Source organism: Anopheles cruzii, chromosome 3, assembly GCF_943734635.1.
Source record: "Anopheles cruzii chromosome 3, idAnoCruzAS_RS32_06, whole genome shotgun sequence".
Classification (NCBI taxonomy): domain Eukaryota; kingdom Metazoa; phylum Arthropoda; class Insecta; order Diptera; family Culicidae; genus Anopheles; species Anopheles cruzii.
In genome coordinates, this window is record NC_069145.1 from 43,700,937 (window position 1) to 43,771,931 (window position 70,995).

The 70,995-nt window shown below is 47.9% G+C and overlaps 5 protein-coding genes across 5 annotated transcripts; all 5 read right to left on the reverse strand.

Annotated features, from left to right (window-relative positions):
- Positions 1-2,546: 2,546 nt before the first annotated feature.
- LOC128270457 (bromodomain-containing protein DDB_G0280777-like) lies at positions 2,547-3,944 on the reverse strand. The gene has a single exon (XM_053007857.1). The coding sequence runs from the start codon at positions 3,942-3,944 to the stop codon at positions 2,547-2,549; it is 1,398 nt and encodes a 465-aa protein (XP_052863817.1).
- Positions 3,945-12,850: 8,906 nt separating this feature from the next.
- Positions 12,851-13,351, reverse strand: LOC128270458 (uncharacterized). The gene has a single exon (XM_053007858.1). The coding sequence runs from the start codon at positions 13,349-13,351 to the stop codon at positions 12,851-12,853; it is 501 nt and encodes a 166-aa protein (XP_052863818.1).
- Positions 13,352-22,477: 9,126 nt separating this feature from the next.
- LOC128270459 (uncharacterized) lies at positions 22,478-23,995 on the reverse strand. Its single transcript, XM_053007859.1, has 2 exons — positions 23,923-23,995; positions 22,478-23,079 (listed from the first exon to the last, which is right to left on the reverse strand). Exons 1-2 carry the CDS (start codon positions 23,993-23,995, stop codon positions 22,478-22,480), a joined length of 675 nt encoding a protein of 224 aa, XP_052863819.1.
- Positions 23,996-35,129: 11,134 nt separating this feature from the next.
- Positions 35,130-36,116, reverse strand: LOC128270460 (uncharacterized). The gene has a single exon (XM_053007861.1). It carries the CDS (start codon positions 36,114-36,116, stop codon positions 35,130-35,132), a length of 987 nt encoding a protein of 328 aa, XP_052863821.1.
- A 28,776-nt stretch (positions 36,117-64,892) lies between these two features.
- On the reverse strand, positions 64,893-65,714 carry LOC128270461 (uncharacterized). Its single transcript, XM_053007862.1, has one exon. The coding sequence runs from the start codon at positions 65,712-65,714 to the stop codon at positions 64,893-64,895; it is 822 nt and encodes a 273-aa protein (XP_052863822.1).
- Between the last annotated feature and the right edge of the window lie 5,281 nt (positions 65,715-70,995).

The following is a 70,995-nucleotide window of genomic DNA, read 5'->3' on the forward strand; positions in this document are numbered from 1 at the left end:
CGAGGCAGTTCTTCTTCCTACGCCGGATGGCATGTGTGAGCAATCGCTTTGCTTCCTTCATTTGCTGTCCTAGCCGTTTGCGCTCTTCTGCTGAAGCCTGGACATGCACTCGCTTCTGTGCCCACCGGCAATGCTTCTGGAGCTTTTGTTTGTTTGAATTTGTTTTTCCATGTAGATTCCTTTTAATTTGTTTGTCAGGTTTTCAACTGCGTTCGTTAGTGCCGTTACATCAGTTGTATTTTTTATGCTTTTTAATTTTGCTATAACGCTTTCTGGGCTTACTTTTTGTTCGCAGCGTTTTTTTTACATCGGTCAGCAGCTCGTCAACCGTGTTGAGCACTGTGGGCAAGCCAAGCCTTGCTTTACCCGTTAGACGTGTTCTAATAAATTGGATCAGCATCCTGTGCTGATCTTGGGGTGTTAGTTCCTCCATGAGCTTGGTAGCATCTATAAAAGCCTCCAAGCTGTCAGCGGACCCATCATAGTGGCTGATGACCGCTGTCGCTGTTTTTAAATCAAAAACAGCCTGAGTTGGGACTGCCTTTGGATCAGTTGGGGGTGCCATTTCACTAGATTCACTAATTTTTCGATTTAATATTGTTTTTATAGTTAGATGCGTTTCCGACGCATACGAGCGTTTTGCAAACAACGTGTTAATTTTGAATTTTTGATACAAAGATTTTTTCAAATTATTTTCTATGCTAATTAAATTTTCTAAATCTGAATTTATTATGCTATATACGGACATATTCTAATTTCATTTTAAACCTCTTTTTTTCCTCCTTTGCCTATTTTCTGCTATTATTATTATTAATTTTTTTTTTATGTATTTTATGTATTATTAATAATTAATGTATTATTAATTAAATTGTTGAACTTAACTTTCGTTGTTACTGTTATTTGTCGGTTACTGTCGGCTGCTATCGCTGGTTGTATGCGTGTCGACGTTACCGTTTGCCATCAGTCTCCACTTCGGGTGTGCGATCCGCCATTTTCGGTGTCGCTCATCGACCGCATGGTTTCCACGTGTTCGTCATCCTGGCCGTCTCGATCGGTGGGAACAATCAGCGTGCGGATTGTGGCACATTTGAGGTCACGGTCCTCTGGTTTGGTGGCTGGCCCCGTCTTTATATCGCTGGCACTGAATATAGTGCTTAAACTCGTTTCAGTGGCCAGATATCGCATGTAACACCAGAGTGAATAATGTCGCATTCGCAAATTCCGTGCCTAGAGCAAACGCACACGCCGCACACACCTCGAACACACACACCGCACACGCATTAACCTTCGCTGGCAAAACTGTTCTGCAATTTTTGCTACCGCACCCGATTTTGCTTCTAATAGTCGTTGTCTTTGTACTGCATTTTGCTCCGTTTGACCACCAACGGAAAAATGTTTGCTGAACCATTTTTTTTTTTTTTTTTTTCTCCACTTGACTCCACTTACTCCACTTGTCCTGTCACGGTCGCCATGTAATAAATTGACTCCTCCATTTCGTGTTTAATCAGTTCAATCTTTTATTTCGTCTTTCTGTGCCTTTTATCCAGTTACGTGGTCTCGAGCAGTTCCTGCGTTCCCTATCTCTATCAGTTACTGAGTTCCCTATGAGTTCTCTGCTGTCGAGCAGGCATGTTCATTCGTCTTGTTACACTTTCGATCTCAGGGTTCCACCAGTACACGGGTTTACCAGTCTGTTTGCCTGGTTTGCGTCGGACGCAAGGCATCACCCTGCTGCAGGCGCTGGTCAGTCTGCGTGTAATCTCGGCGACCGTAGTTGCACCGTCGAAATCAGCCGCTTCCAGCGCTCCGAGGAACGCATCCTTATTGAAATGACCCACCTTCCACCTTGGCAGTACTTCGACTCTCGGCAATGTCACCCCGCAATCGCTGTTATTCCCTCCAACCACGAAACTGATCTCGGCATGATCGGAGGAGCTGAAGCGTGATGTCACATGCCATCCACTGACATGGGTCGATGGGCTAGCGTACGTAACGTCGATCCAGGATAACGATGCAGCACCACTGCCACGATAGGTGGGCTCTCTACCATTATTCTGCAAAACCAGGCCGATGTCTTCAAGTGCCGCGGACAGCATCCGTTCTTTCAGGTTATCACGCCTGCTGCCCCATGCTGTCGACCACGCGTTGAAGTCACCCCCGACAACGACACGAGGGGCGCCTCGTAACGTGGCCGTTAGTTGGTCAAGCATTGCCTTATACTGGCTCATGCTCCACCTGGGGGGCGCGTAACAGCTGGCAAACGTGATGCCTGCCACGTCCGCGATCACTAGGCCGGGAGCCCTGCATCTGACTCGTTGGATAGGGTTGGCACCAACAGCGACCACTGCACAGATGTCATCGGTGTCTGCCTCCCACCGACCGTTGGTAAGAATTTTGTACGGCTCGGAAACTAGCAGCACCTCGACAGTAAGATTTGAGCGGGAGTAAGTCCTTGCAGCCTGGGTCAGCAGCTCCTGGGCTGTCCTGCATCCATTCCCATTCATCTGCAGCACTATGAAGAGGAGGCTGTTATACCGCTACACTCCTTAGCACCAATTCGGTGCTCGCCGTGACAGATGATGCACTTTGTTGGTGCTGTGCACATTATGCTCCGACTGGCCACAGTTGAGGCACAGTGATGCACGATCTGGTCCCTTGCAGTCCTGCATGAGGTGACCACGCTCCAGGCAACGATAGCAGCGCTTAAGGTTCAAGGGCAGCGGCCCTAGTTCCTTCACTCTACATCTTGTGTAGGAAATCCGGAGCTTGCTTTCGGTCAGCTCTGATACCCTGCGGCGCGGCACCGAGAATCGTGTCGTTTGTAGTCCATTCCTCATCCTGTTCAGGATTGGTGCGCGGATCGTCACGTGGATTCGGTCCTCCACGGCATTCGCAACATCCTCTGGTGTGGCCAGCATGTCGATGTCGCGGATGCACACCGTTGTCATCTCTGACATGACGCACGTTGCCAGTGCTGCTTCACCGACCATCTCACTAATCGCAGTCTGCACAGCCTGCGCGTCCGCCGACGGTTTGAGCTTCACCAGCGTGTGCTCTCTGGCATTCTTTGTAATGCTGTCCACGACCGCATTAACTTTTTGGTCCTTTCGGACTGCCGTGGCGACATCTTCACAAGTCTTGCCGGTGGCCGGCACTACGCGAACGACGTCGTTGCGCATTCGTCTACGCGTTGTCGTTGCCGGTTTCTGCTGTTGTTGTTGTTGTTGCTGCTTTTGCTGCTTCGTCGTCCGTGCTTGCCGCTGCTCGGCTTTTGTCGGCACACGCGTCCATTCGTAGCTGGCCGGTACATTTACATCAGCAACCATTTGCGCAAGCGTAGGCGACTGTCTTTGTTGCCGCAGGGCCGCTTGCTGTTCACCAATAATTTTGCTGGTGACCTCAGCCGTTACGCTCTTGATGAACTCTTCCATACGCATTGTTTCCAGCTGTGGCCCCTGCCATTGTGGCTTAGGCTCAGGTCGCTGCTGTACTTGCTGCTGCTGTTTTTGTACCTGCTGCACGTGTCGTCGTGGCTGAGGTTGGGGTTTCTGCTGTGCGTTCTGCTGCTGCTGCTGCTGGATACGTTGCTGCGGCTGCTGGTTTGGAGGCACAGCCATCTCCCATTGCTGCTCTTGCAGCTTCATATGGTTGTGCAGCACGGCCCACTGCGCGCGCTGCCTTTCATCCTGCTCGGTGAGCAGCTTTCGTATAACCTGGAGCTGCTCCTCCAGGTCCCTTACTTGCTTTTGCAGCATTCCATTTTGCAGCTTCAAAGCTGCGTTCTCCGCTGCCACCTCGGAGTAGGTCACAACAGGCTCAGTCTGCTCGGTTGGCCTCCGTTTGACCTCCGGCCCGTTCTCCTCGCTGCTGTCCGTATTCGGCTCCGGCAAAGCCTGGCTACGCGTGCTCATTCTGCACCGTTTGGCCGTAGCCGTATCGGCCATTGTCAGTGGCACTTCTTCTCTCTCTCTACTCGCATTAGAGCGAGTAGGGGAGCGGTGCCAGCCGGGTTTCAACCCGCAACGTGCTCGTGCAAACAACTGTGCTTATACAATACCGCACTCTAACTAGTCGCGGAGGTAAGAGTGGGACAAACAAACAAAGCTTTCGGTAGCTAGCGATCACGATCAAAATCAAAATGCGTCCGAGCGGCTTCACTGCTGATTTGCGACTCCACGTCTTTCATATCATTTCACAAACATTTCGAACCTTAATCTATCGTACCTATCCTGAAAAGTAATAAAATTACTTATTCCGTTCCTTAGATCTCTTCAAAATTGTTCGGAACAAAATTTCCGTGTCGCTTATTTGAAATGAATTATCGTACTGCCACACCCAACAGTAGAATAATTCTATGGTCTTTCTATACTTTTAAATGCTATCTTCTTTTCATTTTTTCGGTTAGCGTGGCCCGTCCATGAAAATTTTGCAAGTAATTTCCTATCGAAAAACTTGTCGACTATGTCGTAGCATACGCCTCTTCCGAGTTGGTTTCCACTTTGGCTAATCGGTTTGCATTGTCGTATTTTCTTCTCGTACAGTGCGACTACATTCTCGTTGCCGGCCTGCTTCTCAAAATCGTCGAGTTCTGCCTCCGTTGTAATTTGCTTAATAACACCTTTGTGGTGCACCATACTATGCTCCTTAGCTTCCAAGACCAGTAGACGATTGTGCGCATTATCATACTAGGTCTATACGTTGAGATGTGAACTGTTAAAAAGATGGCTGTACCTGCCGATTGGGACTTCCCAGTTTTGCTGTTCATTCATCATTACCTTGTTTTGATATCAGGTAAATGATTTCAGATCGAAACAAAAATTATTTCGGTGTGCAACCCATCAATAAAAGGGTTAAACTATGTCCACTTTTGTGCCTGAAAATGACGTTTTGCGGGGATTATTATTTTTCTGCTCCTTTTGAAGAAAACTGCTTCGAAATCGCACCAAATGCTTGTCGGGACTTGTGTCTGGAAGATCGCAGTGCTTTAAGTGGTTTAAAAATTTCAAAATGGCGATTTTGACTTAACAAAAAAAAGCGTCGAAGGACTCCAAAAAACGGACTTTCTGATGGGACAGAAAGGTGTGGTGTTTCACAAGCTCCTAAAACCTGATGGAAACGTTAATTCCGATCGCTATTGACAACAAATGATCAATTTGAACCATGCATTGATCAAAAATCGACCAAAAAGCCCATTTTTTATCACCAATGGAGGCGCCTAGTAGGCCGTGGAATCAAGCACCAGGCGCCCCAAAAAACAGAACTGATTCAGGATACTATCAACTCACTTGGATGGCAGCTGCTATTCCTCCCCGCGTTATTCACAAGACTTGGTTCTTTCCGAATATCATTCATTTTCATCGATGGGACACGTATTGGCTGAGCAGCCCTTCGTTTTTCTACGAGGAACTCGAAATGGGATGACTAATTAGTTTACTTAAAAATTCGAAGAATTCTTTCGCCTGGAAATCCACGATTTAACAGAGAGATAGGATAAATGTATAGCTAGCGATGGCACATACTTTGAATAAAATAGAAAATCGCATAAAAATTTTATAAACATTTTTTGTGTGTTAAAAACAGTTCACTTCTCAACGTATAGACCTAGTATTTCTCTTGCATCAGTGCGACCTTCAGTACGAGGTGCCCGCTACACTTGGTATGGGTGGGGGTATCGGGGGGTCTTGGGCGAACCGCGCCGACCCGATCTATAGTTTAGTGAAGTAGTATAGTGTATGATGGAGTGAATTTTTGATAAAACGGGTGTTGTCGAGTCCGCTGAATAATTAACACCGGGTTTGGATAGGTTTTGCTAGCAACTTACATTTCTATTCTCCAGAAAAGATAGCTGTGATGTCCGTAGATAGAAAGATGTCCTGATGATAAGGAACTGCCCTTAATCCACGCGAACGTGCGCGCTTCTGCTCTCGGTTGGTGCTGATTTCATCTATTTCCCCTAGATGGCGCTGGCTTGTCCTCTTGGCTGTCACCAACGGTGAAGTGCCAATGGTTATCGGCAACAACGGGTTTCTATAATGATGTGAATTTCTGATAAAGGAGGTTGTTGGTAGGATATGAATTTCTGTTGTAACCACACGGGAATAGAAGTAGTAGAAAGACTTTATTGTAAGGAAACCCGAATACGGGAGCGGAAGGAGGAGACGGGGAGGTGGAAGTCGAACAGGTGGCTTGCGGCATTGAGGGACCCGATCGCCCGCAAGAATGGGTCGGCAGCTCCGAAACGTGATCGGCGGGGGGGATGAGGAACGGGGGTCTGTCGCGGAGGCTGCGAGAGGGGGCATAGAAAGGGAGTGAGGAAAGTAGGGAGAGAGCATCGGTCTTATGGAGCAGGAGGTTGGAAATGAAGAGGGATTGGAAACACGAGTGGCGGGGATTGAGGGGAGGGCGCTATTGAGGGGAGCCCCAGCATGCGACAGCGAGTGCCGTAAGGGGGCATGGCGGGAGCAGAGGACAGTGCAAGTTTGGGACAATTTCTGATAAAGTGAGTTTGTTTGGAATACCTAGAATGCATCTATGCTACCCTGCATCATCCGCAAGAAAACTAAATATTACAGAAGTTGCAATATTCTCCTGCCACGGTGGTTGTGGTTCTGAAGTATGTAATTGCCCAATGTCTTGCACTAAGCTCTTTTTCTATTATAGATTTTTTCCTTTCGCTTTTTGTGCAGCAGCGAAGGATTGCTGCACCTTGGCTGATGTGTCCCCTCTGCCTCTCCTTGCGCTGGTCCTCTTCTAGTCTTTTCTACGGCCACTACCAGCGATGATGATAAGTCCCAACTCTTACCCCTGCATAGGTTTGAGAAGAACGGATTTATCTATAGATAATTACAAAATAACAAGAAATCAGCGAGAGGGGGCATGGGAGCAAACTCTCCAGAACCATGGCATCTAGCTTTACGCCTTTCGTACAACGGTCGCCATCCCTTAAAGTGTTAGACCATGACGTCCCCCACTCAAAAGGGAGGGTCCGCTCTCCGGAGCGCAGAAGATTTCTCTTGCTCTGTTTACAGTGCACACCTCCAGTTACCATTGGTTGATAATGTGGTGCGACTGTTAAGCATGAGCCTTATCATCTGCTTTTCGCCAATTGACACCAACGATTCTATTCGTCCAGAATGCCCACCGCTTCCTCATTTACGCGCGCGTGTCTCAAATCTATCTAGTCTCTTTCATTATAATTATTATTATTATTTTGTTTATTCATTTTCTCAATGTTTTTTAATCTTATCATCACCATAATCAAAGCGTATGATGACAAGTACAGTTTCGACAGATTGCTCCACAAGATCCAAAATTTGACATATACAACATGTAACATATAACGTAACTACTGTTTTGTTAAAGTTGAATGCAAGTTAAACGACTTCTCTTGTATATGCGGAGCACAAACGCTTGAATTTCCTCAAGTCTGCGGCTTTGGTGATGTGCTTCGGCATACTATTGTACCATTGTACACCCTTGAAAAACAAGGAATTACAGGCGTTTGCTGACAAATAGTTTGGTAGTCTCGGATCCCCTGCTGTTAGTAGCGATAATCACAACCGCGAACGTGAAGTTCTTCGTCAGTGTTTTGAAGTTCTTTATTTGTAGCAAACGAACGAAGCAACTCAAAATTAGTCCGCCGTTCGCGGCGTTTCGCTTATCACTGGTTCCTTCTCTTACTACCTTCTCTGGTTAAAGAGTGTCCCTCAATCACCGGTGATCCTACCTCTCTCACTCGTGAGTGTCCCTGGCGATCTCTCTCTCGCTCGTAAGCGGGTCTGCAGCTTGTTTGTCGCCTGGCATGCAAGTGGCGGCTAGCGGGCTCTACCGATATCAGCGGCTATCGGTAACACCTGCTCTGCGAGTACAGTAGCGGTGAACGTTTGACCCCACGACTATCCGTTCTCTCAAATACAATGGCACAATCCCTTTCACAATTTTATGTACAAAAATTGCCGTTTGGTACGCGATTCTCTGTCTAACTGACATCCACTGTAAAATATCTAACATGATAATAGAAGAAGTGTACCGACTACAACCCAAAACTAGCCTCATAATTCTGTTCTGCAGCCTCTGCAGCCTTTGAAGCTGTGTTTTGTTTCCAAGGAATAAAATGGAGGCACAAAAATCAAAGTGGGGTGACACTATTGACTTGTATAATTGAACTTTCGCAAAAAAATCAGATTGCTGTTCAACCTACATATCACTCCACACTTCTTTGGCACTTTTGAGGTAATATAATCTAAGTGTGGCCCAAACTTCATTCTATCATCCAACACTACTCCCAGATATTTCATCTCGGAAACTCTATCGATAGGTTCCTGGTTGATAACAATAGACAGCCGGATGTCAGTTGACCTCGCTGACAAGACCATGTACTTGGTTTTATTGACGTGCAAAGCTAATTTTTTGTACTTCAACCAGCCATCTAGACCCAGCAAATCGATATTAATTAGTGTCTCAGCCTGGTTTATGTCTTTTTTAGAGACAAATAATACTGTATCATCTGCGAAAAGATTGATATCACAATATTTTAAAACACTCTTCATGTCATTTATATACATGATAAATAACAGTGGCCCAAGAACACTGCCTTGCAGCACCCCAAGGGTGTTTTCAATAGAGTCCGAACAGTGGTTCCCGAAAACTGTTCTTTGTGTTCTGTTCTGTAAATAATCGGCAAACCATTTTAGCTCAGTACCCATAACACCGAACCTTTTTAACCGCTCCACGCGCTTTAACCAAACGCTCTCTTAATGTCCAAGAAGACAGCAATAGTCGGCTGTTTCTGCTCCATGAAATCGTTCCATTTGGCAAGGACCAAATTTAGTGCAGATTCACAGGAATGTCCTGCTCGATATCCCGACTGCTCCCTGACAAGCAACTTATTCTCGTCCAGATATTGTATCAACTGGTCTTTCACAACAAATTCCAAGACCTTTTCAAAAATATTGAGCATATTGATGGAACGAAACTCATCCGCATTAACAGCGTCAGTCACTTTAGGAATAGGGATCACTGTCGATTCCTTCTATGAGGCCGGGAAAATACCATTCTCTAGAGATTGGTTAATCACAGAAAGAAGCATCTACCCAACCACACAGAAACTGTCCTGCAGTACTTGAGCATTTCGTACTTTTCGTATACCAGCCTTGTTTTTTTAAATCGAAGCTAATCTTTCTGAGCTTGTCATACGAAATTCGTTCAAACTTGAACCTTTGCCTTGTAATAATGATATTACTCAGCTCCATTGGTTCAGGCACATCAGCAATACCTTTATGAATGGTTTTAACGCTTTCACCAAAGAACTTGTTAAAACCCTCTGCAATTGAACCTTCGTCGAAAACGGCTCTTCCAGCAAATTTTACCTTAACTCCAGTTTTATCCTCAGGTTTTAGCAAGGTTTTCAGGACTTTCCACAGTTCCCTGCTATTCCCTTGGTGTCTGTTGATTTCTTCGACGAAATATTTCTGCCTGGCTCTTTTTAATTCAGCAGCATACGCATTTCTAAATGAAGTAAACACATTCCAGTCCTCCAATGTGTTACTTCTCATGAAACGTTCATGCGCATGATCCCTTTTGGATTTGAGCCGGCGAAGCTCAGTGTTGTACCATTTGTTCGATGTTCGATCTACTGCTGGCCGTTGGACGATGAAACTTTCCATAGCCTTTTTCAACACATCCCACAAATGCTTAGCTTCTTCATTCAGTCCATTGCTCGACCCTAGCATATGCTGGGAAACTACATTACACAGAGATGTCTCGGAGTAGCCCTGTATGTACTCTACCCGTTTGTGCAGTGCATCATCTTGCTCCCGACTGATTTGAATCCCTATTGTTTCATGATCTGAAATTCTAAGTGCCGGCACTGTTTGCACCGTGTCTGACGCAAAATTGCAGAAAACATGATCAATCATAGTTCTGGTGACACTTGTTATTCTCGTTGGCGCCCTCACCTTCTGATGCATGTTAACTGATGGCTCTCTTCAGGCTTAAGGACTTTTGCGAGTTTAACCAATCAATATTAAAGTCTCCCATTACCACATTCTTTTTGTTTAGATGAACAAATTCCTCTTTCCATACATCTAGTATTTCCATGAAACGTGAATCACTTGAACTTGGTGAGTGGTACAGAACACCGTAGTTAGCTGGGAAACGGATATGCCAAGAAACCAATTATTTTCTTCAGTTCTATTGACTAAAACTTTGAAAACAACAGAATCCCTAACATAAATTGCAACTCCACCCGTATGGCGGGAATTAGACAGGCAGCATACGCTCCTATAATCCGTCACATGGTACTGGTCAAACGCTTCAGCCTCAGTGATATGGGTTTCCGCTATAAAAACTAGGAATGGTTTGATTTTTAAGACAGTTTCTCGTAGCATCGCATAGTTGGTGGACAGTCCTGCAATATTGAGGTATAAAATTTCATATTGCCGACGATCCACCCCCACTTGCTACCGCGATGACTTCTTCCGTTTTTCAAATTCTGCCATAAATTTGAGGCATTCGCTGCTATTGGCAGCATGCTGCACATCGACCTTCGTAAGCTTCAGTCTAGTGTCCTCAATGCAGTTTACACACTTCAAATGCTCGGATGTACAGAGCGATGTTCTGTGTGCCTCCCCGCATTTCGAACAGGCCTCTTCATTACTGCAGGTCGTCGTCTTGTGCCCAAATCTGCCACATTTAAAGCACCGCAGCACACTGACAGCTTTAATAATGTGGCAAAATCAAAACCTACCTTTACCCTATTGCGGCTTTCCAAACCATTAAATGCATCCTCATCTATATCAACAATAGCAATGAACTTTTCGTACTTCATGCTAGGGTTTACATATTTTCTTATAACCTTCACTTCAGACCACGGAATTCCTTCGTTCTGATCTTTGAGAAACTCCTCAATCTCTTTTGCGGAGTAATCGTCTGTCATTCCTATTATCTTCATTCTCACCAGGGGCATTGAAATGGAGTATCCGTGGCCAAGATCAGTCGCTAAGCTAGCTTTAATTGAATTCAGGTTCTCATTTAGTGGTACTGTCACCGAAATGCGCCCTTCACTACCATTACGGCAGTCCGACAGGTGGTGCCGCCTAGGATCTAATGTATTCCTTATGTGGGATCGGGTCACAGCACAGGTTTGATTCATTGACGGGACGATTACCACCCTACTGTGCCTTTGATCCCCACTACTACTAGCTGCTATTCTGAGACGACCTGCGTCAAATTGCTTCACCATGGTTCATCATCGGAAAAAAATATCCGATGGTTTTTAGTGCTGGCGCAGTAGAAAATAATATCCGATGGTATTTATCGGTTTACAGTATTGGTGGAGTAGGAAAAAAATATCCGAAGGTTTTTAGTGCTGGCGCAGTAGAAAAAAAATATCCGACAGTATTTATCGGTTTACAGTATTGGTGGAGTAGAACAAAAAATATCCGATGGTTTTTAGTGCTGGCGCATCGTTGAAATTAAGCACTTTCAGCTGAGGGCTGAAATGTTGTACAACGGTGTTAAAAGCTCCAAAACTATCATTCAAATGCAGCTCTTCTACACGCGGCGAGTTAATAGGCAAGTTCAATGCATTTGTGAAGAATGGCATATCAAACTCATCAGTGCATAGTTGTAGCGATTTTAAATTAGGTAGCGCTGGAAAAAAAATTGCGTCGGTGTCTCCATCCGCAAAAAAAAACGACACCTTCAATTCTTCCAGTTCCGGTACTTCTAAGAGGAATTGTGCAAGCATGCCTTTAGTGACAATACGTGCCGAAGAAATTCGCAAACTATAAAGCGAAAGCCCGAACTTTTGCAATATTTGTTTAGCAAATATTGTTGCAATGCCGTAGCGAAATTTAAAATAAATATGCCGATATTTTCGCTTAACATGTTACTATTAAGCAAAATAGAGCATTCATCAGGCTTCGGTCGTAGCAACACGCGGTTCATGCGGTGCCTCGAAAAAACTAGGTTAGACCATCCTTTACAAACGAGAGACGCTGTTTTCATGTCGGCCACATCAAGATAATCAAAAATGCTGCACAGAACCTTAAATGACATACAAACCCGCCGGCCCCCCCGCCTATTCCCCCCCGCCTATCTGGCCCCCGCCTAGGGGCCTATCTGGCATTGCAGGGGGGGCAGGAGCGCGATGTATCATCGCCCTTTATTTGGTATTTGGGCCTCAGCTGCCAGTCGCTATTCCGCTCTTGCTCTGCACAGCCGGTTAATAAGGAACAAACCGTGGTATCGGTGATGAACAGAAAGGTTAATCACAAACAGTTAACAGAGTGTTCGCCAAGTGAGTTGTGCCAACGTGGCCAATTTATCCTGTCGCAGTTGCAGCAGCAGCTGCAGCTGCAGCTTCGGCTTCAGCTTCCAGTCGTTGCTCTACGCGCCACGCCTGTTGAAGTTGCTGCGTTACGGTTCGGCAAGCACGGGCAAAGCGCTGCCAGCACTCCGGGCTCCGCAGCATCTCACTCGCCAGGTTGTCCGGCGTGAGGGGGGTGTGGCCGTCATCCGCCAGCAGCTCCGCTCTCTCCCGCTGGAACCGCGGGCAGTGGAACATAGCATGCTCCGCTGACTCCGCGGCACCAGGGCACAAGGTGCAGTCAGGGGATCGTGCGAACGTCTTTGTAGGGTAGCTTATTCACAAGACGACGCGGTTGTTTCGATGGTTGAGACTCTACTAATTTATTTCAACGATCTTCGTCGGTTAGTCGACTGGTGTGTTGGTATGGGTTATAAGGTTAGTCGGTTTTGTATTGGTGTGATGGTATGGGTTATTGAGTTGGTAGGCTTCGTGTTGGTGTGATCCGCCACACTATTCCCCCCTATATGTTTTAGTACTTTAGTACTTTAGGGGAACCTTCACTGTGCGTCCATAACGCGTTTTGTAGTGCGCGGGCTCCTCCTCTGATGGCGTACAAACTTCTTGCGCTTGGGCTGGTCGTTCCTCATTATCGATGAATGCTGCCTTCAAACGGTCGACCGAGACTGGATCGCGTCTGCCCTTAATATCGACGATAAATACCTTCCCTTTGCGGCTTAATACGCGGTAAGGTCCATCGTATGGTTGGGTAAGTGGTGGTTTAATCGCTCCTACCCTTACGAACACGTGGCTACATGTTTCTAATTGCTTTTGCACAAAGGTGCCTTGCTTCGAGTGGTTACTCGTTTGTCTTGGTCTTATTTTTGCCATGTCTGCCTTCAGGTTTGTGATGAACTCTGGTTGATGTGTGAGCTTGTTGTCTTTGGTTTCATCAAAAAACTCTCCCGGTAGCCGAAGAGAAGTGCCATAGGTGAGCTCGGCAGCCGTCGCTTCCAGATCATCTTTCCAGGATGCCCGCATTCCGAGGAGGACGATTGGTAGAACTTCCGTCCATCGTGGGTTTTGCTGGCACATGATCGCGGATTTTAATTGGCGATGTACGCGTTCGATTTGTCCGTTCGCTTGCGGATGATACGGTATTGTCCGTAAATGCGTAATGCCGAGGCGTTTGGATAAGGTGTTGAATAATTCCGATTCAAACTGCCTACCGCAATCTGTGGTGATCTTTGCCGGCACACCGAATCGAGCGACCCAACCGTTAATAAAAGCTTTCGCCACTGTTAACGCCGTCATATTTGGTATAGGAATTACTTCGGGCCATCGTGTAAATTTGTCAATGATTGTTAGGCAGTACGAGTTTCCTTCGGAGGGTGGCAGTGGCCCGATGAGGTCTATATGAAGGTGTAAAAATCTGCTATCGGGAACCAGTATCTGAGCTACTGGTGTTTTGTTGTTACGTTGCACCTTAGATTTCTGACACTGTATGCAGCACGTAACGAACTGTTTGCAATCACGGCGAAACGCTGGCCAGATAAAGCGTTCTGAGACTAATCGAGTTGTGGCTCTGATACTCGGGTGTGAGAGATTGTGTATCTTCTCTATTACACGTTGGCGAAACTCTTGTGGAACAAACGGGCGGAGTGCGTCTGTCGATGTGTCACAATACAGGCGCGCAGATGTGTTCGGCATTTTTAGTAATTTTAACTTTACCGATGTGTTCGCTGGTGGATTTTCGATGAACTTCTGCAGGTCGGAGTCCGTTTCTTGTAGTTTCGCCATGCGCTCGTAGTCAATAACGTCACCGTCAATCGCTTGGATGCGGCTGAGCATATCGGCTACATTGTTATCTTTGCCTGGCACGTGCCTAATGTCAGTTGTGTATTCACTAATGAAACATAGTCTGCGTAGTTGCGTCGGACTAGCTCTTTCTGGTCGTTGAAGGAATGCAGTCGTTAAAGGCTTGTGGTCCGTATACACAGTAAAATCTCGAGCTTCTAGTACATCTTTGAAATATCGGACTGACTCGTATATTGCATACAGCTCTCGATCGTAAGTGCTGGCTTTAATCAATTGTGGCGATAATTTTTGAGAAAAGAAGGCTAATGGCTGCGACTCATTCTTTACTATTTGGTGTAGTGCTGCACCTATTGCTGAACCTGATGCGTCCACTTCCAAGACTAACTTAGCCTCCGATGTCGGATGCGCGAGCGTAGATGCATTTGCTATGTCTTGTTTGCACTTTTCGAAAGCTTGTTCCTTACGATCGTCCCATTCCAGTGGTGTCGTATCTTTCTTTTTATTTCCTGTTATCATGCTTTGTAAAATGTGTTGTTGCTGGGCAGCATTGCGTATAAAACGGCGATAAAAGTTGACTGTTCCCAAAAAACGTTTAAGTTCGTGTGCTTCTTTTGGTCTTGGAATGTTTATAATTGCTTTGACCTTTTCTGGGTCTGTACTAATTCCTTCTGGAGTAATGACGTGTCCGAGAAACAGTACCTTCTTTTGTCCGATCTGGCATTTGCCCAAATTGATCACTAAGCCGTTTTCGCGTAACTTTTGGAACACCTGTCTTAGATGTTCGGAGTGTTCCTTTTCGTTTTCTGATGCGATGCATATATCGTCTACATAAGGAAAAACGTACGGCATATCTTTAAAGATATTGTGCAGGAAACGCTGGAGGGTTTGCGCGGCGTTTCTTAATCCAAACGTCATATATTTGAATTCGTATAAGCCGAATGGTGTTGTTATAGCTGTTTTTGCTATATCTTCCGCCGCCACTGCTATCTGGTGATATGCCCTTTGGAGATCCACACAGCTGAATATCTGCTTGCCGTGCAGTATAGTGGACATATCCTGAATATGGGGTACCGGGTAGCGGTCGGGAACGGTGATTGCATTCAGGCTACGATAGTCTCCACATGGTCGCCAACTGCCATTTGGTTTCTTTACCATGTGGAGTGGGCTTGCCCAGCAGCTTTTTGATGGCTGGCAAATGCCCAAGTCTACTAAATATCGGAACTCTTCTTTGGCCGCTTTTAGTTTTTCTATTGGCAGTCTTCTTGGTTTTGCAAAAACAGGTTGGCCTGTGGTGATTATTTGGTGTTTAACTGGTGTTTCAGTTTTTTTGTTCTTCAGTTTTTCGTTTAGTACGGTGATGTCGGTAAATTCACGAACGATCTTGGCGTACGTAGATGTGGTATCGTATGCGGATATTGTAGGTGCGACGTGAGTGGTTTGCAGTTTGCAGTTATGTGTAGCATTCGAGCTATGTGATACTTTGTTCCTCCGTACGTCAACTAGGAGGTCAAAATGTCTCAAAAAATCTGCACCAATTATTGCCGAATTTACGTCCGCTACTGTAAATGTCCATTCGAATGGCCGTTGGAGGCCTAAATCTATGGACAATTTCTTCTCACCATACGTTGCGATTTGGCTGCCATTTGCTGCATATAACGATTTGGTATGCGACATCTTGCTTCTTTCTAAGTATGTGGGTGGTAGCACTGAAATTTCGGCTCCTGTATCGATGAGGAAACGATGATCTGACTTGTTGTCATACACGTAAATTCTTTGAATTTTAATTTTTTTTAGTATTGGTGTTGGCGGTGTCGTGGCGACTGGACTTGTTGGTGTGAGTGTTGCTACTAGCGGTTTCGAGAATGTTACTCGCCGCGGGTGGCTTGGTATTGGCTTAAACGAGAATTCATTATTAGTGCCTATATTTTTGTTGTGAGCTTCTACCTGCCGTTTTTGTCCTTCTCCAGACGCTCGTCGAAAAAAATACACGGGATATCCGTATGCTCCGGCTTGTGTTGTTCGCATTTTGTAGAATTCTTTCCGAATCTGGCGTGATACCAGCAAATAAAATTGCGCGATGGTGTTCTATCGCGTCTATTTGCCCGTGAGAACCGGCCTGGCGTACTTGACCGAGCTCGCGTGTCGGTTCTCTTGTTCCCGGAGGTGAGTGCGTCCAAGCGGCATGTGAGTGCCCCTATTTGCTGTTGCAGGTCGCCGATTCTTTTCTCCAGCGTTTTATTCTCTCGATCGCTCACTTCACCAATACTTGTGGATGGCGTTTCCAAAATTTTATCAGCTATCACGTCGGGGTCACCAGTTGTAGGGAAGCTTATTCACAAGACGACGCGGTTGTTTCGATGGTTGAGACTCTACTAAGTTATTTCAACGATCTTCGTCGGTTAGTCGACTGGTGTGTTGGTATGGGTTATAAGGTTAGTCGGTTTTGTATTGGTGTGATGGTATGGGTTATTGAGTTGGTAGGTTTCGTGTTGGTGTGATCCGCCACATCTTCATGTGCAGATACTCTCGGAAGAAGCCGTGTCCCGAGAGCACCTGGGACAGATGGAAGTCCACACTTCCATGTTTCCTGCTGACCCAGCGCGTAACGTCCGGGATGACTCGGCGAGTCCAGCGCTGGTACCGGCTAGCGTCTGGTGTAAGTCCCTCGGCCGTCCACTGCTCTTGCCACTGGCTGATGGTGCGCACACGCTCTCTCTTGCGCAGGGCCGTCGCGTGCGGAGGGGGATAGGTGTCCTCCGTTGGCTGCCCAATCGCTGGCGATCGTCGCCCTATGCAGCGTTCATCCTCCTGCAGCAGCAGTACGATGGGCGTCATGCTGGCGAGGACCGTGGCCACGCTGTAGGAAACACTGCGAAACGTGCTCGCTACACCCTGCGCCAGTGTACGCTGCATCCCGTTTAGGCGCCGCTGGTTGCTCAGTACTTCGAGGCCGGAGGGTCGCTGCACCCATAGCGGTGCTCCATACCGGGCGATCGAGATCACCGCGTTCGCGATCAGTCTGCGTCGGTCGCTCGTTGCTCCACGGCGGTTGGGCATCAGGGACCGCAGTACTCGCGTTACCCGGTTGGCTCGTTCCACCACGTATTCTATGTGCGGTCGCCAACGCAGGTGGTCGTGCAGTTGAATTCCCAGATAGCGGATTGTCTGCTTCGACTGGCAGATTATTCCGTCGCCGACATTGACGCTCGTGTGCTGCCGTCCCCCTCTGTGGCTGCTGATGACGAGGACCTCCGTCTTCTCTCGGGCAAGAGACAGAGAGTTTCTCTCCAGCCAGCTCTGCACTAGCTGCACGGATTCCTCAGCGACCACTTTGGCTTTCTCCACTGTGGCGGCCCGCACGATGAGCGCCAGGTCGTCAGCGAAGCCGACACTCCGCACACCCTCTGGAAGTTCCAGCGACAAGACGCCGTCGTACATCACGTTCCAGAGGGTCGGTCCAAGGATTGAACCCTGCGGGACGCCTGCCGTGACGTTGCGTGTTTTCAGCCCGCGGTCGGTTTCGTACAGCAAGGTGCGTCCGGTGAAGTAGCTGCCCAGCACACGCAGTAGCTCCGGGTGCACCTGCATCCGACGGAGCGCAGCACCTATCGACGTCCAGTTGGCGCAGTTGAACGCGTTGCGCACGTCTAACGACACCACCATGCAGATGCGCGGCGCAGTTGAGGTCGTGTGGCCGTAGCGCATGGCGTACACCGCTGCCTGCGGAAGCCGAACTGTCTCGAAGAGAGGTGCGGTTCTGCGGTGTCGTCCTCCAGCCGGTCATTGAGCCTGGTGAGCAGAATGCGCTCATAGACCTTCCCCAGGACGTTGAGCATGCACAGCGGCCTATGCGACGACGCCAGCCCCGCTGGCTTCCCCGGCTTCGGGATCAGCACCAGTTTCTGCTGCTTCCACTCCTCTGGGAAAGAGCCTGTTTCGAGGAGCCGTCCGAATAGGCCGCAGAACACTGCAGGGTATGATCGCAGCGCAACGGTTGCGGCCGCGTTCGGGATGCCGTCGGGTCCAGGGGCCTTGCGGGGGCTGAGGCTGCTGGCAATGGCCATCAGCTCTTCCTCCGTTACCCCGCGGATCGCCCCAGTAGCAGTCTCTGGTCGCGCTGTATCGGGCCAATCCATCGGTGGCTGTTGTGGAAACAGCTCGTCCACGATGCGTCCCAGCACTTCGTGGTCGTCCTCTTGGCGCAGGCGTCCACCTGTGAGCCAGCCCACCGCTGTTCGGTAGGCGTTACCCCAAGGGTCATCCTCGACCGAATCTGCGAGTTCCCGGGCGCAACGCCACTTGCTTTCCCGGATGGCGCAGCCGAGCATGCGCTTCGTCTGCATGTACTCGACGGCTCGGTAAGCACGGTCGCTGGCGTCCCCCGGTTTTCGCAGGCGTCGTCGGGCTAGCCCACAGATGGTGCGCTTCTCCGCGATCTCCGACGTCCACCAGTAAACGGCACGCCTGTTCCGTCCCGGTCCTCGGCCACTGCGCGGCATGGTCTCATCGCAGGCTCTCTCCAGCAGCCTCGTGACGGCAGCCACCGATGGTTCGACTTCACCGAAGTTGTGTGCCCGCAGCGAGATCGCGAACACCTCCGGATCGAACAAGTGCATCCTCCACCGGCGAAGCTGGTGCCGTGGTGCCGGGCGCGGTGCGGTTTGAGGCTGAGGGTTTCCAACGGTGTAGGTGATGGGCGAGTGGTCCGACATCAGCTGGTCGTCCACTACCACCCGCCAGTCGCCCGGCCCTGCGATGGCTGGAGTGGCAAATGCCACGTCGATTACCGACGGCCTGGCCACTGCGTTGCCTCGGTAGGTTGGCACACATCCACGGTTCAGCAGGACGAGCCCTAGCAGTTCCATGATCGCGAGGAGCTCCTCTCCTCTGGCGTTGGTCCGGGGGCTGCCCCACTCGACAGCGGCAGCGTTGAAGTCCCCTCCTATGACGACGCGAGGGTGACCTTGCACTGCTGGGCCAACGCCTCCAGGTACTGCCTGAATGCCTCGATGCCCCACCGTGGGGGGGCGTAGCAGCTGGCATACACTATGCCCCTGATTTCGGTGACGACTATTCTCTCAGTGTTGCTGCAGATTGGCTGTATGGGGTACCGACCGCTGGAGAAGATAGCTACCGTCTTCTTACAATCAGTAACCCAAAAGTTGCTATCGGTGGGCAACTTATACAGCTCCGAGATGAGCACCACTTCTGTACCGCAGTGGGACCCTTTTTCGCGTGTCACCTGGGCCAGGAGTTGCTGGACCAGCTGACAGTGCCGCATGTTGAGCTGCATTATTCGAGGCATTGCATAGCATTGCCCTCGCACATTGCCCTCGCACATTGCCGCGCCCGTGTTGTGTGCGCCCGAGCACACGACACACTTCGGGGCTTCGGCCGTGCAGCTGTTCCGCCGGTGCTCCTTGCTGCCGCATCGCAGGCAGCAGTCGGAGCGGTCCGGTCCCTGGCACTTGTTGGGCTTGTGGCCTCTCCCGAGGCAGCGATAGCACCGTTTCTGGCTGGCCGGGATGGGGTCGGCCTCCCGCACTGTGTTGTGGGTCATGCCGATTTTTACTTTGTCCCTTGTCAGGGCAGCCACCACCTTGGCTGGAATCTGACGTTGGCCCTTTGCAGTCCGTCGTGCATGCGGCGGAGGTTGACGTCCGTCGCGGGTGTTGTGATACCCGCGACCTTTCCCAGCGCCTCGACCACTTCCTGCTTGTCGGAGCGCATGTCGATGTCCCTAATGCGTACCACGGCCATGGCAATGAGGACCACTGGTGTGGCCTTCTCGCCAACAATGTTGGCCACCGCGGTCCTTACGGCATCTGCGTCGGCGTCGCATTTGACCCTCAGCATCAGGTGGTCCTTGCTCGATCGCCAGGCCTTTTCGGTCACCGTTAAGATCTCCTCTTCCTCACGGACGAGCAACATAACCTCCAGGTACGACATGTCGCCCTTGGGTTCCATTCTTACAGCGTCGGGTTGGATTTTCCGTTGTTGCTGTTATTGTGACCGCTGTCGCTGTTGTTGTTGCCGCTGTTGCGGTTGCTGCTGCCTTTTTTGCGGCTGCTGCTGCTGTTGTTGCCGCATTTGCGGTTGCTGCTGCTGCTGCTGTTGTCGCTTCAGCGTCCACTGGTGCCGCGGCTGTTGCCCCGGTTGGCCGGTGGCAGGATCCTCCTGCCCGCGTGCCACTTCCAGCCGTTGCTGCGGCATCGTCGGTTTTGCGCTGTGGCGCTCCGGTTGTGCAGCAGATTCACTGTCCTCGTCAACCCTTCTATTGTACGCATTAGCGCCGCTCGTTCGGCCGCATGGCGCGCGTTCACCTCGTCGATTAGGGCCTTTACTTCGGCCTTTACCTCTGCTTTTACGTACGACAGGCATGAAATCTCCTGCGTACTTAGCGGCTCGATGATCAGCTCGTTAGTCGGCGTGGACTCTCTCCACGGCGAGTTTCTTTTTCTCGGAGGCGATCTCAGCTCCTCACTGGCCATGAGCGCCTCGTCCGCCTCCGCTTCGTCATCGTCTGCCGCTGCAGACATGCTCTTTTCTTTGATTTTTCGGGACTCTTTTTGCACTTCGTACCACGCGGTTCGGCTGTCAAATTGCAACTACTAATACATCCATTGTCCATAACGATCTGGCGCGCTATTTAGACCAAACGGTACTCGATTCCATCAGAAGCGTCCGAAAGGGGACATAAACGTTGTTAGCTCTGAGCTGTTCTTATCGAGTTCCATTTGCCAAAATCCCGATTTAAGGTCCAGCACAGTGAAAATTCTTTTTCCTGACAAATGGCTAAGCAAGTTTTGTTGCGTTGGAATCAAGAAGTGTTCTCGCTTGATGCATTTATTGAACGCATTTGGATCTAGACAAATTTTCAGACTGCCATTGTGTTTTTCCACAACCTGCATGTTACTGACCCAATTCGTCGGGTAATCAACGTATGAGATGATTTCTTGACTCTCCATTTTTGTTAGTTCCTCTTTGATTCGAGCATGTAGAGCCAGCGGAATTCTTTTTTTGTACGACAAATTAGGGATAGCATTATCTTTGAGGATGATTACACATTTTCCGGGAAACCTTCCCAAACCTTCAAACGCATCTTGATAGTGATTACACAACTCTTGTTTGGTATTTGAGATATTGTTTACAACTGTGTTCAATCTACTTATCAATCCGAATTCGATACATGTTTTTAGTCCCAGCAACGGTTCGCATTTGGACTCTACAACAATGAAACTGGCCTTTTTAGTACTTCTGTTCTCAGGGTCCACACATTCTAACATAACTGTTCCATACACCTTGACTCTATTTGCGCTATAGTCTACTACATTAAACTCCTTACTGTTGTCGTTTTTAATTGCTTGTCCAATGCTTTGAACAACATTTCTTGGAATACAGTTGACATCAGCTCCTGTGTCTAATTTGAATTCTATTTGTACAGTGCCAACGCCATAAATTTTCTTCCATGCTTTTTCTGCGCCCGTCAAATTCATTCTATACAAAGAAATGATTTTGTTATTACTTGTACTGCCAGTCTCTCTTGTTTGCTCGCGTTTACTTGCGTCACTCCAATTCATCACGCATACAGCTTTAGATGTTTTGTCAAACTTTTCGGTCTCATGCTCCTGTTTCTCTTGATTCCGCTACTTCTCCGGCTTCCGGCGACAAAGTTTCCTGAAGTGGCCTACACCACCACAAGCGTAGCACGTAGCATCGACTGCCGGGCAAGGGCGACGATGACGCTGTATGAACGGCTTTCCGCAGCTAAAACACTTCTTCCGATTCGACATGGCTGCGATATCACGGGTCCCATCCGATTGAGCTTCGATGGCTTTGATTTCGAAGGGCTGCACCTTCCTGTCCAGAAATGCCTTGTTTTCACTTGCGGCTTCAAAGACCTTGCATGTCTGTATCACCTTCACTAGTGGATCGTCCATTCCATCTAATAGCTTTAATTGGAGCTTTTTGTCACGTACGCCCACTATTATACGGTCGCGTAGCATACTGTCCATATATGGAGTGTTTGCTCGAAACATAAAGACGGATAATTTTTGGTTCTTCCTACGTTGTGTTTTCTTTTATTTGCATTCGCTTGCACGGCGGTTCCGTTACACGGTTTTCGCCAGACTCTTTTGGTCTTCTTTCTTCACGCCAGTGCTGCCTATTTTTCATACTGACCCACTTGACAGGAACAGATGCCACACATTGGCAGCACTGGTCACATTCAAAAACAGCTCGCCATTCAAACCTGAATCCACCGTTTGTTCTGCGCGAACATCCTCCCCCCTTTGACAGAATGTCAATAAACTTCTTGTCCCTGCTTCTTCCAACCTTACTCCTGCTATCCTAATTCTGTTTTTGAGTGTCAGGAAGTAGACATATTTTAGTTATAGGGCGAGTCAGATCGCCACGTGCCGTACGAATACCAACAACCCGCGGAATTCCATCCTTCCCGGGATGGACCTTTGTGATGCGCGCTAGAGGCCAGCGGGTAACAGGAAGCGTGTCATCGATCAGGATAGCCATACGTCCAGGGCGAATGCTATCGTTCCGGACGGCGCGAACCGTATCTCTCTGCAGTTCCTGCAGATACTCGTTCCTCCAGTGCTTCCAAAACTGCTGCACCATTAGCTGCATTTGCTGGAGTTCGCTCAGCGAAGAGGGCCTGGTACTCGAATAATTCAGATCCGGGAGAGCCAGCAACGACGACCCGATCAGGAAATGGGCCGGAGTTAGGGCTGCCAGGTCGTTGGGATCGCTAGACATGGGCAGCAGCGGACGGGAGTTCATGACGGCTTCAATTTGGCACAGGACTGTGCAATACCCCTCGAATGTTAGGCGTGCACTACCCAGTTGCCGGTAAAGATGCTTCTTGGCGGTTTTCACCGCCGCTTCCCAAAGACCGCCGAAATGAGGCGCCCTTGGTGGTACCAGATGCCATGTGAGGCCTTGATCAGTACATGCGGTGGAGATGATGTTCTAGTCCTTATCATTGTTGAGCATGGAGAAGAGTTCCTTTAAGGTGCTCCGGGCACCCACAAAATTAGTTTTATTATCAGAATGGAGATGGGCTGGTATACCTCGGCGAGATATAAAACGACGAAGAGCAGTTAGAAAGCCAGATGCAGTGAGATCACTTACCAATTCCAAATGTACTGCCTTCGTGGAGAAGCAAACGAAGACGCACAGATAACATTTGGCACTGGCAGCCTTCCGATGGACAGGTTTCAGGTAAAGTGCCCAGCGTAGTCAACTCCGGTAGTTGCAAATGGACGGCTGGGCGTGATGCGAGATTCAGGTAGTTGACCGATTTGTTGCTGAGCCGGAGTTGGATGCGCACGATTACATCGGAAGCAGTTCCTCACCACCTGCTTCACCAGATTTCTTCCATCTAACGGCCAATAGGTTAGGCGCAGATGAGACAACAACAGACGCCCTCCACCATGCATCAAACGACGATGCTCATGTTCTGCGATGAGACGTGCGAGGGGGTGCTGCTTTGGAAGAACGGCAGGATGCTTTGATTGGTATGGTAAGTGTGTTAGGTCTAGGCGACCACCCACACGGATTAATCCATCTTCGTCGAGGAATGGATTCAAGCGCCGCAGTGCTGAAGATTTTGGAGTCACCTGACCCCCTTTGAGCATTTTGATCTCAGTTGCGAAGGCATCCTGCTGGGCTAAACGCTCCATAACGTTTTTTGCATTGTCGAGTAGTTCTGACGTAATTTGTAGCGTGAGCACATCTTTCTTCTGGGGATGCTGCTTCTTGACAAGGGAATTGTCATTTACCTGCTGCCTTGCTTTGCGGATGAACAAGAGACAAATAGAGGTCATCCGAATTACTTTGTTGAACGTACTCCATTGCTTGAACCAGGGATTCACACTGTCTTTTGACTTTACTGTTACAGTATACGATGTAGTTTCTGCTCCCGCCTCTGCGGAGACTTGTAGCTCATACTGTGGCCAATTTTCTTCGGCCAGTGATAACCAGACTGGACCCTTAGTCCAAATGCTTGAATCCAGGAATTTTGAAACTGATGATCCCCTGGATACCAGATCAGCTGGATTGTCGACTCCTGGAACATGTCTCCAGGAACATTCACGTGTGAGGCTTTGTATTTTTGCCACTCGATTCGCCACGTACGTCTTCCAGTTGTTAGGCTGCGATCCTAACCACTGAAGAGTTACCGTCGAGTCACTCCACAATACGGATATGCTGGGAGCTAGACACATTGTCGTTTTCACTCGGTGGTATAGCTGCGCACCGAGAAGAGCCGCACAGAGCTCCAAGCGGGGCAGGCTCACTCGTTTGAGAGGGGCGACGCGGGATTTCGATGCAAGTAGCATAGTAGTGATGTTTCCTTTCGCATCCGTGCACCGTGCGTAGATGCACGCGCCATAAGCTGCCTCGGATGCATCCACGAAGACATGGTACTGCAAGGTAGAATCAGCTTTCAATGCGTAGCGGGGCACCTTATATTGGGTGAAGTAAAAAGTTTCCGCCGATTTTTAACCAAATTTCAAACACATTTTTTTTTGTTTATAAGAAACTTTATTAAAGCAAGTATGTGCCATTTTGATCGATAACCTTTTGCCATTTTTCTGGTAGCACCATAATCCCATCAGCGTAGAACTTCGCTGGTTTAGAAAGAAAAAATTGAGACACCACTTTTTCACAGTCTTCTTTTGATCCTAACGTACGGCTATTAAGATGATTTTGCAGAGATCTGAACAGATGGTAATCTGATGGTGCAAGGTCAGGGCTATATGGTGGATGCATTAAAACTTCCCAGCCAAGCGATCTCAATTGTTGCCTGGTCATCAAAGATGTGTGTGGCCTGGCATTGTCATGTTGGAACACAACGCCTTTTCTGTTGATCAATGCTGGATACTTTTTTGCAATTGCTTGGCTCAATCTCGTTAATTGTTGACAGTAGAGAGCCAAATCAATCGTCTGGCCATATTTCAGCACCTCAAAATGGACCACGCCCTCATAATTCCACCACACACACAGCATTACCTTCCTCCGCGTCAATCCAGGCTTTGCCACAGTTTGAGAGGGTTCACCCTTCTTCGACCACGATGATTTTTGCACATTATTGTCGTACGTGATCCATTTTTCATCAGCAGTAATCAGTCGTTTCTGAAATGGGTCGATTTCGTTACGTTTCAGCAGAGACTCGCAGATGGAAAATCGGTCCATTAAATTTTTCACCGTCCATTCATGTGCCACCCAAACATCGAGCTTCTTTTTGTATCTAGCCTTTTTCAAATGGTTGCAAACTGTTTTCTGGGCGATGCCTAACTCGTCAGCAATGGTATAGCTGCTAACATGCCGGTCTTGCTCAATCCTTTCCACAATTTCATCGACTTTTTCGGTATTCGGTCGACCGGAGCGAGATGCATCTTTGACATCGAAATTTCCATTACGGAAACGAGCAAACCATTCACGAGCTGATTTTTCTGAATCAGCATCCTCACCATAAACTGCACAAATTTTTTTAGTTGTTTGCGACGCATTCTTCCCTTTTTTGAAATAATATTTGTAAATATAGCGAATTTCTTCATTATTTTCATTCATTTTGTAGACGCTGTAACTTTTAAACAACGTTTTTGATAACAAAACTCTTGTTGACAAAAATGTAGCTCTGAGTGTCACCTGTCAAACGCACATAATTTTTACCTGATGCGACGAGTGGTTACCGAATTAAGTGTACGCCAACGCCATTTAGCGGAACATCGGCGGAAACTTTTTATTTGACCCAATATTTGGCAATCAGGTGCCAATCTCCCTGAAACGCCTTCCACAATTGTTCGAGTTGCTCGGGAACCGGATCATCCCAGCCAGACTGCAATAACCATAAATGTTGCATCATGATTTTGGCCTTTACGACCACCGGTGAGATCAGGCCCTGTGGGTCGAAAAGCTTGGCTATATGTGATAAGATGCCTCTTTTGGTGACGGGTGAGCCGATATCCGTTAGTGGTGACAAGAACGTCAGCATGTCCTCTATAGGGTCCCAGCATATTCCCAATGATTTTACAACGCTTCCATCGCCAAGAGGAAGCGGCGAGGGAGTCTGCTCCTCGGTTAGTCCCGAAAGTGCTTCAGTACTATTGGAGGTTCATTTGCGAAGTTCGAAGCCACCCCGCTCAAGTAGTCCGGATAATTCTTGCCGAAGCTGAAGAGCTTCTTCCTGAGCGTTGGCACCTCCGATGAAGTCGTCTACATAAAAACTTGTTAGTACTGCAGGGCATTGCCATCATTGCCTCTAAATATGGGCGCAAGCGCTTTCATATTCGAGGTTATCTTAACTTGACCATATTTCAGACTCTCTTTTTCTTCTCCAAATGTTTCCGATTGTGCTAACCGAACCAGTATCTTTGTGGCGTGCTGTAGTTCTGAGAGTGTCAGGAATCCTTTTCGTCGTTGGTCTCGGTTCGTTCTTTGACTATTGTAACGGAAACGCAGAATATACGCTACTAATCGCACTAAGGCTGGATACGATGATCAAAGCATGAACACAGGGTTTGTGCCCTTTGAGTTAACAGCAGCTACTATGACCCTTTCTTCCAATTCTTCCGCCGTGAATCTTGCATTTGGGATTGACGTACGCGATGCCCATTGAGTTTGCTCACTCAGCCATTTGGGTCCATGCCACCACATCTCGCTATTCTTGAGTTCGCTAGGTGACATACCTCTGGATATGACATCCGCCGGGTTTTCATATCCTGACACATGATGCCACGGAATCCCTGTTTGCAACGAAGGGTTTCCATTGGGAAGGATTACCAGCGATTCAGTGCAGCACAATTGTCGAATCTACTCAGAATACAGCCTTCATTTTACGGTTGATGCTTAGCTTTACCTTCGGCCCCAGATGGCATAGTAATAAGGCTCTCGAGAGCTCTAGTCTTGGTAATGTTACTCTCCTTTGTCTTTTTCCGTTTTCTATGGGTGCAACCCTTGACTTTGCACATAGTAGCTCCACTGAGACTCGTCTGTCTGCGGTAATAGTGCGTATATAATTATAAGTCCTAATTTATTTCCTAACCAACTTGTCTCTAAAGCGATCCAAATGTTAATGCCCGGCATCCGTGGCTCGTCAACCTTTCGTACACTCCTTCGGCACTCATCGGTCGATCGCCAGCACTCCATGAGCTCGTGTTACCTATTCCGCTGGCTCTCACACATGCCTGCCATAATTATATATATACAGGCACCGTATGCCTTTTCAGAAGCGTCACTAAAGCCGTGCGCTTCTACGATATCCGCTACTTCTATAAGTACTCGACGTGGTACTGCGATATCCTTTACTTCTATTACGCATTGCTTAAACTGCATCCATTTCTCTCGTAGCTTCTCCTCTAGTGGTTCATCCCAAGTGACACCCCGTTCCCAAAGAACTTGCAAGAAACATTTTACGATTATAATGATTAGACCAATCAGTAGCAACGGATCGTACACGCGAGCTGCATCTGATACCACGGTTCGTTTAGTGATTTAGTCATCGTTGTTCCAATTGGGGATACTGAATGTAAGTATGTCTTGCGCAGGCGTCCATTTCAGTCCAAGTGCTTTAATCGACTTATGGGGGATCCATCAACAGTTCGGAGCCCATTTCCCGAAGGTCGGGCGGAAGGGTATTCAGTATCTGCGCCGAATTAGAGGCCCACTTTCTTAGATTGAACCCTGCCGAATGCAGTAATCCAGATAATTCTGTGCAGATAATCGTTCCTAATCAAATCATCCATATAAAAATCTGATGACAAAATCTTAGAAGCTACCGGATGCCTGGATGGCTGGCTTTGTTGGTAAGAGCTTGAAGACATTTTGTCGCAAGGTACGGAGCAGACGCTGTTCCGTATGTCACCGTCTTAAGTTGAAATGTCTGAATTCCACTTGCTTCATCTCCCCAAAGAATGCGTTGGAGAGGGTGGTCCGCTTCTCTTATCCAAATTTGTCTGTACATTTTCTCGATATCCGCCGTCAACGCGTATCTTGGGAAGCGAAAATGCATTATGATGCTGATTAAGTCGTCTTGAATGACAGGGCCAACTAATAAAGTCTCGTTTAACGAAACTCCCGAATCTGTCGCACAAGAGGCATCAACGACAACCCTTAGCTTGGTCGTAAGGCTGTCCTGCTTAATAATGCAATGATGTGGCATATAATACGTAGGCGATTCGTGTATAGGCTCGATGCCGATTTCCTCCATATGGCCTAGCCTTAAGTATTTATCTAAAAATTCCTGATATTGCGTTTTCAAATCAGGGTTGGCTTTTTGCCGACGATTCAGCGAATGGAGTCGTCGTTTCGCTATTTCGACCGAGCCTCCTAACCTTTTTATCCCTTCCGCATCTTTTGGCAACGCTACTACAAACTTTGAACTTTGAACGTTGAACTTTGGAAAATCGATTCGCATTGAGATTCTTCGGGGGAAAATACGTTCGGGGACTGACACGCTTCAAGTTCCCAAAATTTACAAAGTTGTTGGTCTAATGACTCTGCTAGGCACGTAATACTAACCAGGCTTCCTGGTACGCAACTTCTTTCTACTAAAGCCCTTCCGGATACTACCCAACCCATTAGCGTTTGTTGTAGCATCTAGGTACTGTCTCCCGAACGAAATTTGACCAATCCGTTTAACAATATCTCGTTGAACACCTCCCTTCCGCGAAGCATATCGATTGCTCCAACGTTTCCACATGTCGGGTCGGCCAGCTCAATGTTCGGTGGTAATTTCCGGTGGTAATCGATCTTAGCGGCCAGCAGGTTCCACATTATCTCCGGCAGTATGTGCAACCTTAAAGGAAGTTGAACATTAGTGCAATGGGACTGAATCACTACATTTACCGAATGTGATGAGCTCTGGTTGGTTTTTCCGACTGCTCCGATCGAAAGGTGATCCCGTTGCCTTTGTGCTCGTAGTCCTTGCACTACTCGTTCGGTGAGATTCACTTGCGCACCACCATACGTGACGCGTGCTTGCTTTCGTATGCCGTCGCGATGGTGTGCAATTGGTCGTTCCACTCTTTTACGTACGATTCGTCCGCATCTGTGTTGGATCGAATCGCCCTGCTGAGCGAATCCAACTTACGGATTGAATGCGCTTGGAGACGATTTGCTGCCGCCTCCATTGCGATTTGTGTTGTCCTAATCGGACTCGATGCGGCTTGCATCCCAGTGAACTCGGTTGTTTCCGGGTTTGACATTTTACACTAGCTAAACTTGAAACAGGCACAACACTACCAGTAGTGCTCAAAGTATCCGGTTCAAAGGACCAATTTTTATGTAGCGAAAATAATACATTTTGAGCGTTGCGAAATGTAGTTGTTACCTGTTCGGACCTTTATTTGCGACTGACGTTTAATTTGTCTTCGTCATACGTTTCCTCCTACTCATACAGTCTTAATGCAACACGCTACCAGTCTACTAATCCTAATCCAATACTTAACAGCATCGTTCATTGCTCTCTGGATGGCATCCATCGCCGAGCGACTCCGTCGGAAACCACACTGCTGATCCGACAATAGTGGGCCGTCTGGACCTTCCTCAAGGTGCTCGTTAAGGCGATCAAGGATCACCCGCTCAAACACTTTGGCGACACCATTAAGCATGCAGAGCGGCAGGTTGGAAGAAGCCTGCTCTGGTGGCTTAACTGGTGCCGGTTTCGGGATTAGCACCAGTCTCTGCAGCTTTCATTAATCCGGGAAGGTCCTGTCATCCATGCAGGATTGCAGTAGGCGCTGGAACATCGGTCCGTATTCCAGTAGTGCGGCGCGGATTGCCACGTTTGGAATGCCATCACAGCCTGGTGCTTTCTTCGGGCTCATGCAGATAGCGATGCGCTGCAACTCGTCACGTGGATTCGGTCCTCCACGGCATTCACAACATCCTCTGGTGTGGCCAGCATGTCGATGTCGCGGATGCACACCGTTGTCATCTCTGACATGACGCACGTTGCCAGTGCTGCTTCACCGACCATCTCACTAATCGCAGTCTGCACAGCCTGCTCGTCCGCCGACGGTTTGAGTTTCACCAGCGTGTGCTTTCTGGCATTCTTTGTAATGCTTTCAACGACCGCATTAACTTTTTTGTCCTTTCAACATCGTCCTTTGTCCGTGGCAACATCTTCACAAGTCTTGCCGGTGCCCGGCACTTGCGCACTCGTCTACGCATTGTCGCTGCCGGTTTCTGCTGTTGTTGCTGCTGCTTTTGCTGCTTCTTCGTCCGTGCTTGCCGCAGCTCGGCTTTCGTCAGCACACGCGTCCATTCGTAGCTGTCCGGTACATTTATATCCGCAACCATTTGCGCAAGCGTAGGCGACTGTGTTTGTTGCCGCAGGGCCGCTTGCTGTTCACCAATAATTTTGCTGGTGACTTCAGCCGTTACGCTCTTGGTGAGCTCTTCCATGCTGATTGTTTCCAGCTGCGGCCCCTGCCGTTGTGGCTTAGGCTCAAGTCGCTGCTGTACTTGATGCTGCTGTTTTTGCACTGAGGTTGGGTCTCTGCTGTACGTTCTGCTGCTGCTGCTGCTGAATACGCTGCTGCGGCTGCTTGTTTGCAGGCACAGCCATCTCCCATTGCTGCTCTTGCAGCGTTATATGATTGTGCAGCACGGCCCACTGCGCGCGCTGCCTTTCATCCTGCTCGGTGAGCAGCTTCCGTATATCCTGGAGCTGCTCCTCCATGTCCCTCAATTGCTTTTGCAGCATTTCATTTTGCAGCTTCAACGCTGCGTTCTTCGCTGCCATCTCGGAGTAGGTCACGGCAGGCTCAGCCTGCTCGGTTGGCCTCCGTTTGACCTCCGGCCCGTCCTCCCCGCTGCTGTCCGAATTTGGCTCGGGCAAAGCCTGACTACGCGTGCTCATTCTACTCCGTTTGGCCGTAATCGTTTCGGCCATTGTCACTGGCACTTCGTCTCTCTCTCTCTCTACTCGCATCATAGCGAGTAGAGGAGCGGTGCCAGCCGGGTTTCAACTGCGCGTGTGTTCTATTCTCACTAATACTCGTGCAAACTACTGTACGCGCGAGGTCCAAGGTAGACAATACCGCACTCTACCTAGTCGCGGAGATAAGAGTGGGACAAACAAAGAAAGCATTCGGTAGCTAGCGATCACGATCAAAACGCGTCCGTTCGGCTTCGCTGCTGATTTGCGACTGATCCCCATGGAGGGACATGGTGAAATCCTGCAGATACGGTAGTAGATAGCGATCCGGTATCGTGCAGGCATTCAAGGCCAAGGCTCGGTAGTCACCACAAGGGCACTATTATCTTTTCACAATAGCCTTCCTCTGGGCATGCGGTTTTTTCCCTCATGAACATAGGTGGAGACCGAAGACCAGCTGACTTTATTAGCCGCTCCAGCCACTTTTCCATATCTGTTTGCGTTACAGCTGTTAAATCGAGTCGGTGCTCGTTCCACCGTCTACGTTATGTGGCTGAGAGTTTCTATGCTATCTCGTAAATCATTGTCCCTCCGCTTATGTACTCTTCGATGTCAAAGGCTCGTACGGTGACACAAATATTAAGCACCGCCACCCAAAAATCGACTAACGTATCATGTTACTCCGGATTGGCCACTGCTATTTTCCTGAGCTTTCCAACCATTTGCGGCCGGCGACTGATCGTTGGGAGAGCGTTCGCCTTACCGCTGGTGGGGGGACCTGAACGATTCCGTTCGGAGAAGAAATGTTAACACGAGTGTTGCGAATGCAACAGTTTATGCACGAAAACAATAAGGTAATTAAAAAACTCTGCTCAGAGAGCGAAGAGAGTGTTAGAGAATGCTTTATCGAGCCGCTGATGTTACTGTCCGCAACAACGAGGTTATTCGTTTCATCGTATCATCGTATTTCTATGGGGTGGACGAAGGCTCTCGACCGCGAGCGGTGCAAAGATTCCTTGAGGCAGGTAAAGACCGCTCGGCGGTTGTAGCCGGATTAAGTAAGTAAGTAAGTATTCGTTTCATCTCCGTCTTCAGACTACTTCATCTCTAAAGCGGGTCAAACTTTATTTATACTGATTTTAGTTGTGTTCCCGGAATCTGTTTCGTTCTTATGTTTACGTTCTTATGTTGCTTCTTATGGGTGGTCTATCTAGGTGGCCCTGCTTGCTCGGGTTACATCTTTTCACATGTTATTAGTTTCGGGTATCGTCCTCATTTAAATTTATGTGACACCGAACATCCGATCGTTCGATGCGTGGTGTTTTTTTACATATCCGATTTCTTGCTTGGGTCTTTGCTTGAGCCCTGGCTTGTTTCCTGAAACGTGGTGTTTTGTTACACGCCTGTTTTCCGGGTTTCGTGTTTTGCCTATTTCGTGATTTATGGCCGGTATTGGATTTGATTTTGCAAGAAAGCATCGTCACGTTTATTCTCTTTATTCTAACGTTTATTTTAACTATTTAACCGTCGAGGTTTCACACGTCTGTGTTCGTCAGCGAACGATGATGAAAGAGGACGATATTGGTCGTGGGGCCGATATATATACCAGATAATTGATACCCACGGAGGGCACTCGGTGCTCACCAGGGCCGTTTCTCTGACGGCTTCCGGTCGGAACGTGTTCGCAATGACGTTTTGACCGATACCACCGCAACTGACACGCGTTGTCAGTCGCGGCGGCTCACGTAGCAAATTTAGCACACGCTTGTGCTAAACCAGGATTCTTTCGCGGGACGGGAAACACAATATTAAAGACACGTCTTGTATTAACGCGTTTATTTGTGGGTTGCGTTTTATACGGTTTAATAATCGCTCGGAGTCACTAAATCGGATAAATCGGCGTTAACGGCATTCGCGGTAACTTTATTCGAAACGGTAACTTTATTTCAAACGGTTCCCCTTGAATGGTTAAAAAGTTCCGTGTCTTATCGCGAGAGCGTTCGAATCCAAAAAGGTCGCTCGCTGCTGGCACCTAGGCGTTTATACCGAGACGATTTCTCGCGCGCAGTCCGATCGGGCGAGGACATTCACCCGATCCGTCTGGATGAGAGGACACGAGCGCCGAAGCAAGATCGCTCTCTCGCGCAGGTGCACGGTTAGTGGAGCGGTTTCTGCTGGCCTGTGGCGCAATCGTCCCGACAGTTAAGCGGGCAGGTCGATATTATCGGCCGCTTAACTGACACATTCCTAACCGTCCATGTAACAATTTGTTACAGGCGCCAAGTACCATCAACTTTTTTTTACCATATGAAACGGGCTCAACCAGCTGTTGTTCAAAGGGCGACATACTCCTTGTCGCATTAAAGCCTCGAACTCGGAACGTGAGGTGGCGTATTTGTCGGGTGGTAGACGACGAGAATGGGCGGAAACGGGTTGCCCATTGGTGTTGATACGATGCTGAACTTCGGCAAGCGGAGATGCACTAACTTCGGCAAGCGGAGTTAGTTTGCTGGCCGCTGGCACCTGGGCTGGGCTGCAAGCGTGGGAACTCGTCCTCTGCTTAACCGCTGATATTTGACACTGCCCGTTGGTGTGGTTATGCTGTCGCAGCGCTGCCGGTCGGTGCCCGTGACGTTGCTAACGTGGTTCTAGCGCATAACTGCAGCTATAGCAGTTCTAGCGCATAACCAAGCGTGGGATCCATGAAACGTTGTTCAAGAACTGCTTACCACCGTAACTTCCAGCCTTCTGTTTATCTAACCTGGGTTGAGTTGACAGCGGTGGAGGGGACCCAACTGTTATACGCAACACTACCTTGCGTACTCTTCACCGCTGGCAACTCAGTTTCTGTCAACTTTCCTCGTGGTCATATCATCAATAAACCTGTTTGTTGTGTTACGATTTCCCTACTTCGCTCTTTTTTTATTTTATTTACGCGCTAATGCTTTCTGTTGCGAACTGCAACTGGGTTGAAAAAGCGAAGACAAACGGTTCTTCAAACCTTATAACTTTATTTGCGGATAATGAAATATTCACGTAGGGTTTAAAAAAACCCGTCTGGCTTCTCACGCTCTTAATTCTCGACTCATTCGGCAACGGCGTCATCTCCGGTCACGACCTCGGCCCGGTCACCAGCTGATCGGCCAGTGCGCCACACACACTATTCCCGGGCCGGGTGCCATTACGTTATCGGTGTTGCCGTCGTCCAATTCGCCGTGTCAGCCGCCCTCGTGTGCACTGGTGCTGAACACGGTGGCCATCACCGTTTCCACGGCCGTTGTTTCCAACAACCGGCTTCGGGTATTGGTTTTTAAATCGATCGGCGTTGGTGTTTTTCACATAGTGGGCAGTGCTTGGCGAGTTGAGACTGACACCATTCACCTTGGCAGCAGCGTCGAAGACTACACGTACCTTCGCCGGCTTGTTCGGGTTCACCACGGGGAAGATGGGCAGGTACCTATCGTTTGGTAAGCTCTTCGCCTGTTCCGCCGCGGTGAGCTTTCTCGTGTAGCCCTTTTTTTCGTACTCTTCCATCTTTTCTCGCATTGCCGTCGCTAGTGTAGGATCTCGCTGTAACTTCTTCTCGAGGCAGGGGTGTCGTTTCAGAGCCATGGCCCGGCTATTCGGTAGTGTGATGGTGTCGGCTTTCCACAATAGCCCTGCTTCATAGTGGCCCGCCGTTTGGTGCACTACGGTCTTCAGGATATTCAGCGCCCTTTCCTCCTCGGCTGACTTAAGCGTGGGAGTCGCACCGTATACACCCAGCGAGTCGTGCGAGAAATATTGCCTCATCGCCTCGTGTACGCTGTCGTCGCGTTCATTACATGCGCACAGGTGCAGGTTCAGCGATTCATTCGGGGACCCGTCGAGGCGCTGCAGCTTACACGGGCCGTACACTGTCCACCCAGGGCGGGTTCTCGCGGCTGCCGGCTGCTCCGCACCTCCTTCGACGGTTCTCAGGGAGTGGCTCAAGTGGCTGTTGTCCACTCCTATTATGACCCGAACTTCCGCGTTGTCATAGCGAGCGATTGGAAGTCCCTTGAGGTGCTGGTATCGCTCTGCAAACTTCTCGGGTTGCACCGACTGTGGGCGGATCTTTATTTCCTACAGCGTGTGTACGGCGGACATAGTGAAGATCTTGGCGTCGTGCTGTTGCCCGGAGATCTGGAGTGGCAACTCCACCGAGTTGCGTTCGTATCTTTGTTGTTCCTCGGTCCACGCTACACAAAGTGGTCGCGGCTTTCCCGATACTCCCAACTCGCTGAGTAGCGCATGTTCGACGAAAGTTGACGTTGAGCCGTCGTCAAGCAGGGCCATGGTGTTCACCTTCTTCCCGTTGGCATGGAGGGTCACCGGAACGTATTTCAGGAGCGCCTCGTTTGGAGGCCCAGAATGGGTGTTACAACTGACGGTAGATTCGGGGTTGGCAGCTCCAGGTTGAGCAGCGGCGTTCCCGCCATTGTGGAGTAGCTTGTGATGTCGTCGCTTGCAGCCGCCTATTTCACATGCTGCGGGTGCCTGGCATCTCGTTTGATGTGTCCTTAAGCATGTTCTACAAAGGTTGTGGGATTTTACTACGTCCCACCGGGAGCGGGTGTTCATCTTTAAGAACTTACTGCAACTCGCCATTTGCTCGCACTCACCGGCGCAAGCTGGGCAGGTTTGATGTGGTGCATGGTCTGAGGAGCGAGGGTTCTGCGTCGTGTGGACGTTAACGTTCGCGTACGTGCGTCCCTGGTGATGGTCCTTGCGGCGCGAATCTGACCCAGCCTGCGGTGGCCGGCGAGAAGACCGATCGTCTTTAGATGAGTTCTCGGACGAAACGACGGGCGTAACTCCATGCCACGCAGCACTGACAAGTTCTCTCATCCACTCATTGAAGGCCACTGAGGTTGGTGCCGAGTGGCGGCGTCGATGGTAATACCAGCTAAGCTTCATGCTGGGAGGCAGTTTCTCTACTAGCTCCGCCAGTAGCGATCCACCATTGAAATATTCGTGGAGCCCTGACGCTCCGATCGCGGCGCACAGGTTGCGTACCGCGAGTCCATAGTCCACGATAGCGTTAAACGCATACTCCTTCGGCGACGGCATTCTCCGGATTTTTTCCATCAGAGTGTGAACGACTAGTTCCGGCCGGCCGTAGCACTCCGTCAGGATCGAAATTGCCTCCGGTACAGTGGACGGATGGGCAAGGCAGCTTGAGACGGTATCTCGAGCCTTACCTCTCAGGCACCGTTGCAACCTGAGTAGGTTTTCCGCGTTGCTGTACCCACAGATGGCCGTGGAGTGCTCATAGTTTGAGATGAACACGAACCAATCGTTCGGATCACCGGAGAATGACCACGGAATGTTCCTTATTGTTCACTCGAGCTAAACTCGAAAGCACTGGCGTCTCGAACGCCCAAGCGCTTCTTCCTGGCGTGCTAAACACGTTAACACTAATCGTCGAGCTAAACTCGATGGTGCTGGCGTCTCGAACGCACAAGCACTTATTGTCCTCCGTGCTAAAACTGAAACTCGAGCTAAACTCGAGAGCATTGGCGTCTCGAACGCACAAGTACTTATCTTTCACTTTTCGAGCTAAACTCGAAGCACTTCGCGGGGTTTTTTTTTAAATGTTGCGAACTGCAACTGGGTTGAAAAAGCGAAGACAAACGGTTCTTCAAACCTTATAATTTTATTTGCGGATAATGAAATAATCACCGAGGGTTTAAAAAAAACCCGTCTGGCTTCTCACGCTCTTAATTCTCGACTCATTCGGCAACGGCGTCATCTCCGGTCACGACCTCGGCCCGGTCACCAGCTGATCGGCCAGTGCGCCACACACACTATTCCCGGGCCGGGTGCCATTACGTTATCGGTGTTGCCGTCGTCCAATTCGCCGTGTCAGCCGCCCTCGTGTGCACTGGTGCTGAACACGGTGGCCATCACCGTCAGCCGTCGGCCGTTGTTTCGAACACTTTCGGTGACCTGTTGGTTGGGTTGGACGTCCAATACCGCGAGTTTCGCGACCGGTCGCTCGTAAAGACGCTTCCCTATCCGCGCGGTTACGCGCCGTACCTTCCCGTCGTGACTCGGGTGAGTTTTAACTATTTTTCGTAGGGGCCAATAGTTGCGCGGCATCTCGGGGTCCGTAACCACCACAACGTTTTCTACTTTCGCTTCCCTAACCTGCTGGTGCCACTTCATTTTCCTGGCTACTAGGGCGCATCTCACCTCTGTTCCTACGGTGACTCACAGGTAGGACGCCGCTGCGATATCATTCTCACTGGCGTCGACGAAGGTGTGAAGCTCAATTGTGCCTACTGAGCTGTAGGGAGTGGCCCCGAAATAACAGCGTGGCACCTTTATTCCTTCCACTTTGGGTAACATCTGTACCCAGCTGACCCACTTTTCATACACTTCGTCCGTGATCGGGTCATCTCATCCGACTCCCGACCGCCATACCTGCGACAATAACATTCTCATCTCATCACTCTCACTGATAAGACGTTCTCTGCTTTGCTCTGCTGTTTTTTACCAATTCTTTCGTGGTTTTTGAGTGCGTTGCGCGGTATCGTTGGTGGCACCCGCGTCGGCTTCCTGGAAAGACACTTAATTCGTTATTTCGCTAGCATATACGTGTGGTTCGCCTGCTGATTCCGTGAAATTTGTGGCGTAGCTTCGGGCGTTTGTGCTTCGCGTTTTATGTGTGCAGCAATGGCCGTCTGTGGGGTCTGCTCGCTACAAATTGCCGGTGATTCCGTTAACTGCAGTGGTTGGCAGCTGGGAGTACCGTGTAATCGACGATTTCATCCAGATTGTCTGAAGCTGAGTAAATCTTGTGTGAAGAAGCTGCAAGCCATGCAGAACCTCAGATGGTTTTGTGAACCGTGCCGCCAAGATGTTTTCGCGCCCAGCTGGTCTCCATCTAGTGAGCTCTCACGCCTCCTTGATGAGAAGATCGGCAAACTGTGGAATGAGATCGAGTTCCGGCTCTCTCACTTACCTCATCCAGGCGTGAGTTCATCTGCATCCATCTCATCTGTTTCACGTCGCGTCGCCGCTTCATCGGAAACCACCATTACAAACAACGCCATACCCACAGCTGAGCTCACTTCACCACAGTCGGCTGCTCCTGCCTGCTCGGCCGTACGACCTGTGTCCACCACTACGCCGACCATGACGAAGAGGAAGGAGTCGATCGTGGCCTGTAGTGCATCAAAACCCAATATTGAAGCGCTGTTACAAAGCTCAGATGGCTCCACTTCATCTACCAGAACACGCATCACCACATCTTCAAAAACCTCCAATTCCAGTTGCGTCTCTCGCTCTTCTGGAAATCGCACGCGCACTTCGCACTCCTCACCGCAGACGGTTGCTCCTGTGTCCACCAATACACCGGCCTGGACGAAGAGGAAAGATTCGATCGTGACTTTGACTGCAACAACACCCGGTGTTGGAGCGCAGCCTATTTTAGCCAGCACTGTTGCTGATTACGTTCCCGGCTGCGCGAGTACGTCGAGCACTATCACTACACAACACGCTTCGCCGCAGGCGGTCGCCCCACCATTGGTCGGACCAGCCGCGCCTACCACTACTTTGAATGACAGCTGCTTGGATGTTCGGACAAAAAAACAAACAGCTGCTCGGCATGCCGATAATACACTGGATACACGGAATCACTCGCTGCAGTTTGGTACCGGGTCACTGCCTACTGGCTCCGGCATTGAAGACTGCCTTGTAGTGAGGAGGTTTTGGTTGTATTTGTCGGGCTTTAAACCGTCCTGCACTGATAACGTGGTGGCATCCTTCGTCAGAACACGGCTCTCCACCGAGGATGTAGTGGTGCATCGGTTGACGAAAGCCGGGGCCAGCACGGATGGCCTCTCATTTGTCTCGTTCAAAATCGGTTTACCAATACACCTGCGGGCCGTTGCGCTATCTGCTACCATGTGGCCGTCGGCTATGCGTTTTGGCGAGTTTGTACACCGTCCGGCCTCGATTGTTAACGTCCCTCGCTCAACATCTTCTGACGATTCGCCTCAGGCTGCCTCATTGCGTGATGGGGCCCCGCCACTCTGCCTGCCTGCTGTGCAGCACGGCTCGCCCGCATAGCGGTGTATTGGGCCGGTTGCTTCATCTCCCCGTTCTGGTTCCTGCACGTTATACTACCTAAACGCACGTGGATTGCGATTGCGCACGTGGATTGACATTGCTGCGAAAGCTTCGGCGAGTGATGTCATAATTCTTCTTGGGGACTTTAATCATCCCACTCAACTCCTCCATTTGATCTGAGTCGCGGGACTTCCTCACCTTCTGTGGTGGTTTCTTTGCGTCCATCTTCTTTCTTCCTTCCACTCTTTCACTCTGTTACTCTTTCTTTTGTAGTATTTAGATTTAAGATTTTAGTGTCTAGCCTGACGGCGAACACTGGCTTTTTAATAAATTAAATTAAATTAAATATTCAGTTGCGCCAACTATACCCCGATTAAACCCAGCGGGTCGAATATGGCCATTAGTAACCGTAACACCTCCCTCTTGGTAGTACGTTGTGTCCTGCCAATCAGCTCTCTGTTCTCGGCGGTGTACCGTACTTTGTATGTCAGCTTGTCGTTGTGCGTGTCCCAACACAACCCCAACACTTTCTCAGTTTTAGCCTCGCTCAGGTCTAAACATCGGGCCTCGGCGGGACATTCTTCTATCTCTGAAACTACCTCGGGTGAATTACTCACCCAGTTGCGGATTACAAACCCTCCTTGTTGGTGAATGTGCCACACTGCTCTGGCCAGATTGGGAAGTTCTAGGGGAGTATCCACGCTAATAAGTAGGTCGTCAACGTAATGCGATTGCGTTATAGCGTCGACGGCCTGAGGGTGTGTCTCGGCGAAGCGTGCCGCATTCGCATTCGTTACGTATTGGGCGCTGCTGGTGGAGCAGCAGGCCCCGAACGTCATGACCTGCATCACATACGTTGTGACGTTCCCGCATTCATCGAGCCAGTGAAAACACTGGCTCAGTTGGTCTTCTTGCCGTATTCTCACCTGGTGAAACATCTCCTTGATGTCCCCTGCCAGGCCGATGCTTCGCTCTCTGAAACGTAACAATATCGCGAGTAAGGAGGCTCACTTTTCCAGGCTTATTAGGGTTTAGCACTGGGAATATTGGAAGGTACCACCTTCTGCGGTTTTCCCTTTCAATGTCCTCTTGGGTTGCCCTTCTGATGTATTGCTTTTCTTCGTGGTCTCTCATTAGCTGGGCTAAGCCCTCCGCTACAGATGGCTCTCTCGCCATCCTCCTTTTGAGCCCCTCCAATCTGCGCAAGTGTAGTGCGGCATACTTTCTATATTCATGGCTGCTATTAATCTGTTAAGCTGTTTGTTTGCGGGAGTGTTTTCCATTACTAAACATTTGATCGCGGCTCTCTCTGCGTAATCCACTTGCCGGTTCATTACTCCCCGTAGGTGAGTCAATGACGTGCTGGGATCAATCCAGAGGATACCTTGTTTCAATTGGGTATCTAGAGATGTGTTCTCGGGTGCCGTCCCGCTTTTAACCTTAATGTAGATTACCGGTTCCACACCCTCGTGTTTGGGTGTGGCTCGTTGTTTTTTTTGAGTCTGATTTCTGGTACAAACAAGTGAGGTTTGCGCTGTTAGGGCTTTAAGATCCTCGATGGAGATGCGGGATAAAGCATCTGCTACCACGTTTTCTGATCCTTTCTTGTATAATACATCAAACTTATATTCCTTCAGAGCCAATCGAAATTTTGTCAGCCGGCTTGATGGATCGTTTAACGTGAATAGATACACCAATGGGCTGTGATCCGTGAAAACCAGGAACTTTCTGCCATACAGATATGGCCTGAAATGGCGTATTACCCATACCAGTCCTAACAGTTCTTTCTCGATGGTACTGTAATTAAGCTTTGCTTTGTTCAGTGCTCTACTGGCGAAAGCAACAGGCCGAGTGTTTTGGTTACTTAACACTGCCCCCAATGCTTTCCCTGATGCGTCTGTTTGCAACGTAAAAGTGTTGCTCTCCGAGAAATCCGGGTAATCGAGGACCGGAGGGTTAAGGAAGCATTGTTTTAATTCTTTAAACGCTTGTTCACAGATGTCGGACTAATTGAATTCCACATCTTTCCTTGTTAATTCGTTCAGAGGATTGCTAAGCCTAGCAAAGTTCTTTATGTGTTTCCTGTAGTAGTTTGCGAATGCTACGAATCTCTTTACTTCATCCGCATTTCGTGGGCTTATAATATAACTACAGATTTACAATTTACTTGGCATTTATTTCGTGTGTATAAACTAGTTCAGAGAGATGCATACTAGATGCCTTCATTATTGAAACGTCAGCACCGGTATCGATTAACAAGGTTATTTTCGATGTTAAATCACCCAATTTGACAAAAATAAAATTTGAGTAAGATGAGTTGAGATTAAAAATCGGATATTTTCCAGCATTAGCTGGTTGTCGTTTCTCTATTGGATCTGTAATTGAGAAACTGGTGTTGGGCTTTGGAGGGCTTCTTGTTCCACCTCCTGGCTTCGGCTCGGAGTCCCAGCGTTGGGTTGCTGAGGGGCCGATGGGTTTCCCGATTGTGACATGAAGACACGGGACCTATGGCCTCTTTGCCAGTTTCTTCTACCACCAAATCCACGCGAGTTACCTCTGTTGGGACCTCTGTTATACCCACGGAGATTTTCGTACCTCGGTTGGGGTTGGTATCCTGCTTCCCTACCACTGTTGTACGAGTTTGGGGCTCTGCAGTTGCAGTATTGGTTTTGATAACGAGAATTGAATCGCCCGTTCTGTTGGTTATGCCCGTGGTTTTGTGATGCATGATAAGCCAATACGCTACACTGGCTAGCAGGCTGACTCTGCTCATTCTCTGTCACCTTCTCAACTGCCAAAGACAACGTTTCGAAGTTGCCGGCTTTCAATAGTAGCCTAGTCTCATTACTTCTGACACCCTGAGTCAAAGTCTTGACACCTGCCTTTACGGCCATTTTGGTAGCTGTAGCCATCGGTACTTCTTCCCTGATGTACGCATTCTCTAATTCAAGGTCAATTTTTCCACTTGTTCCACTTGTTGTTCTTGTTCCATTCTAGCCTTTCCATTGAATCTTGATAGTATGACCTGCATGCCAACTAACTTGTTCTCATTAGTGATGAGTGTTTTGCACACATTGAGTGCGGCTATAACGCCATTGAGCTTAGATCCATCGCCATCAAATTCAGGGATGAGAACCGGAATGGTTTTTATCAAATCTATTGTGGAAGCCATTTTCACTTTTTTGAATAGCTTTACTCAATTTAAATTTGCCACCGATACTGTTTTTAATGATATTAACCTGGGAATTTCAAGGTGAGCCTCCAAAATGTGACATATAACATGTGACTCCAAAATGTGACTCCAAATTGAAACATATACTTTTCTAAGTCGGGACGATAATTCTGTTTGTTCGCTAGTTCCTATTGTTTTTAATGAGACGAGTACTTGCTTGTGGAGTTCGTTTGCTTCTCTGAATTTGCTCTTAAGGGTAGCCTCTCTATACCTCCTATTTGGATTTTTTTTTTCAAATTTATAAGAATTTGGTTGAGTATTAACAATTTACTTTCTATTGTGAACCGAGCTTCCTCCATTAGCTTCGAAAAATAACTTCATCTTCCTACTTTACTTCCTAATTAATTATTATTATTTTTTTAACCATGTTCATGTGTTTTTATTACGTAACGGTACTTGCATGACAATTTTTGAAGAAGCAGTATCGAGGATCTCGTCGATGATGTGAAGCCGCTGCGATGTGTTGTCCGCCTTCTGCAGAGGCGCGAACTTCGTTGCCTGCGATCTATGTAGGCATGGTCGTGGTCGGTACGCGATTGTAGTTACCGGTCGCTGCTGGCGATCCGCGCTGCCCGCTTTGAGTGTGTGCGTGCATGTTCGCGGCGCGTTTGCTCCTTGTTGCGCGTTCGTTGCTCAGTACTGGATTGCTCTCGGTTTGAGAGTGTAGGTGGCGTTCTCGTCGGCGCATTTGCTGCTCGTTTTAGCGGTGCGCGTGCGTGAAAACAAAGTTAATGCTGGAGGTCAAGTCTCATGCGTGTTAGTTTCGAAGATGGGTTCTTCATTGAAAATAGATGTACCAATGGGTTGTGATCCGTCATTACTGTAAACTTTCGATCGTATAGGTAAGGCCTGAAGTAGGTAATTGCCCAATGTATTGCGGTTAGTTCTTGTTCGATTGTAGATTTGTTGCTTTCGCCTTTCGTGAATTTTTTGCTAGCGAAAGCAACTGGTAGTTTAATACCATTATGTTCTTGCTCGAGTACAGCGCCACAAGCGATTTTTGAGGCGTCTGTACCGAGGAAGAATGGTTTGTTGAAATTTGGGAATTGCAATACTTTGGGACTTAGTAGTTCCTTTTTTAGTGCCTCGAACGAGTTTTGGCATTCTTTTGACCAAATGAAATTTGCCTTCTTTTTCAGTAAAGCATTCAATGAGACAGCTTTTTCTGAAAAAATAAGGAATAAACCGTCTGTAATAGTTACAAAATGCAACAAATCTACGAACTTCATCGGCGTTTCGAGGTTGTGGGTAATTTTGTATGGTTGAGTATTTTGACTTGTCGGGTTGTATTCCGTCGGCCGAAATATGGTGCCCTAGGTAAGTTAAATCTGCGCAAAAGAATTTGCATTTGGCCGGGTTCAGTTTTTGGTTGTGTTGTCTTAGTTTTTGGAAGACTCTTTCTAAGTTTTTTATGTGATGGGTAATCGAACAACCGGTAACGATAATGTCGTCGATGTACAAGAATGCGCATTCTGGCGTTAGTCCGCTAAGGGCTATCGTCATCATGCGTTGGAAACTTTTTGGTGAAATGTTAAGTCCAAACGGGAGTCTGTTCATTTCATAGTGCCCTGAATTTGTTGAAAAGGCTGTGTACTGTTTTGAGTTTTCTTCCAGTTCGATTTGATGAAAGCCTGACATTAGGTCGAGTGTACTTTGCTCTACCTAATTGGTCAAGTATTTCGTCAATTCGTGGTAAAGGGAATTTGTCTGCGACAATTTTTTTGTTCAGTTGTCGAAAATCTACTACGAGACGCCATTTTTTGTCGTTGTTAGTAGATTTTTTCGGTACTAACAGTATTGGGGAATTGAAAGGTGAAGTCGACGGTTGAATTATTTTATCGTCGAGCATTTTTTGGACTTGTCTCTCTGTCTCTGCTTTATGGATTTCTGGTGTTCTATAGTTTTTTTATGTAAACTGGTGTGTGATCGTTTAAGGTTATTTTTTGTTTATAGAAATTGTTAGAGGTTAGTATGTCGTTCTGAAGTGCAAATTGGTCGTTATATTTTAAACAGAGTTCTTCCAGTGGTTTTTAGGCATGTTGGGGTGTATTAGTTAGGTCAAGTTCTGCTAAGCATTGCTCTTTTCTACTTGTTCGATTTTCTTTGCTGAATTGGTACAATTCGAAATTTTCTAGAGGTTTAATTAGATTTGCAAAATTTAGCTTTATTTTTACTGTATTGTTCGTTGTGTTGATAAGTTTAATCAATGAGTTCCGTGAGCTTAAAATTGAACTTGCACAGAATACCCCTGGTTGTATCTCTGAGGATAAAATAATGTAGTCCTGGTTAGGTAGTGTGGATGGTTCTGTTGTTATTAATCTATATACTTCGCAACGGGGTGGAAGTACTATTACTTCGTTTAGCTTGTTTTGTATTGGGGTTTGTATTATTTGGGAATGTATTATGGTGGTTAATGTCCAGGTGTCGTAGTCGATGGTACATCGGAATTTTGAGAAAAAATCTCGTCCTAAGATTCCGTCTGTTGGAATTGGTAGATGTTCTGGTATGACTTGGAAAGTGTGTTTTATTGTACTTGTGTCAGATAAGTGTAATGGGATTTCTATTGATCCTATTGTATCTACTGGCAGTGATTGTATGCCTGTGAGTGAGCATATCTGATTGGTGTTAATAAGGGAACCGTTCTTTAGTTTTGATGGTTTTAGGACTGATATTTCTGCTCCTGAGTCTATGAGGAATGTGAATCTTACTCCCAGATGCTTTCTTAAGACTGAATCCATCAGCCTTTGGAAAGTTGCTGGAGCATTCTTCAGCCCAAATGGCATTCGGATAAATTCAAATTTTCCATGGTCTATGTTGAATGCTGTTTTTGAAATGTCCTTGGGGTCGACCTCAATTTGATAAAAAACCGCTTGCAAGATCCAATACAGTAAAATATTGGGCCTTTCCGAGGCGGTCGAGTATTAAGCTTATTTTCGTGATAGGGTATCGGTCCGCAGGGGTTTTTTCGTTCAACTTCCTGTAGTCCACCACTATTCGGTATTTCTTCTTGCCAGAGTTGTCGATCTTCTTTGGTACCACCCATATGGGTGAGGTCCAAGGAGATGATGACTCCCTAATAATTCCTGATTCCAGCATTTTCTGTATCTGTTCAGATACCACTTCCCTCAAATGGTACGGATATTTGTAGGTTTTTTGATGATTTATCGTCGTTGGTTTCAATTCGGTGTGTAATTTCGTGTGTGAACGTTAGCTGTTGTCCCTCATTGAAAAAGACGTCTTTGAATGGTTTTAATGCCTTTGCCAGCGCGCGTATCTCTTCTTTGTTTAGATGCTCTGCAGGGAAATTAAGCTTATCTTGCACTTGAGTTTCATTCTGATTTAGGATGAAGCGCTCATTTGCGAGAGGTGGAATCTCATTGACTCGAGCTGGCTTTTGGTTTGATAGATGTACGATAGCTGATCTCCTATTATCAGCTGATTGATATCTCCTATTATCAGCTGGTTCTTTCCTGAATCTATTGTGGCTTGCATTGAGGCCAGGTTTTTATAGCCGACGAGGCCGTCGAAGAAATTGTGAAACTTAAAGAGGAAGTAGGGAAGTTTGCTGTCGAATGATTTTGAAAAGAAATTTGCGTGCATCACTTGGTCGATCGTGAACTTTCCGTTTTTGTTCGTCAACACTGAAGGGTGTTTGGTCTTGGTTGACTTATTGACATGTTCTGGGTTTATATAACATTTGTTGGCTCCGGTGTCAATGAGAAGGTTAATATAGCCTTTCGTCGTGAGGAACCGAAAGTACGGGATGAAATTTAAGTGTTTCTTTTCCTCGTCCGTGCCTCTTGAAAATTTAAGTCGTCGCACTCACTCGAATTTTCTTCTTCCTCTGCTCTCACTTCCGCTTCTTCTTCTTCATCCTCCGTCCCTTCTTCTACCTCATTGTGGTTCGCTTCTACACGAGGCTTATTCGAAAACTTTTTCTTTTGCACATGCGGTTGCCTCTGCTTGTAATTGTTCTTGCTGTCGGGTTTGTTCTCTTGGCTTGTTTCGGATTTGCGGAATTGTGTAAACTTTTGCTTCGGTGGGGGTTTTTTAACCTCGGTGTTTCTATTTATCACGACTGCCTGGTAAGCATCCTCCAAGGTTTTTGGTTTGGAATTTCTTATAATGGAAGCGAGTGGCTCGCCGATTCCATCTAGGAATTTTGTCACCGTCAGCACTTCTAACATTTCTGTTGCGGTCATAGGGTGAAGTTAAAGATTTGACTTCAGCTTCGTGTTAAGTTCTTTGATATCACTGTAAAAGGTGTTATGGCTTCTGTCTCCCTTTCTTATATGGAACAGAAAGTTCAAATTGGTTGCGAAGTCCCGTTGGTCACCAAAGTGCTTGTGGGAATAGTCTCTGTCCAGATTCTGTCCCACCTTTCATTAACACGAGAAGTAGTGGCAAAAGTCGTTGATCAATCATTAATTTTTATATTTGCGTAGGGAATCGTCGCGGAGGTTAACAGTCTGCTCACATTGGCAGTTCAGACCAGAAGACCGATCGGGCTTCCGGGCCCCTGGCAGCTGTCACGATGGCAGTGCTGCCAGAATGCTGCCGCGCGCGTTTCGATGTCGTTGGACGCACGGGTTGCGCTGGTGGTGATGATGTCGAGGAGTCGCTTTTGATTCCGCTGTCGTTGCTACTGTCGTTGCTTTCTTCCGCCCCGTAGCACGGCTTCAAGCGGTCGATCGATATCTTGACCGACTTGCCGTTTACCAAGAGCGTGAAGAATTTGTCGGTGCGCTCGCTCACCTTATACGGTCCGTCATAGGGCGTCGACAGTGATGGGCGCACTGAGTCATTTCTCACGAACACGTGTGTGGAGGTGGCGAGATCTTTATGGACGAAAACGCGTCGATGTCCATGATCCGTTGGCGTTCCGGGCCTGACTGTCCGCATCGCCCGTCGCAGTTGTTCTGTAATATAATATGTCCACTTCTACACTCTTGGGTTTTGTAATTTCACTTCTGTTTATTTCATTTCATTTTTGTTTCACTTCTCCTGAAGTCCGGCTGACTTCGGACTGTCTGACGTGGCTGGCTTCTAACGTCAGACTGCTCTTGACTGTTCGATTTCGAACCTTTATATAGGTGGACCAGTGATCGAGCAGATGGGTGCTCGATGCCCATGGTCCTCGAGCACATGGGTGCTCGACTCCCATGGTCTTCGAGCATGGTCCTCGAGTACATGGGTGCTCGATCCCTATCGTCTTCGGTGTCCACCACAGTTCTACGTATTCTGGATCCGGGCATGATGGGACTGTCGGTGTGTCGCTGACAAAGTCCGCCGGAATGCGTAACGTCGTCCCGTAGACCATCTCGGCTGGCGCGGCTTGCAAGTCGTCCTTCACAGCGGTGCGCATTGCCAGCAGGATAATGGGCAGATGTTCCGTCCAGTTCGTTGTGTCGTTACAGAGAATTGCCGCTTTGAACGTGCGATGCCATCGCTCTATCATCCCATTACTCTGTGGGTGTGATATGACGTCGTCCGCAGGTGCTTCACACCGAGCAATTTCATTAACTCAGCGAATAGGGTGGAGTCGAATTGCCGTCCCTGGTCGCTGGTAATATACTGCGGAATACCAAATTGTGCTATATAGTGGGTTACTAGCGCTCGTGCTACTACTGGCGCAGTCATGTCCACTATCAGTATTACGGTGCGGTGTGGCCATCGAGTAAAACGGTCTGTAATATTTTACGTCCACTTGTAATACAATACGTCAACTTTTATACTTTCATACACGTATTTTCATTTATTCCATTTATCTTCTATTTCACTTCTCTTGATAACTTCTATTTATTTCATTATGTTCTTTCTTTCGCTTCTCTGGAAGTCCGGCTGCTTCGGACTGTCTGGCGTGGCGTTCTACTATCTCCTGAAGTCCGGCTAGCTTCGGACTGTCTGACGTGGCTGGCTGCTAACGCCAGACTACTCTCTGATTGTTCGATTTCCGACCTTTATATAGGTGAAGCAGTGATCGAGCAGTCGGTGCTCGATGCCGTTGGTGATCGAGCAGTCGGTGCTCGATGCCTATGGTGATCGAGCAGTCGGTGCTCGATGCTTATGGTGATCGAGCAGTCGGTGCTCGATCCCTATTGTTATCGGTGTCCACCACACGCCCTTTCTTATTGAAAAGAAAAATGTTACTCCTAGTGACATTTTTGTTTTTGCCCTGCCTTACTGCGTAAAGAAATGTATAAGAGTGTAAAGAAAACTATATCAAACAACTATATCAACTAACTAACTGTAAATCTATCTATTATTTTTTCAAGCTTAGCCCAGCAGCAGCGCTACTGCTGGGTGTAGCGTTAAACTATTCTAATTCTACGTGCAAGGGATTCTGTTGCGAATGCAACAGCAGCCGGAAACTAAGGTAATTAAAAACACCGTTTTTGATGGTAAAAAGGTGAAGTTAAAAAACTTGTATTAATTTCTTATTCGCTCGCACGTGTGGTTGCTTCGAATGTCACTGATGAACTGCCCTCTGCCCCAAATTGCCGCCCCTTATATTGGGCGGAGCGTGCTCGGCGTTACCCTCCGCTGACGTCTGGCGGAGACTCTTTCGGGGGCTGAGGATCGTTGTTGTTCTCCGCGTGACGCCGGCCGGGGACTCTCTCGGGGGGTAGGTCTTGCGATGACCCCAAATCGGCGTCACTGCGATCGCAACCGCCGCGCTATGGAGCCACTGACGTTACTTGTTCGTAACAGATTCTATGTCCACCACACGCCTTTTCTTACTACTTCAAGGGTTAACCTGGATCAATAATCTCTAGTGCTACTTACTTAGGGTTATGGAACTTTTTGACCCTATTCTTGTGATCGGTGTCATTTTTTCTCCGTATGTTTATTTCCAAATTTGGATGAATATCCCTGACAACTTCGAACGGTCCTTCGAACTTTTTCCCTAGCTTGCAATCAGCTTCCTTTCGAACCAGAATCTGCTCTTTTGGTTGGAAAGTGGGATAGGGTGATGGTTTGTTATATTGTCCCGTTCTGTCAATTTTGTCTTGTAGGATGCGGTCTCTCACTTCAGTGTGACTGGTCTGTAGTTTAATCCGCAACTGGTTTGCGTAGTTGTCGTAGTCGTATATTGGTGTGAGGTTGTCTGTATGTGTCAGGTTGGATGGCATATTGCTCTCTTTCCCGTATACTAATTGAATGGAGTGTGGTTTGTCGTGGAGTGAACCGTGTTGTTATATGCAAAACAATAGTACGGTACCCAATTCACCCACGATAAAAGATGGTTATTACAGTAAATTCGTAGAAAATTACCCAAACTTTTATGGGTATTTTCCAACGCGCCTATTTATTCATGGTGGTAGGCTGTCGAGTTTAATTTCTCGATGCCTAACAGTGTGGCTAAAGAGTTAAATACTCCCGACATAAACACTTTGCCTCTATCGGAAGCTATCCTTTTCGGCACTCCATGCTTTAAAAACACGTTATCAAGCAGAGCCTTGGCCGTGACTTCGGTTGATTTGTTTGGCAATGGGGTAGCCGTTATGTACTTCGTCAACTCGCATTGCGTGGTTAGTACATACTCATAACCTTCGCATCTTACCAGTGGGCCTACCAGATCCATATAAATTTTGTCGAAGGCTGTTTCCGCTGTTGTGGTTATAGTCATGGGGATTTTCTTACACCCAGTTGACTTGTAAATTTGTCACTGTTTACATTTTCCGACGAATTCTTTAACGTCTTTGTTCATGTTTGGCCAATAAAACTTCTTCTGCAAGGTGGCTAACGTACGTTGTACACCTGCATGGCCGGCAGTTGGCAATAAATGGTAGTCATTGAGGATGAGCAGTCTCGTTTCTGGGTCATCTATTTCTTGTATCTTTTCCCCTATTATTATCAATTCAGGCATCGTATGTGGTTTTCTTTTCTTCATTTCTTGATAGCCTTTTATAATGTCCTGCAGGACTTTGCTGTTTTTTACTACCACATATTTTACAGCATTTTGCTTTGAGTACTCCTCTACTTTTGACATCATTGCCCGTAGGTCAAAGTGTGTCCTTTCGTAGGGAAACTCGAAAAAATTTGGGGTGATTCGGAAATCTTTTTCCTTATGACATTCTGAGACTCTCACTGCCATGTATTTGGGCAGTTCCGGCGGGGGGTTTTCCTTCTCTACGCTGAGACTCTTTGCCTTTTTGGCTGAAGCTGCTCGAGTGACCACTAGCGCTGTTCTCTCCTGAAGTGATTTAAGGTCTTGCATGGAGATACGCGATAACGCGTCCGCTACCACGTTCTCGTTGCCCTTCTTATAGATCACTTCAAAATCGTACTCCTCTAGCGCCAGACGGAACTTGGTTAGTCTGCTAGAGGGGTCGGTTAGGGTAAATAGGTACACCAGCGGTCTATGGTCACTATAAACAACAAACTTTCTTCCATAGAGGTATGGCCTAAAATGTTTCGTTACCCAAACTACAGCTAGTAGTTCTTTTTCAATGGTACTGTAGTTTGCTTCGGCTTTATTGAGTGCCTTGTTCGCGTAGGCTACTGGATTCCCTGAGCTGTTGGACAAAACCGCCCCGATTGCATACCCAGATGCGTCAGTATGGAGTTGATTCACTGATTCGTTTCACTAAAGTCTGGGTATTCCAGAATCGGTTGTCTCATAAAACACCTTTTGAGTTCCTCAAATGATTTCCCACATTGCTCATTCCATTCAAATTTTTCTCTTTTCCGTGTTAGTTTGTTGAGGGGGTGGCAAAGTTTTGCGAAATTTTGTATATGTTTCCGATAATAATTCGCAAATGCCACAAATCTCTTTACCTCGTCTGCGTTGGTCGGGACTGGCCAGGTTTCTATTGCCTTTATCTTTTCCGGGTCGGGTCGTATTCCTTCCGCGGATATGTTGTGTCCTAGATACAATAATTCCTTCTTGAGAAAATTACATTTCTGGGGGTTTAGCCGTAAATTTACTTCCCGCAGCCTGTTGAACACCGATACTAAATTCTTATTGTGTTGCTCTAGGGTATTTCCAAATATGATTATGTCGTCTAGGTAGATCAGACATTTTTGAAAATTAAGCCCAGACATTGCAACTGTCATAAGGCGGGAGAAATTTGAGGGGCTTGTCTTAAGTCCCATTGGTAGCCTGGTCATTTGGAACTGACATGTTGCCGTCGAAAATGCAGTTATAGGCCTATCTGGGGGGTTTAACTCGCACTGGTAGTAGCCTTGTGACAAGTCCAGATGGCTAAAATAATTTGCTCCAGCGAGAGAATCAATAATCTCTTCTATATTCGGGAGTGGAAACTTGTCATCCTCTAGCACATTATTCAGCTTTCGATAATCAATAACGAGGCGCCATTTCTTTTGCCCGTTTACTGTTTTCTTTGGTACTAGAAGGATCGGGCTGTTCCACTCAGATTTGGAGGGTTCAATGATTCCGTCGCACAGCATCTTATTTATTTGCTTTTCCACTTCTGGTTTTTGGGATATTGGTATTCGGTATGGTTTACTGTACACAGGCTGGGTGTTAGGTTTAACTGATATGGATGGACGGTAAGTGTTGGTGGTTTGGATTGTGTCACCTTCTAGACAAAATATGTCGGCATATTTGAGGCATATTTTGCTGATGAGGTCTTTTTCGGGGGGTGGCAAGTGTTTTAAGTTTAGTTCGTTTAGAAGTCGGTTTGCCTGGTTTTTATCCTTATTGTCCTTGTTTTGCACTAAGAAAATACTATGGAAATCGGACGCAGGTCGAATCTCCATCTTGACACTGCTTATTTGCACCTGTTTGTTCCTCATGTTCACAATTCGGATCGGGATAGTGCCTTGATGATGGATGGCTAGAGTGTTTGCGACGAACACATGTGGGCTTATTTCTTGTTGACACACCACACACGGTTCGTTTTTATCAGTGTTAATGTACCGAATCATCTCTGTGCGAGCAGGTATGGTACAGGTTAAACGATCGGAAATGTTAAAGGGAATTGTACATTTTTTGTTGTATTGGTTAGGGATTGTTAGTGTGATCGTTTGCTCGCCTAGGTCGAGATGTGCTGCATGTTTGAGCAAGAAATCCATTCCGATTAAACCCGCAAGGTTTCGAGGAAGTTTCTCTATTATATGAAATTTGATGGGGAAATGATGGTTAATAAATGTGAGTTGGGTGGTGAATGAACCAAGGGAGGACGTTTGTCCGTTTATTCCCCTAATAGTGATTTTTTCTGTGGTGTCAACGCATTGTGTTGATGGCACTAACTCTTGCTGGATTAAGCAACAGGAGGCGCCACTATCGATGATGAAATTAGTGTCCCTACCTAACACAGAAAATATGAGGCGAGGGATTTTTCCCTCCTGTTTTTCGCTGAATCTAGCGAAATAAATCAATCAGATTTACTTCCTCCTGTGGGTGGTTCCCCGGGGAGGCAGAAACGGAATTTGCTTGGTTCCTGTTTGTTGGTAAATCTGCTACCGTGGCCATGTTTACGTACCGTTGATTCTGACCCCGTTGGTGGTTTCTACCTTGTTGGTAGTGTCCTCGCTGGGGGTTTCCATTTTCAGAAGGGGTATAATTTGTATATCCCCCACGGTTAGGTTGGGAGTTTCTGTACCCTCTTCTTTGGTTCCGGCCGTTGTAACGGTTTCTCCGGTTTTGCCATGGCCGAGAGAATCTTTGCCCGTTTCCCCGCTGATTGGATTGGAACCACAGTGTGTTTTCTGTGGTTCTGGAGGTACCGGGCCCGCACTCAAGTGCGTCGGAAATGGCCTTGTTCAGGGTGGTCGGGTTGCGTGCCTTTAGCAAGAACTGAGAAGTTGGATCCTTCAATCCTTCTGTAAACGCCTCTACCGCAGCGTGTTCAACCAGGTTGCTGGCGGCAGCTTCAGTAGGGAATGTTCCCTGGGAAACGTATGCAGCTGCCAAGTTAGTGGCCAGTTTGCTGATTTCGTCTCCGAAGTCCGTCACGGATTTATTTTGTTGCCTTTTGGTGGCCATTTTGTTCTCAACTTTATCAACTTTAACTTTATCTTTAGCCCCTTGTATTGTCTCGACTCCCTCGAGAGATCCTCGTGCTGCCCCTGTCAAGGTGATTTTCATGAATTTGATCATGTTAACCTCGGATACGCCTTCCGCGTAATCCTGCAGCAACTCTACACTTTCAAGATAAGCGTTGAGTTCTGTCGCGGAGCCATCAAATGGCTTTAACACCTTCAAGGCTAGCCCTAGATCCAGTGGTCTGGTCGCCATTGTCACTGTCGTAATTGTCCGTACACTGTCGTAATTGTCCGTATTGTCCAGTTCGGGAAGGAGGATTTGATCTGTTTTTGGTGTAGAGGTCGAGGCAATTTCAATGTTCTGAGAGACTTTTGCGTTGGTAGTTAACTGCTGGTCAGTAGTCTCGTCTGGGAGGTCAATTTCGAAAGCATTCTGGTCGAGGGTTGCTTCTAACAGAGTCAGGCACTGTTTGGCTATAGTCTTCGAGTGAAGATATCGCTTGTTCAGTACCGTCACGTCTCCTTTTTTGCTTGATGCGTGTACGAACGCTTTTGCTTTTGCAAGAAGGGCCCTAATCTCTTCTATTTTCTTTTGCCTAGTGGCAGGGGTGAAAGTACGATACTTTTTTAAACTTTGCAAGGTGTTATTTAAAATATCGCCAGCTGCAAGGAATTGTTCCATAACCGGTTATTTCAGTAGACTCCATAGAGATAAATTACGCTCTTTCCTTAGTAAAATATAAAATATAGTGCAACCCTAATTTTCACCAGATGTTCTATCTAAATTTACGCGTGCTACACGCTCGTGAAACTACTTATCGCATCTCGTCGGTCCGACGGTATCGGAGGTGGAAACCCCATCAGGCGACTTTGGCAGCAAAACGGTGTCGGCAGCTATCTCAAAACTGGCACGGTGACGGCCTCGATGACCACTATGACGATGATCACTATGACGATGATCACTATGACGATGATCACTGCGTCGATGTTCACTATGACGATGATGACTGCGTCGATGATGCCTCAAACCCGCTGGCGACGACGATGATGACGACGTCTGGTTACGATAAAGACGGAGCGTGCGGATTACGGCGACTTCGGGCGAACAATGACGACGCTGAGGTCAGCGTTCGGTTCCATGCTGGTTGCATGCGGTCGCTGGTTGGCGCATGCGGTCGCTGGTTGGCGCATGCCGTCGTTGGTTGGCACATAGAATTGGTGCCGCTTGTTCACTAGCACAAGCACAGTTCGCACTACTACTATAAGCTGCCACTCGTTCGCACTCAAATATCAGGTACACATACTCGCAGTTGCTGGGACGCCAACAGTTTTTAGTCGCACTAAATGGACGCTTTTTCCTCCAGGGGTTCTGCTTGGGCCCTGGCCGGATCGCCATGTAGTATTTTACGTCCACTTGTAATACAATACGTTCACTTTTATACTTTCATACACGTATTTTCATTTATTCCATTTATCTTCTATTTCACTTCTCTTGATAACTTTTATTTATTTCATTATGTTCTTTCTTTCGCTTCTCTGGAAGTCCGGCTGCTTCGGACTGTCTGGCGTGGCTGGCTACTATTTCCTGAAGTCCGGCTAGCTTCGGACTGTCTGACGTGGCTGGCTGCTAACGCCAGACTGCTCCCTGATTGTTCGATTTCCGACCTTTATATAGGTGGAGCAGTGATCGAGCAGTCGGTGCTCGATGCTTATGGTGATCGAGCAGTCGGTGCTCGATCCCTATTGTTATCGGTGTCCACCACAGGTCGATGACTGTCAGGCAGTAGCGCTGTCCATTACTTGGTGGAAACGGTCCGACCAAGTCGATGTTGATGTGTGAGAAACGGCCCGTCGTTGCTGGATACGGTTGAAGACCGGATCTCGTGTGTTGTCCAACCTTAGCGCGTTGGCAGTTGTTGAGTAGTGACCCACTGAGCTTTTCTTGAACAACTTTATTTTCCTGTTTATTGCCTGCTGTAGGGCGCACGCGTGGTCCGCGAACAATGAGCGAGAATAAATGATAATGTGTATGTTAAAAAATTAGCTCCGTTCTCTCCGGGTCTGTCTTTGCTACTGAACCGAATCTGCCTCTCCGCGTCCGCGGCGGTCTCTGCGTTTCTACTGTCCTACGCGTTTTGGTCTATCAAACGCGTTTCACATTCTGTCCTACGCGTTTGACATTCGGTGCGGTCGTTCTTCACACCCCCCTTCGTAATCCTTGCTGGGTCCTACCTTCCAGCGTTACTTCTACTTCTAAGACCGCTAAGTTACATGATCCTTTCCTAAAGGTACCTCCTTTGGTTTTCACCCACGCTTGACGACATCTTTCGTCCTTTGATAGTATAGGTTTCACCACGATACCTCTTATCCACTGTTTTCTATTCTTGCCCTCAACTACGTAAACCATATCTCTCTTTTGAATTGCCTTTGTCTCCTCAAACCATTTTGTGCGCCGGTTCAGTGTTGAAACATATTTGTTAGAAAATTCCGTTTTCTAACCTACGGCAAAAAAGAAAGAAGTCACCTTCGTATTTGATGTTAACGCTGAGCTAAGCAGCAACAAAAATTTACTTTATTTTCTCCGACTTCTGTTCGTTGATTGCCCCGATTCCGTGATTATTCCCTCTCTTTATACCACCGGTCCTGGCACTTCAAAACATCGCCCGGCGCTCCAGCGGCGATGTTTCTGTTGACAAACGCATTTATTTATAACGCGTCACCTTATATAGGATAAGTAAACCTCACCTTATATCGGATAGGATAAGTTGGCGGAGCTGTCAGTCGTTACAAACAACGTTTTGTAATAATACTCCTTCACAAATTTTTCCCATAATTAGTCTGCGTATGTCGCGAAGTGCTTCGGCTGGGTGAGGGGTCGCAGGAACCGACTGTGCTTCATTTGGTGATACTCCACGTAAGAAGTTATTTGGGCACAGCGCATCCAGTGACTCATCAGCTACATACGTCAACGGCCGAGAGTTTACTATGTCTTCAGCCTCAGCGATCGTCGTTTGGAGTACCTCATCGGTTAGCCTCGTTCCGTCCTGCAATTTAGCTAAAGTTTCTTTAACGTTTCTTACTAATCTTTCCCACGAGCCTCCCATATGCGGTGTTCCTGGCGGGATGAATCGCCAAGAAGTGCGCGCGTCTGTAAGCTTCTTCGCGCATTCTTCGTCGATGCTCCTTATTCCGTCGATGATCTCCTTGCTGGCCGCTTTGAGATTCGTTCCATTGTCCGAGATAAACTCCGACGGCGGACCTCTCCTACATGTGAATCTTCGAATAGCCATTAAGCATGATGATGCGCTCAAGTCGTACGCTACTTCTAGATGCACTGCGCGAGTTACTAGACACGTGAACAACACTATCCATCGTTTTTGCCTACTTCGTCCTACTGTTACCTCGACTGGACCGAAGTAGTCAACTCCCACGGAGTTGAAAGGGCGTTGCATGCACAATCTCTCGTCGGGTAACGGCGCCATTCTGGGGGTCGTGGGACGATTTCGGTTTACTTTACACCAGACACAGCTACTTGCCACCTTACCTTTAGCTCATCTGCAAATTGTTCCGCTTGTGCTATCTTTATCAACAGGCGCTCCGCTTTATGGTATTTCTCTTGCTTTAACGGAACTATCTTACGTTTTCCATCGTTTGGCAGTATTTTCTTTTGCTGTAGTTCAGTTGCTCTTAAGCTTTCTATTTCATTACCTTGTACCTTTCGCCTGCAGTTGGACACAAATCTCAGTGCGCTCGCCACTGTTCGAACCAGTATATTCCATTTTGATTTCCTTGATACGTCGATGAAGCTTTCCTGAAGAGCGATCTCATGGTGTAAATATATTGCTCGAAGTTCCTCTTCGGCGTTCACTTCAATTTTTTGCTGTTGCGGCCACTCTGATTCGTTTCTATGCATAAATTCAGGTCCGTTCAACCATGCACTGTGTGGTTCGAAACACCATTCTTTACTCGTTTTCGTCACATAATCGGCTACATTAAGTTTAGATGGGACCCAATGCCAGTCGGTTACGTTGGTAAGATCAATTATTTCGCCGATTCGGAACGCAATGTATGGTTTATACCGATGTTGATCGGAACGTATCCATGACAGTACGGTGCGAGAGTCACTCCAATTGGTATTTAATCCTGGTATTTAATGGAGAGTGGTATTTTAACCTTTTCAATTTCCTTCATCTGTTGTATCCAACTTTGCCATTTTATGTAGCTCTCTTGGTCCACCTCCTCATCCCAATCACATCCCGCTCTCCACAAGTATTGAATTAGCATCTTGCCTAGTAATGTGAGTGGCGCCAGGAACCCAGTAGGGGCGAACACAGACATAACGCTACTTAATATGCTTCTTTTGGTAGGGTAGCCGTTTGTGTGTAAGCCGGGAGGAACGGAGAAGTGGAAACAGTCTTCTTTTATCTCCCACGAAATGCCTAGTACTCGATCAGCAGGGGATTCGCTGTACTTGTCACTTAGTTGGATCATTGCAGTGCCAGGACCCTCACCCATCTGTTGGCAGAATTCCTCTGAGTTGCTCACCCAGTTTCTAATGAGAAATCCTCCCTTTGAATGCACATGTTTCACCTCTTTGGCTAGTTCCAGTGCTTCTTCGACACTATCGACACTATCGAAATAATCGTCAACGTAGTGATGAAGTGTAATCGCCTTGTAGGCCTTTGGGAACTGGTCGCGAAATTGTTTGGCATTAGGGTTCTTTATATATTGTGCACTGCACGGCGAACACGTCGCCCCAAACGTTGCTACGTCCATTACGAAAATCTGAGGGTCAGTCTCCGCCCCATCCGCTGGGAACAGAAAGCGTTGCGCTTGCTTATCTTCTTCCCTGATCATAACTTGGTCATACATTTCTTTTATATCACCCCCGAATCCAGTACGCCGTTCACGAAAAGGTAATATCACGGAAATTAATGAGGTCAGCATATCCGGTCCTTTCAGCAACTCAGAATTTAAGGATATTCCTTTGACCGGAGCGGCCGCGTCCCACACCAGGCGTATTTTCCCGGGCTTCTTGGGGTTAATCACGATGTTCATAGGCAGATACCAAACCGTCGATAGAGGGGTATTTTCTAGTTCCGCTGCGGTGATTTTGTGTGCGTATCCTTTGAGCTGATAATCCTCAACCAACTGGTGCACGTTCTGCTTCAACGCCAGATTTTTTTCCATTTTGCGTTCCAGTGATTTCATTCTCTTCAGCGCCATGGGATAGCTGTCTGGGAAGTTTTTTACTTCTTTTCGCCAGATTATTCCGGTTTCAAAGTGAACACTCACCCTTCTGGTCGTGGCCTCCAGAATTTCTCGTGCTATCCTGTCCTCGGCGGATTCAATCTGGCTCTGTGACGAGGTTCCGCTTTCCTCGATCAAGTACTGTATGCGCAGCGCTTCATGCAGCATTTCGTTTGAAATCGGTCCTGTAGTATGAAAATTTACATGTTTGTTATGCGCGTTTTCGAAATCGAGCGGCCCGTAGATACTCCATCCTAATTTAGTTTTCACGCCGATGGGCTCATTAGCTTCGCCTATTCTCGATGTGATGGTGGCGAACAAATGTAGGTTGTCCAGCCCGATTAACATTCCAATGCGGTCAGGACATTCGTCGGCGACTGGAAGATCTTTCAAATGATCATACTTCGCTTTCAGGTTGACATAGGACACTTTCTGTCTCGGAATCTCCAATTTTTCCGCAGTACGAACTCCCGTTAGTTCGTACTCTTCTGACGACCCTTTCGCTGAGATACTCACACTCAGCTTTCTAGAATTTTCCTCGCGACGCTCTATATTACCTGTCCAAGCAACCGTGAAGGGTTCGTGAACTCCCGTTAGTGCCAATTTGGCACTCACTTTCCATTTCCATTCACACTTCACTTTCCATCATCGTCACCGACGAACCTTCGTCCAGAAATGCTGTCGTCTCGTACGAATCCCGGCCGGCTCGCAATGTCACCCCTATCACTCGGAATATCGTTTCAAGACGGTTATCATTTTGGACGTAACATTGGTTCATGTTGCTTTCGGCCTGGTGTTGGTGCAACAGAGGGTGATGATTTTCACTGCACCCGCTTACGCTGCATTTTTGGCGAAAGTGGCATACCCCTCGGTGGTTATTTAGACACGATGTGCGCAATTTCATGTTTTGGGCAAATGCTAACCTCTCTTCTGGCGATGCGTTCTTATATTCTTCACAGTCGCGCACTCTATGCTGGTCACTACTACACTTATAGAATTTTGCGGTGTTGGCCGGCGATATCTGCTCACTTTTAGGAGCCGCGGTGTGCATAAGCACGTTCCTTTTTACGTCTCTTCTGTTCTTAACCTTTTCTTTGTCCTCTAGGACTTCATCGATGTCGGCCACTTCTGCCACGTCACTCATGACGTCATCGATGAAGTCCGCAAACACACACAACGTCTTTCCGCAAGCGTGGCGCTTGAAGCGCGCCCACTCCATTTTATAATGTGCCGGTAGTTTTTGTACTAATTCATCCGCCAATGTCGGATTACTTAGGTGATCCACCATTTTTTAGCCTTGTAGATGGTCGCATAGCTGCTTCACCGCGATACCGAATGTTAGGAATGTTCCTAATCGGTTCGGATTGGGAGCTGGCGTGGTTCGCACCTTTTCTATCAGCCTTTTCAACAGCCTTTCTGGCCTTCCGAATAGGCACTTCAAATCTTCTATTACGTTAGGCACTAATTCCGGGAGCAGAAGACGGCCTTTCACCGCCTCCAGGGCCTTGCCCCGTAGACAGGTTTTGCAGGTTTTCCATATTTGAGAACCCGCATGCGGAGGTTGTGTCACAGTAGCTACTATAGAAAAGAGGCCACATTTCGGGATCACCATTAAATGTCGGCAAATTTTTCGGTATACATTTTCTCGCCATGATTTGCCGCCGTGTCACCGAGTCATCCTTATCGTTTTCTGCGTACGAGTCGCCAGACTCGCTTTCTGCACGCACATTCTTTTTCCTCGCTTCTTCGCACTCGCACACTTCAGCGCAGCTCAGCCATCTCTCTCTCGTGGTTTAATTCCAACTCCCGCATCCTCCATTCGTGTTGCTGCTCTAACGCACGGACACTATTATCGCTTTCGGCACGCTTATCAGTAGAGTCGCCAATTTTTCGAGCGTCCGCTTTCTGCTGCTTTAGCCCTACCGCTGCGGCAGCCGGACGCTGTTGTTCCGCTTTCTCCTCCTCAACTCGTTCCACTAGCCACGAGGCCTCGAGGCCACGCTCGATTTTTTCGCGTCGGGTGACGCGCTCACGTGTTCCTTTTCTTTCGCTAGATTCACTTTTTCCTCCATAATCACGTCTTCGAAAGTGCTGCTTCTTCAATATCCCACGTGGTGAAATAAGATCACTGATCCCTGCGTTCCTTTGCATTCAGTGTTCTCCTCACTTTCACTCTTTCCTGGTGGCTGATATGATCGGCAGACCTTCGCGTTCTCGAAATCGCACCGCGTGAACCGATCTACTATCGTAAGTAGGTACGTCATGTTTTCGGACGGCGGTAAGGGACCTACAATATCCATGTGGACGTGATCGAATCTGCCTTTTGGAATGGTGAATGATTCGATCGGGGAGCGCGTGTGTCGATTAACTTTTGCTTTTTGGCATCCTGTGCAGGCACGTGTCCAGTTTGAGGCGTCTTTGTTCATGCTTGGCCAGAAGTATCGGTCTGTCAGCAGCTTCCTTGAGGCTCGAATGCCTGGGTGCGATCCGTTGTGGATACCCTCGAAAACAGTTTTGCGTAGTGACGATGGCACGTATAACCTGTTTTGTCCGGTCGATGTCTCGAAAACCAGGTTCGATGTGTCCAACGTTAGTCTGCTTAGCTTGAATTTGGCTGTTTCGCTTGTTGCCTCTAGCAGTTTCAGTAATTGTGCGTCGTCTTTTTGATGATCTGCCACTGTTTGGTAATCTAAATCAGTGATTGAATCTATGTCGGCAATACGTGAGAGCGCGTCCGCAAATACATTGCTTTCGCCTGCGATGTATCGAATGTCCGAGGTGTATTGCGATATGAAATCCAGCTGCCGATTTTGTCGCGGAGATTTTTCTGTTTGTGACGTTAGGGCTGTTGTCAATGGTTTGTGGTCAGTGTAAACTGTGAAATCTCTTCCTTCCAAGAAGGGTCGGAAGTGCTTGATGCTGAGGACGATCGCTAGCAATTCCCTGTCGAACGTCGAGTACTTTTTTTCTGTAGGTGTTATTGATTTTGAAAAGAACGCTAGGGGTTGCCAACGTGATTCAACTTGCTGTTGTAGAACTGCCCCTACTGCATTGTTGGACGCGTCTGTAGTAAGCGAGTAACGTGCGTCGCTTCTTGGATGTGCCAATAATATTGCTTTGGCTAAGTCGTCTTTCACTTGCCGAATGGCTTCCTCGTGCTCTTCCGTCCAATAAAACTGCTTCGATTTCTTCCCGCTGAGTTCAGCTACCAAGGTGTAAAGTGGTACTAATTTCCGTGAAACGCCGGGAAGGAATCGGTGAAAGTAGTTGATCATTCCTAGAAGTCGTTGTAGTTTTTTTGTGCTTGTTGGTGTTGGGAATGAAATTATTGCTTCTATCTTGCTTGCACTCGGTTCGATTCCTTGCTCGGATATTGTGTGGCTTAGGAATTCTAAACTGGAGGCACCCAATACGCACTTTGCCAGCTTGATTCTCATGTCGTATTCTGCCAGCCGCTGGAAGACTTTTTCCAAGTGTTCTATGTGCGTCTCTTTTGACGGGCTGGCGATTAAGATGTCGTCAATGTAGACGAAAACGTGTTGTAGATTACTAAAGATGTTGTTCATGAATCTTTGGAAAGTCTGGCTGGCATTCCTCAGACCAAATGGCATCCGTAGGAATTCGTACAGCCCAAATGGTGTTGTTATGGCCGTCTTTGATACGTCTGCCGGGTATGAGGTGATACGCTCTAACTATGTCCAGCTTCGAGAAAAATTTACATCCGTGAAGATTCATAGTGAAATCTTGCACGTGCGGTATGGGGTAGCGGTCTGGTGTTGTCACTGCATTCAATCGTCGATAATCGCCACATGGTCGCCAGTCTTGATCCTTTTTTCTGGCCATGTGCAAGGGCGAAGAGACGTGCGACGATGATGTACGACAAATTCCCATTTCTACCATGTTTTGAAATTCGGCTTTAGCGATGTTGTGCTTCGCTGTGTCCAATCGCCGAGGTTTTGAAAATGGTAGGTTGCCTTTTTTTATGCTTTCATGCGGGCACAGGCCCAGGCACCTTTTATTTGCGAAAGTTACCCTGCCCCTGTCCCTCTCTCTAAGCCCTTTGTGCGCCTTGCCAGTTTAGCGTGCGTCACAGAGAGCCGTGGGTCGATATCGTCCCAATCACAGATTATTTTCCCGCTCGATTATCCGTGCACTTCTTACTCGTCTCCATCTACCAGCGTCGTCTAATTGTCAGGATGTCGCTGTTTTAAGCCGCGGTCGTGCTTCTTTGCGGCTCATGACTCTGCTCGCCCGATGTCGGTCCACAGAGATCTGCGCAACCCGCGCCTCGATGTCGTCGAGCGCTCCCTGTAGCCTCGTTATGGTGTTGTCGTCAGCTCCAGTTTTCCTCGCAGTGAGCAGTGCCATCCTAGCACTCAGGCGTTGCTCCCTGACGAGTAAGATCGGACAGTTGGGTTTCACGGCCAGCTGACGGTCGAGGCGCCGCTTCTGCTGTCTAAGGTTGACGCCCTCTCGCCGCATCTGTTCGCGGAGGACGGCTGCTGCCGACGTCTGTTGTCCTCTGCTTTGCTGTTGCTGTGCCTCTGTTCGAGGGTTCCTCCTCTGCTCGTCGTTCCATGCCTCCTGAAGCACGGTGAGGATCCTCTGTGGTCGAATGCCCTCTCCTGAACCCGAACTGATTCTGTGATAGACGCGGGCCCTCCGGGTGGTCCTCCAACCAGTTGTTGAGGCGATCCAATATTATGCGCTCAAACGCTTTAGCGACAGAGTTAAGCATGCATAATGGCCTATACGACGACGGTAGGCCAGGTGGTTTGCCAGGTTTGTTGAGCAATACCAACCGCTGAGTCTTCCACTGGGTGGGGAATGTTCCCCGATCAAGTAGCCGTTGGAACAGCCGCCGAAAGACTTCCGGGTAGAGTGCCATCGCCGTCTTGACCGCGTAATTTGGCAGCCCATCCGGGCCAGGGGCCTTTTTGGCCGGCAGGCGTTGGCTCGCAATACGCAGGATGTCTTCATTGGTTACACGGCGGATGGGTGCGTCTTCATCCCTGACTCGTCTAGTTGGCCATGTGATCAGCGGGTGCTGTGGGAACAGGTGTCTCACGATGCCATCCAGCATTTCTGGATCGGTAATCGGCGGGCTTCGCTTCCCTTGGAGCCTCGATCTGACCAACCTGTATGCGTTACCGTACAGATTGTCAGCCGCTGAGTTCGCCAAATCCACTGCGCAGATCTTCTTGCGTTGAGCGCTCTCTTCTTCCATTGCTCGTATGGACTGTTGGTATGCGATGTTGGCTTCTTCGAACTCTGGTGTAGTTTTGAAACCTTCCATGACTCTTTTCGCGTGATTGGAAGCCACACGAAGATCGGTCATTTTGGTAGTCCACCAATAAAGTGACCTACGCGGGCCAGGTTTGCTGCTGCGTCGTGGCATGGTGGCGTCACATGCTTTGGTAATCTGTCTGGTCAGCTCTTGTATGTCTCCGGTTTTGATGTCCTCAAACCGCTGCGCTGCGAGCGAGTGGAGAAAGAGCTGGACCGGTATACATTTGGGTGAAACAGATGAGGATCAAACTTGCATGTCGGTGGACTAATCGGATAATCCTCTTCGAAAATCATAACCATTTTGTACAGACCTCCTTCCCATGATGTCTGAAATCACAAAACAATGGAAACATTTGTTCCGGCATTGAAAGAAGAAGAGTAAGATTTTAGGCCATTAAGGCCGGTTAAATTATGGCTTTTATCTACGACTTACATCCTTTTTCCCCGGAATAGCACATTCCCACTTCAGGAAATTTAGACTTCCATCAACTTCCAAGAAAGTAGGTTGCCTTTGGTTTCGATATAGTGTGTCACCGAATGTCGTACTGGTGCGTTGTAGTCTGGTGGTTCTAGCAGTGATGGGTATCGCTTTAATATTGCGTTGAATTCATTGTCTTCCATCCTGCTGTTTTTTGGTGAGGGCGTATCTACCATTGCGATCGTGCCCAGCGTATTGAGATGGGTGGTCGCGTCGATTAACTTTCGTTTGCTAAGATCCACCAATATTTTGTTCTTGAACAAGAAATCTGCTCCTAAAATGGGTCTATTAACGGCGGCTATAATGAAAACGTGTCGGAACACTCTCCTCAATCCCAGACTTACGCTAAGCAGCTTTGTACCAAACGTTTTAATGGTACTTCCGTTGGCTGCTGTGAGTGTTGTGTCTGTTGGTGTGGAGGTTCCCTTTGCCATGTGGTGTGGAATGACGGATACATCAGCTCCCGTATCAACTAAAAAGGTAAGTTTGGTTATGTCGTCGTTGATGAATAGACGAGCGGTGAAGCTGTGCGATGCTCGCGGAGTGTCCGTCCCGATCCTCGAGCAGTTTAGTTTTTTTGGTCGTCATCGGTTGTAAAGTTGCACGGCTGGATACATTTTTTGGCGTTTTTCCCGAAGCGGTAATGATACCAGCACGTTGCATATTGACGCTGTCTCGACCCTGATCTGCTTGGCGATCGATCTCCCTGGAACTCGCCTCGCGACCGTGAGTTGCTTCTTCCGCGTGTGTTCAGCCCTTTCAGCATCTCGCGCAGTTCGCCGATTTCCCGTCGCATTTCACTTAGCTCGCTGTTGTTGTTCTGCTCCACCTGTGCGATGCCGTTGCTTTGCGTGCACTCCCATAGGCGGTCCGCGATCTTCAGCTGTTCGGCGTGCTCCTTGGTGTCCACTGCGATCAGCGCTATCTCAATTTGTTTCGGCAGTCTCGACTTCCACAGTTTCTGGATTAGGTTCACTGACAGGTCGGTCGAGTCTCCCGCTAGTTGCACCATGTGCCGAAAGAAATCGGAAGGCGTTCTGTCGCCGATCTCAACGTGGTACAGCAGTTTCGACAGCCTGGTTTCTTCGCTCGATGAAAGGCGAGCAAGGATTTGCTCTTTCAGGTGGGTGTACGGCTGTTCCGGGTGCGGTGCTTTGATTATGTCCAGCACCTTCGCCAAGGTCTCTTTCGGTAGCGCGCTTATAAGGTACGAGTAGCGCGTGCGTTCCTGCGTTACTCGTGATATCTCAAACTCAGCCTCTGCTTGTACAAACCAGACTTCTGGCACTTCTTCCCAAAACGATGGAAGTTTGGTTGAAATTTTTTCCACTGCTGGGAAAAAGTTTGATGCCGCCGATGACGTTTCTGTTTCGTTGGTTTTAAGCGACATGGCGGATCCTGCCAGTCAGTGACCTTGCTGCGAATTTGCGATGGCGGCCGCTGTGGCGCGTGCTGACGTGTCGTCGTTCTCGCTGTATGCGCCACGCGGGAGCTCCGCTTGATGCTTGTCTTTGCTAGTCACACAGGTTCACTTTTATGCTCAGTAGCTTATTCAATGTGCAAAGCAAAATATGATAACTTTTTACGGTCAGACCACGCATCGGCAGGTTCTTTGTCACCGGGTGCTGGATTTTGTGTTCTCTCTGGGGTCACCAATGTAATGTCTCGTGCCGTTGACTTAGCACGATAGTGTTACTTTATTTACATTTACAAGCTGATTGACGGGTACTGACTTTATTCACAATCTAGGCGAGACTGACTCGCTACGTGCGCGATCACGTTCTAACCGTGCTCGTACCGGCCGCGTACCGGCACGCACACTAGCGCAACGTTGTCAGGAATAGTTGACGGTTGACTACTGCCGCCACCTATACTAGCGCCTTACTGCTGCCGCACCTACACTACTGCTGCCGGCACCTACAGTATCGCCTTGCTGCTGATACCACCACATTGTAAATAGAACAAGCAACTCTGAATACTTCTTTCTCTGTTAAATCCATATGTGATAACTTAATACATCGAAAAATTTCGGCAAGTGTCGAATTAAATCTCTCGACCGTACCATTGCTTGTGCTATGGTTGGGAGGGATAAAGAATGTTTTGATGTTTAAGCTTTCCAAAAGTGATCTGATTTCAATGGACTTAAATGTTGGTTCGTTATTGGCAATAATCAAATTTGGGGATCAATAGATAGAGAAAAACTTCCCCAGTCCTTTTCGTACGTCTTGGATATTTCTAGATTTAATAGGAATTATTGTTCTGAATCTGAAGAATTTATCTACAAATGATTGTTTAATGAAATTTAATTGTTTAATAAAAATGTATAAATGAACTATATCCAGAGGTTGTTTTGCATCGGGGGTAAGACCCAATTTGATTTTGTATGGATGGCGATCATATTTGTTTTGATTACAGATGCGGCATAGTTTTATGAACTGTTGTATTTTTTTTTATTCATTTTGGGAAAAAAATAATTGTTTGAGATACGCTTATTGTTTTCCCAAATGCCGCGGTGTCCAATTTCGTGAGTTTTCTCAATTACTTGGTTTTGTTCTTCTGCTGACTGCAGATCTATTACTTTCTTTTTTGTAAGGAAAACTTTGAATGTTTACTCTCTACTGAAATATTTTTTGTAAGTGTTTTGAACTACCCCCATTAAATTTTCAGGACATAAAATACAATTCGATCTCTTGACATCTATAAACTCTTTAAACATGTTTATGAGATACGTTTCATCAAATGTTAATTTTATAATCGTTCGCCTGAAGTTTCGTGGGAATATTTCTTCACATTTTTCTTCTTCATTGGGGCCTATATTCAGTTCGATTTGATTACTAAAAGCGTTTAATGGTAATTCGGTACACGAGATGAATACAGAATCGTCAGTATCTGCGGAATGCGCTGTTGCTCCTGTGGAAGAAGAAGAATCTTCTTCCGCGCTATTTGCATTCAAATTTTGTCTTATTCTTGAAAGACTGTCTGCAACAACATTCTGTTTTCCAGATCTGTATTTAATCTCGTAGTTGAATTCCTCTAAATAGAGGCGCCAATGAATAAGCCTCGTGTTAGTGTCTTTGAGGTTAAGGCTGTGCGTTAGGGGTTTATGATCAGTGTATAAAGTGAATTTTCTACCATAAAGGTATGGGCGAAAATATTTGCAAGCCCACACAATAGCAAGTAATTCTTTTTCTATTGCGGAGTAATTTTCTTCGGACTTATTCAAAGTTCTGGAAGCAAATGCGACAGGTTTATCGCTGCCTATTTTCCCTTGTGATAGCACAGCTTCGGGGACTCTCTCGGGACTCAGCGACGCCGGCCGGGGACTCTCTCGGGGGTAGGTCTCGCGACGACCCCAAATCGACGCCACTGCGATCGCAACCGCCGCGCTATGGAGCCGCTGACGTTGCTTGTTCGTAACATTCTCCCCGCAGTGAAGCGCGGGCTTGCGCTTCACTCCGTTCATCCAGCGGCTCCACCGGATGTGCTTCGTCGGGCGGTGCCACGTCCAGGATCGCGATTTTGGTGGTTGGCCGTTCCAGAAGTCCGGCTCCCGTCTGTATGGTTGCCCGTCGCACCTGTCCGTCCTTGGCACGAACGACCTTGATGATCCGGCCACTGGGCCAATAGTTCCTTGGGTGGTTGTTGTCCGCAACCAAGGCTAGCGCGCCTACTTCGATTGGTTTGACGAGGGCGATTGGGGGTCTACTGCCGTTGGAAGTCCCTAAAAGAAAGTGGTTAGGGGTCAAGGGAGGCTCGGTGTCGGTGTCCAATGGTAGGTGGGTGAGTGGTCTCGAATTAATAATCATTTCCACTTCGGTTAACAGTGAGCCAAGAATTTCGTCAGTCGGCAGTCGCGGGGGTCTGAACTCGTTCAGATTCTTCTTCACGGACTGCACTAGCCGTTCCCAGCACCCCCGAGAGTGGTGCGGCTGGCGGATTGAAGGTCCACTTGGTGTTCTGCCCGGCGAAGGATTCCGCCACCTTCGCCTCGTCGACCGTCTGTAGAGCCTCTCGTAATTCTCGTGAGGCTCCAATGAAGTTGGTGCCTTGATCACTAAAGATCTCTAACGGTGATCCTCTTCTCGCGATAAAACGCCGTAGAGCGAGGATGCAGGAGTCGCTTGACAACGAGTGCGCGAGTTCGATATGTATTCCCCTAGTTGTCATACAAGTCATTAAGACACCCCAACGTTTCTCGACTCGTCTGCCGACCGCCACCGACATCGGACCGAAATAATCTATGCCGGTATACGAAAACGGCCGCTGAAAGGCTGCTAGACGAGCCGGTGGAAGGTTTCCCATTGCAGGCTGTTGCGGTGTTGCGCGACGCACTTTACAGTGCTGACAATTTCGTCGCATTCGGTTGAACTCCATTCGAAGTCGGGGAATGCAGAACCTTGATCTTATCTCGTTTATCGCTGTTTGGTGGTTTTGATGACAGTAGTTATGATGATACTCGGCCATTATCAAGTCGGTGACGTAGTGATCTCTCGGGAGCAGGATTGGATATTTTACAGATTCGTCCACGACAGTGCATGCTTCGATTCGTCCCTTCATTCGGAGGACACCGTGCGAATCGACGACTGGGTTTAGCTGGTACAAGGAGATTTCCTGCAGCAGTATTTTTAAAAACATTAAGAAACGTCCGATGAGTCCTATCGGGTCATAAATTGCTATAAGGGTGTGCAGCACTTCGCGCTTCGTAGGGGCTCGGGATCCGCTCAGTAGCTCTGGATCCTGTTTTGGTGATAGTCTGAACGTGAATGTGTCTGACATCGTGTCCCACCACATGCCGAGTACTTTGGCGGTAGTCGCTGTGTTGAGGTTTAATTCCATCTCTGTTGTCACGACGTTGTTCAAGGCTGTTGTGAGCCTTTCCGGGTTTGACTGTCAGTTGCGGATTTCAAAACACGCTTGCGAATGCACGAAGTGGACGTCTTTGGCGAGTTGCACTGCCTCCTCCTCGGTTTCTACGCTGGATAGCATGTCATCCACATAATGCTCATACTTGATGCACTCAGCCGCTCGGGGAAACTGGTCCACGAATCTATCCGCGTTGATGTGCCGCCACCTTACCGTTCGCATGGAGTCTGACGGGAACATATTTTAATAGCACGCCTGAGGATCTAAGTTCATGCAGGTTGCAGCTTACCGTCTGTGTGGGTTCTGGCCTTTCATCGTGTGCACTCTCCTGGCTCTTGTGCAACACTGGATGATGCCACCGTTCGCACTCGTTGGTTCCGCAACGCTTACTGGAGCGACAGCGGCCGTTGTGCGGTTTCAGGCATTGTCTGGAGAGGCGATGTTTCTTCACCAAATCCTAGCGCGAATCGATCCCTGCTGCTTTAAACTGGTTGCAAAGGGACGCATGGTCACACGTTCCTTGGCATATGCCGCAGCGTTTCTCCTGCGATGTCTCCTTCGCTAAGGTATGCGCATTTACATACTTCTGCGATTTATTCACTGGTGCTGGTGGCTTGTAATTGTTTCTCTCGTCTGCCGATCGCTGTGTTAATGAGGGCAGCGTCACAAGACTAGCTGCTGAAATTAGCGATTCCATCCAGCGTCCGAAGTCGGCCAAATTTACCGGCGGTCCGGTAATACGCCCATCTGAGCCGAATGGGTGCCGGTAGTTTTTCCACTAGCTCCTGGAGAAGCGCCACGTTGCACAGATAGTCGTCTAACCCGGCGGCCACGATTGTAGCACACATATTTTGCACTGCTACCCCGAAGTCGATTAACGTTTGAAGTCGTTCCTCCTTTGGTGCTGGCAGTTGCCTAATCTTGGCGACCATTGTGTGCACGATCACCTCCGGTCACCCGAACAACATTCTCAACGTTGAGATGACCCCTTCGAGGTTGGTAGGATGTAGCAGGCGGGATTTTACGGCATCCAGCGCTCTGCCTCTCAACGCCTTGTGCAGGCGCAACATGTTTTCTTCGGCGCTGTAGCCGCACATCGCAGTTGAACTCTCGAAGCTGGCGATGAACAAGGGCCAGTCTTCGGCGTCTCCGGCAAATGGCGGAAGTTCTTTGGAAATACCTTGCCGAGCCGATATCTGGCTTTGGCTGAGCGTCGTAGCCGGCCAGCCATGCAGGTATGAGGTATGGCTCTGGTGCCCGCCGGTCGCCCTACCAGCCGGAAAGGCCCCTTGCGGAAAGCGCGGCGTGTTGTATGCCGTTGCTGACGCGTGCGGCCGTAGATCAACGTATATTGGCGTTGGCTCGGTTGGCATCCCCAGTGAGCAAATTTGAGTTCCCCACGCTCTTCTCACTATGGAGCAACCAGGGACAAACCGAAAGATAATCGAAAGATAATCGAGGGACCAATGTAAATCGCCTATGCAAAATCCCTTGTGAGATGGCCCAATCCTTCGATGGCAGAAATTGGTCTTTCGATTTTTTTTCACGAGCGTGCCCCTTGTCGTCTCCCTCTCTCATATGTGCCCTCTCCCTCTTTCTTTCTCTCGTATCCCCTGTCGGTTCCCGAAGTCAAAATACTTCGTGTCGGTTTGGACATGCGCAGTGCCATTTATTTTGCGTCTCTTTCGGTCGCTCGTCTATTTCACAGTTTCACTTTCCTATCTATTCGTGCAATCCTGGCGCTATGCAGCGTTGGCTGTGTGTGAGGTCTGCGTTGGTGGCGAAAGTGGCATCCGTCGAACACATTG

What these genes read in the sequence shown, in the direction of transcription:
- LOC128270457 (XM_053007857.1), bottom strand. Translation starts at nt 3,944, where the DNA reads ATGGCCGATACGGCTACGGCCAAACGGTGCAGAATGAGCACGCGTAGC.
- LOC128270458 (XM_053007858.1), bottom strand. Translation starts at nt 13,351, where the DNA reads ATGCGGGCATCCTGGAAAGATGATCTGGAAGCGACGGCTGCCGAGCTC.
- LOC128270459 (XM_053007859.1), bottom strand. Translation starts at nt 23,995, where the DNA reads ATGGAGTACGTTCAACAAAGTAATTCGGATGACCTCTATTTGTCTCTT. An exon ending in TCCGCAAAGCAAGGCAGCAG is followed by an intron (nt 23,080 to 23,922) that starts GTAAATGACAAT and finishes GTACTGATCAAG; the next exon opens with GCCTCACATGGCATCTGGTA.
- LOC128270460 (XM_053007861.1), bottom strand. Translation starts at nt 36,116, where the DNA reads ATGCCGTCGCCGAAGGAGTATGCGTTTAACGCTATCGTGGACTATGGA.
- LOC128270461 (XM_053007862.1), bottom strand. Translation starts at nt 65,714, where the DNA reads ATGTCGCTTAAAACCAACGAAACAGAAACGTCATCGGCGGCATCAAAC.